The sequence below is a fragment of the Loxodonta africana genome, chromosome 16, assembly GCF_030014295.1.
Source record: "Loxodonta africana isolate mLoxAfr1 chromosome 16, mLoxAfr1.hap2, whole genome shotgun sequence".
Taxonomy (NCBI): domain Eukaryota; kingdom Metazoa; phylum Chordata; class Mammalia; order Proboscidea; family Elephantidae; genus Loxodonta; species Loxodonta africana.
In genome coordinates this window covers 44,024,553-44,096,641 of record NC_087357.1, presented here as the reverse complement: position 1 = coordinate 44,096,641, position 72,089 = coordinate 44,024,553, and the positions used below count along the sequence as shown (strand labels likewise).

General features: G+C 39.3%; 1 long non-coding RNA gene across 4 annotated transcripts; it reads left to right on the top strand.

The window, feature by feature from the left end:
* Positions 1-32,647: 32,647 nt before the first annotated feature.
* On the top strand, positions 32,648-41,307 carry LOC111750308 (uncharacterized). Of its 4 annotated transcripts, none has more exons than XR_010318096.1 (4): positions 32,648-32,828; positions 33,244-33,419; positions 35,132-35,281; positions 36,966-41,307. It is a non-coding gene; the product is annotated as an uncharacterized LOC111750308 (long non-coding RNA). The 4 variants fall into 4 exon arrangements; XR_002785468.2 differs by lacking the exon at positions 35,132-35,281 and having other exon boundaries at positions 32,658-32,828; positions 36,966-37,012; positions 37,885-41,300; XR_002785469.2 differs by lacking the exon at positions 35,132-35,281 and having other exon boundaries at positions 32,661-32,828; positions 36,966-37,012; positions 38,508-41,293.
* The last annotated feature ends 30,782 nt before the right edge of the window (positions 41,308-72,089 follow it).

Here is a 72,089-nt window from a genome sequence, read left to right as displayed (position 1 = left end):
GACAATTATGAATGGATAGATTAGCCAATAGCACATTTAAAAAAGGACTTCACAAAGTCAAATGTAGTAATATACATCCAAGGCTTTTGATGCTGTAGCCAATGAATTTTAGTTATTCAGACCTGTTATTAGGTGGGAAGTCCCTGCTCTTGTTAGGTGCCATCAAGTCAGTCCTGACTCATAGCGATCCTATGTTCAACAGAACGAAACACTGCCCAGTCCTGCGCCATCCTCACAATTGTTGCTATATTTAACCCCATTGTTGCAGCTACTTTGTCAATCCATCTCCTTGAGGATCTTCCTCTTTTTCACTGAGCCTCTACTTTACTAAGCGTGATGTCATTCTCCAGGCACTGGTTCCTCCTGATAACATGTCCAAAGTATATGAGATGAAGTCCCACCATCTTTGCTTCTAAGGAGTTCTAGGGAGTCCCTGAGTGGTGCAAACAGTTAAGTGCTTGGCTGCTAACTGAAAGGTTGGTGGTTTGAGTCCACCCAGAGGTGCCTAGGAAGAAAGGCCTCGAGATCTACTTCTGAAAAATCAGCCATTGCCACTCTATCATAGACTAATTTCCTTCAATATTTGACCCCATGATTTTTTTTCCCTTGATCCCATTTTCTTCAATTCCACTGCTGCTGTAGCAAGTTACCAGAAATTTAGTAGCTTAAGGCAACACAAATTTATTCTCTTACAGCTCTAGATGTCAGAAGTCCAAAACGAGGCTAAAATCAGATGTCAGCATTGCTGATTACTTCTGGAGACTCCAAAGGAGCATCCCTTCGTTGCTTTTCCAGTTTCTGGTGGCTGCTGCCATTCCTTGGCTTGTGGCCAAATCACTCTAATCTGTTTCTGTTGTCACATTGGTTTCTTCTGATCTCTTGCCTCCCTCTTATAAGAACCTGTGTTCATTGGGCCCACCTAGAAATCCAAGATAAAAATTTCACCATCTCAACATCTTAACTTAATCCTGTCTCCAAAGTCCCTTTTGCCATATAAGGTAAAACTCACAAGTTCCAATATTAAGACATGTGCATCTTTGGGAGGTATTATTATTCAGCCTAACACATCATGCTTACTAAGCAACCTTCCAATTGTGACTTGACTTCCCCTGTAGACTTTCCTATATAAGGAGCTAGCCATGGGGGCTGAATTATTTCAGTTCCTATAGATTGTATTTCTTTAGGTAAATTAATAAAATGACAATCTAATGAGTATGGAAATCTGCCCTTGAGCAATGGGTCCATTCTCAGTGTGTCCTTATTGTCAGGTCTCTGGAGCCTGCAGGAATAAAACCTTAATAATGGTGAATTCACCAAGTCCACAGATGATATCTTTTTCTTAAGATGCCCTGCATTAATGGATAATCTGCAAATCTCAGTCACAGCAATAAACATCTATCACAGCTCTGAGTTAACTATGACTCTGATCTTCCTCTTGTCTTTCTGGGTTCTAGGCTTAAGAAGTAGACTTTATCTAGAAAATGTGATTCTTGGGTCAAAGAGAAAGACATGGAGTCAAACAACATAATTCTGCTTGAACATGCCATAAATCATTTCTACACACATCCATTGGCCAAAGCAAGTCACAGGGCCAAACCTGACATCAGTGTGGAGGAGGTATACTTCCCTCACAAGAGGACTAGCAGTTAACTTGGCAAAGGACATGGTACATAATCCTCTTTTACAGAAGGTGGAGCAAATATTTGGAAACAATAATACAATCTACTACAAGCTACTCCCACCCACAGGTTTGGCGAAAGACCCGATGATCTACTCCTGTAAAGATTACAGCCTAGAAAACTTTATGGGGCATTCTGCTCGGTGACATGGGGTCAGTATGAGTCCAAATTGATCCGATGGCACCTAATAACAACAACAACAAGCTTCTAGGTAGCCAATCTGGAATACTTGGCACCATATCCTGACATTTTCATTAGCCCTAAAATGCATGTAGACTAAGTACAATCTGCAATAATGCAGAAAGTGAGAGAGGATAAATGGGAGCTAAAAGAATTCAAGGTTCTATCAATACAGTGAAATTATTTAAAGTAAAAAAAAATGTACTGTATTGTCAAGGATGTATATTGTAATCTCTAGGATAATCTCTAAAATCCATAGCATATTTGTTGTTGTTAATGCCATCGAGCAGATTTCAACTCATTGCAACCCCATGTGACAGAGTAGAACTTCCCCATAGGGTTTTCTAGGCTATAATTTTTATAGGAGCAGATTGCCAGGTCTTTCTCCTGTGGCGCCTCTGGGTGGGTTCAAACCACCAACCTTTTAGTTTGCAGCCAAGGTCTTAACCACCACACCACCAGGGCTACTATAATCCGTTAAAACCCATTGCCCTAGAGTCGATTCCAACTCATAGCGACCCGATAGGACAGGGGAGAACTGCACCATAGGGTTTCCAAGGAGCGCCTGGCGGATTCAACTGCCGATCTTTAGGTTAGCAGCCGTAGCACTTAACCACTACGCCACCAGAGTTTCCAAAAAAAAAAAAAAAAAAAAACCTCAAACCTGTTGCCATCGGTCGATCCCAACTCATAACCACCCTATAGGACAGAGTAGCTGGTGGATTTAAACTGCTGACTTTTTGATTTGCAGCCGAGCTCTTAAGCACTGTGCCACCAGGGCTCCACTGTAGACCCCAGCCAAATGAAAATTGGTAGAGCTATATTAATATCACACGAAGAGTACTTTAAGGCCAGAAGTATTATTACAGATAAAGGGAGACATTCCATAATAATAAAGGGATTGATTCAATATGTATCCACCAATTAATGTAGATTTGAAATATATAAAGCAAAGACTAACAGAAACAAAATGAGATAAAGACAAATTCAGAATTATAGTGGGCGACTTTAACACAGCTCTTGCAATAGATGTAAAAAAAAATACAGTACAAAAGATTTGAACACACAAGAACAAAGTTGACTACATATGTACACATGTGTGTATATATATGTATACATATGCACACAGCAGTGGGTTTGGTTTGGTTTTTATACACACACACATATATATACACAAACCAAACCCAGTGATATATGTATATTGACCCAGCCATGGAATTATTAGCATTATTTTCAAATTAACATGAAATATTTCCCAAAATTGACTCATATGCTGGACCATAAAAAAAAAAAACCTTAAACAAAATTCACAAAATTAAAATTATTCTGAGTATATCCTCTGTCCCCAATGGAATTAAGCCAATAACAAAAAGGGATAATCAGAAAATCTCTCAAATATCTGGAAAGTAAGCAATATATATCTAAATAATAATCCATGGTTAAGGAAGAAATCGAAACTGAAGTTACAGAATTCTGGTTCCACTCCAGCAGTGTAAGCTCCTTATAACCTCTCTCTTGCAGTTAAAACTAAAAACCTAAACAAAATACTGAAAGTAACTGCCTAAGGACTCTAAGAGTAAATAAAAGAAGATAGATTGTAGGGAAGAGCCAAAGCTAGAAGATGTGAACCACACAAGGATGACTTCTCTCCCCGCCCTGCACCTTCTTTTTCTCTTCTCTCAGGGCTCTGCCCTCAGGGAAGACTTCAGTCACTGACCTCCTTGGCAGAACAGTGACATCAATGACAAAATCTCTGATACAAACCCTGTCTTTCAGGCCAGAGGAAAAACCTTAGCAAACTGGAGCATGTGGAGGAATCCTGGAGATGAGAGAGCTGGAGAAGGGGATTCCCTAATTCTGATCATGAATGTGTGCAAATCTTGGACTCACTCCTAAACTGTGCATTTGTGTGACAGATCAAAGCAGCATAGCAAAGGCTTTGAGAACTGAACTGAAATTAGAACCACTGCCCACAGAAGGAAAGACAAAACATTCAGTCTGACACCAAATGGGTTAAAGAAAAAAAACTACCTACTAAAGCAAATAATATAAAATAAATTTTTTTCTAGCAGATTATAACAGGATACAGATTCTGCATAACATAGCATTTATAACACCCAGTATACAATCCAAAATTACTGGGCATATAAAGAACAACAAAAAGTGTGACTAATTCTCAAGGGAAAAGACAATAAATGCCAATCCCAAAATGACCTAGATGTTGAAATTATCAAAGTTTTTAAACCAGATATTATAAGTAACTTAAACATACTTGAAATTAGCAGAAAGATAAAAATTCTCAGCAGAGAAATGGAAACTATAAAAAAGAATCAAAGTATAATTTTAGAACTGGAAGATGTAACATCTGAAGTAAAAAGTTCACTGGATGTGCTCAATAGCTGAATGGAAAAAAAAGAAGAAAGAATCACTAAAAGTGAATGCGGATCGATAGAAATGATTGAATCTGAAGAACACAGAAAAAAATATTGAAAAAATAAAACACGAACAGAGACTCAGAGACTTAGAGAACAAAATCTAAAGGTCTACTATGTGTGTCATTGGCATTCTAGAATGAGAACAGAAAGATTTTGAGAATGAATAAATAATACCCCCAAAATCCCAAATTTGGTGAAAGAAATAATTTACAGATTAAAAAACCTCAGCGAACCCCACAGAGGTACGGTCAAAGAAAACCACAACTGGGCACATCATAATCAAACTGCAGAAAAAAGAAACAAAACAGAACAGAAAAAAAGAAAAAAAAATCTTGTAAATAACTAGGGAAAAGGAATACATTGCATACAGGTTAATAACAATTTGAATGACTTCGTAGAATTCTTATCTGAAACCATGGGGACAAGAAGACAGTAGAACAACATCTTTGTCAGCCCAGAATCTTATAACTAATGAAACTATTCTTCAGGAATGAAGGCAAAATAAAACACTATTGGATCAAGAGAAACCTAGAGAATTTGTCATAAATAGTCCCACTCTTAAGAGAATTGCTAAAAAATGAAGAATATTCTTCAGGTTGAAGGGAAATGATGTAAGAGGAAAACTTACATCATAAAAAAATGAAAGAAAATCAAAAGAAATGGTAAACATCTGGGAAAATATAAAAACTTTTTTTTTTTTCCTTCTTCAGTTCCTTATAGTATGTATGTCTGTTGAAAACAAAAATTATAACACCTGGTGAGATTTTCAATAAACGTAAATATAATTCTTACAACAGTTATAAAGGTTAGTGAGGGGTGGTAAATATATCTTTATGGTTGCAAAGATTCTACATTTTACTTTAAGTGGCACAGTATTAAATCTAATTACCAAAACAAAAACCAAACCCGTTGCTGTCAAGTCGATTCTGATCCATAGCAATAGTGAGAAATTGGACGTGTGTGCTGCAATCCCTAAATTGACCACTAGGAAAACTAATATAAATGAATATAACCAAACAACCAATAGATAAATTAAGATGAAATTCTAAAAACATTCAAATAATCCAAAAAAGGAAGGAGAGATAGAAGAGGGAAACAAAAAACAAACTTGTCAAACAGAAAACAAATAATAAAATGGTAGACTTAAATCTAACAATATCAATGATTACATTAAATGTTTATGATCTAAGGAAAACACTGTAATTAAAAGGTGGAAATTGACAGAGAAGATAAAAAAAGCAAGATCCTACTATATGCTGCCTAAAAAAGATGCACTTTACATATAAGAGCACACATAGGTTGAAAGGAAATAGAGGAATACAGATATGCCATGCAAACAGTAAGCATAATAAAACTGGAGTGGCTATTTTATATCAAGAATATGTATACTTCAAATATCAGAATAAATAAACTTCAAGACAGAGAATTACCCGAGATGAAGAGAGACATTTCACAATTGTAAAAGGGACAATACATGAACAAGACATAACAATTATGAATGACTATTCTTCTAGTGATAGAACCTCGAACTACATGAAGCAAACAGGAGAGATAGAACACTACACAACTAGGGTAGGAGATTTTAACATCCTTTTTTCAACAAGTGGTAGAAAAACTGGACATAAAAGTATCAGTAAAGACAGTGATCTTAGCAACACAACCAAATACTTCAATCTAACTGATATTAATAGAACACTGCATCACAACTGCAGGACAAATATTGTTTTCAAGTTCACAAGGTATGTTTACCAAGATAGTCCATATGCTGCATCATAAAACCAGACACAATAATTTTAAAAGCACTGATATCATATAAGATGCATTCTCTGATGACAAAATAATTAGATTATAAATCAATAACTATAAAATATTTAGGAAAACTCTAAATATATAGAAATTAAACAACACATTTCTAAATAATTTATGGATAAGATATGAGATCACAAAAGATATTAGAAAGTATTTTTAATAGAATGACAACAAAAATAAACATATCAAATTTAGAAGATGAAGCTAAAGTAGTGTTTAAAACCAAAAACACCAAGCCTGTTGCTGTCAAGTCAATTTTAACTCATAGGCAAAGTAGAACTAACTCATAGGGCAGAGTAGAACTGCCCCATAGGGTTTTCAAGGCTGTAAATCTTTACGGAAGCAAACTGCCACATCTTTCTCATGTGGAACAGCTGGTAGATTCAAACTGCTGATCTTTTGGTTGGCAGCCAAGTGCTTAACTACTGCACCACCAGGGCTCCTTCAAAGTAGTGCTTAGAGGAGAACTTCTAGCTTTACATGCCTATATTTGAAAAGAAGAAAGATCTAAAATAAATGGTCTGTTTCACTTTAAAAAATAAGCTAGGAAAAAAAAAAGGAGCAAAGTAACTCCAAAGTAAGTGAAAAGAAAGAAATAAAGTAGAAGTCAATAAAATAAAAAATGGACAGACAATAGAGAAAATTTAAAAGCCAAGATCTGCTGCTTTTTTTTTTTTTTTTTTTTTGAGAAGATCAATAAAACTGAGAAAACTCTAGTTAGGCTAATCAGGAAATAAAAAAGATAATACAGATCACCAATAGTAGGAATGAAAAGGAGGTTATAACCACAGACATTAAAAGGATAAAAAGAGAATATTACAAACAACTTTATCCCAACAAATTCAACAGCTTATGAAATGGATAACTTCTTGGAAAGTACAATTTGCGAAAATTGAGAAAAGAAGTCATAGCAACCCTGTAGGACAGAGTAGAATTGCCTCATAGGGTTTCCAAAGAGGACCTGGTAGATTCAAACTGTCAACCTTTTGGTTAGCAGCCAAACTCTTAACCACTACACCACCAGGGTTTCCTGATGAAAGAAGAAACAGAACATGAATAGTTAGATATATATTAAAGAATTTAATTTAATATCAAAAACATTTCCAAAAAGATAACTCCAAACCCAGATAGTTTACTATTGAATTATATCTACTATTCCAGGAAGAAATAGCACCAATATTACCCAAACTTATTCAAAAAAGAGAGGAGGAGGGATCACTTCCCACCTCATTTTTCGAGGCACATATAGCCCTGATACCAAAATTCGACAATGATATCACAAAAAATAAAATTACAGACCAATAATCTTCAAGAATATAAATGCAAATTCCTTGAGAAAATACAAGCAAATCAAATCCAGTAATATTGCAAAAAATGTTAGTAAGTTATGATCAAATAGATTTTCTGCAAGGAAGGCAAGGTTGGCTTAACATTCTGCAGACTTCACTACAAACTCTGCTATAAAACCCCACTTTTATCACTAATCGCATCCCAGCTGGAAGTGAATCCAGGCCTCACCTTCCCACATCTCCATACCTCATTGCTGGCCGCTTCCATGGCAAAAACTCTCTCTCTGACCCTAACAACCCAGAGTTAAATCAGACCTCATCCTCTGCTATCCTGACCTGGGTCAAAACATTCCTGATCTCAGGTGAGCAGCCATAGGCTCAGGAGTCTGCACAACTCCCTGCACTTCAGACCAGCTCCTCTCTCTCTCTCTCTCTCTCTTTTTCTCTCTCTAGTCCCCTGGGACTAGGTCACAAATGAGAAGAATTCTAGCTGCCCATATAGCCTTCTTCTATCACCCAGCTACCCAGAGCTGAGTATATACAAATCAACTCTGTACTGCCAGCCCCTGCTGGCTCATTTCCTCTGTGGGGTCACTAAATCTCTATAATGAGTCACAAAATTCATGGAGACTTTTTCCCATACTTACAATTACCCATTTGGTATAACCAGAAGGGACACAACAGAGATTCAAGGTCTAGGAGAGTTCTTGGCACAGAACCTCCATCATCCTCAGGGATGTGCTGCTCCGTTTCCCATGCAGAGATGTTCTCAATGATCCAGGGGGCCCCAAAGAGAGTACTCCAAGGTCCTGGGTCCCCTTGTCATTGGGCCCTCAAGGAATATGCATGACTTAGCAATTAATGCATAACCCAGCCCGTAATGCAGAGTTATGATAAATCCAATCAGTGAATATGCATGACTGCATTAAGGCGCCCTCCCTTCCTGAAGTTAGTTCACCAAATGTGGGACCTGTGTAGCCCCTACTTGTCCAGCTATTTTGGAAAACAAAGGTATCTTGACTGCTTGGGTTATTTTCAGAAACTGGAGTCTTATGGCCAAATCACATTCTGTATCCTACACCTTCAAAATCAATGTAAGTCACATATATTAAAAAAAAAAAAAAAAAAAAGTAGAAAAATCATATGATCATTTCAATACATGCAGGAAAAAATTGAAAAAAAAAAAACCCTATTCATTATAAAATCTCTGAACAAACTAGGAATAATAAGGAACATCCTGAAAACGATAAAGGGCATCTATGAAAATCTGACAGCTAACTTCATACTTAATGTTGATTATTAAGTAAAATGTGATTATTTCATACTCAGTTCAGGAACAAGAGAAAGATGCCCACTTTTATCATTTCTACTCTATATTCTTCTGGAGATCCTAGACATTGCAACAAGGCAAGAATAAGAAAGAAAAGGCATAAAGAATGGAAGGGATGAAGAAAATTGTCACTGTTTGCAGATAATGTGATTGTTTACATAGAAAATCCCAATCTACAAAATAACTACTAGAACTAACAAAAACATTTATCAAGGATGCAACATACAAGGCTAATATTTTAAAAATCTATTGTATTCACATATAAAACCAAACCCATTGCCACCAAATCAATTCCAACTCACAGAGGCCCTATAGAACAGAGTAGAAATGCCCTATAGGGTTTCCAAGATTGTAAATCTTTACAGAAACAGACTGCCACATCTTTCTCCTGTGGAGTGACTGGTAGGTTTGAACCACTGACCTTTTGGTGAGCAGCCAAGCCTTAACCACTGTGCAACCAGGACTCTTTCACATTCTCATATACTAGCAGCAAACATTTGGAAAACTAAATTTTTAAAAGATGGATGGATGGATAGATAGATATAAAATGCTTAGGAATAAACCTAACAAATGATAACCAATAGCTTAACAATTAAAATTACAAAACATTGCTGAGAGATATTGAGGAAGAGCTAAATAAATGGAAATATATACCATGTTCATGGATTGAAAGACTCTTATTTTTAAGATGATAATTCTCCCCAAATTGATCTATAGACTAAAATTAATTCCAATTAAAATTCCAGCAGGGTTTTTGTAGAAATTGGTAAGCTAATTATAAAATATATTTAGCAATTCAATGGTACCAGAGTATCAAAAGCAATTTTAAAAGAAAAGAACAAAGTTGGAGAATGTACTCTGATTTGAGGACTTACTTTAAAGCTACACTAGTCAAGACAGTTTGATGTTGGTGTAAAGATAAATATACAGATTAATGGAACAGGATGGAAAGTCTAGAAAAAAGACCTATATATATCGGACCAATTAATTTTTGACAAATATCTAAGGTAAATCAAAGGAGAAAGGAAAGTCTTTTCAACAAGCATTACTGTCTCAACTGAATATCAATGTAAGAAAAAAAAATTAACCCACATCTCACACCATAAACAAAAATTTACTCAAAATTGATCATAGAAATAATTGTAAAACCTAAAACTCTTAATACTCATGGGGAAAAAAAAAAAGAGTATCTTTGTGACTTTGATGTAGGCAATGGTTTCTTGCATAGAAGGCACAAAACATTAAACAAAAATTTTAAATTGATGAGTTGAACTTCGTGAAAATAAATTACTTTTTCTCTTTGAAATTCACTATTAAGAAAATGAAAAATCAAGCCACAGACTGGAGAAAACACTCACAACACAAAAAGCAAATGACTTGTCTCCAGAAAATGTACAGAATTCATACAACTCAATAATAAATGATAAATAACCCAATAAGAAAATGGGCAATAGGTTTGAAAACACTTTACCAAAGAAGGTGACGGCCATAAGCAGTTTAAAGGTGCTCAACATCATTAACTATCAGGAAAATGTAATTTAAACCACGGTGTTATACATACCCATACAAATGGCTAAAATTAGAATGACTGACTACACTGGTAAGAATGTGGAGCTCAAACTAGACTTCTTCTGTTGCGAATGTAAAAGGGTACAATCAAGCAATTTCACCATTTCTTAAAATGTTACACTTATGCCTACCGTACAATCCAGGCTTTCTACTTCTAGGCATTTACCTAAGAAAAGCCTATGTATGTATGTTCTCACAAAGATCTGTGCACAAATGTTCATAGTAGCTTTATTCATAATAGCCAAAAACTGGAAACAACTCAAAAATCCCTCAACAGATAAGTGAGAAAACAAATCCTGAACTATCCATGCAATTAATATTAGTCAGCACCAAAAAGGAATAAACTATTGATAGATGCAGAAATTTGGATAAATCTCAAAAATCATTATGCTGAGTAAAAGAAGGCAACCAAAAAAAAAGAAAAAGAAAGAGCAAGAGCGTATATACTGTATGATTCCATCCATTTAAAGTACAAAAACAAAAATCTATGCTGTTACTTTTGTAGAGGAGTAGTGATCAGGAGGGGCATGAGACAGACTTCTGAGAAGCTAATAATGTTTTATATTTGTTGATGTAGGTACTGGTTATATAGTTGTATTCATACAAAAAATTTTATTGAGATGATATTAATGATCTGTGCAGATTTCTATAAATATATATGTTATAATTCAATTAAAATTAAAAAATACAAAAGAACATGGCTACAAACTATGCATTTTCTACTCCTATGAGAAATTAATAGTAGAATTACTTGTTTTCTATTGCCTGTGCCCTTAGCGACCCTGTAACATTTATCAGAGAGTGACAAACACGCTTCTATTCCTGAAACTGGACCTAGTAGGACCCTCATATTCATTGGTGGCTAGTACCATCACCCATACCACCACCAGTAGCAGCCACACACTATAGACCTCTTAGCTGACATCTAATGATAATGAGCCACTGTTCTGTTCACAAAATATTTTTTGTAAATTCTAAGTTTATTTATTCACACACACACCAAAACCATCACCACCACCTCTACTATTGCTAAGGAAAAGAAGGGAAATTATATTATAGCTATCGAAAGTAGTATTCTCTGCTGTTTGTCTGTGTTCCTCTCTTCTGACCATCATGTAGGAGGAGATTATCCTGTCATTATTTTAGGCAACAATTGCCATTTTGAACAATCCTAATTGACAAATGCATTTGCAATTTTAGGCCATATCCAGATGGTACATTTTATTCCAAATGTGAAACAAATGGTTGCCTCACCAGGTCAAATTCTGACAGGACCAGAACTCTCGCTGTTAAAAACTGTATCTTAATACCAGGATTCTTGAAGGAGGAAAATAAGTTGCTGGAGAACCTGAATTCTCTTCCAGGAAAGATAAAAAACTGTCTGGAGACTACATCAGATCCCATTGACAGATCCCAAGACATCTGAAGTTGTAGTAGAATGATTCTTAAAATGACCGAAATTATGTCCCTTCCTATATCTGTGCCCCTTGAAAATATAACTTTGCAGCTCATCCTATCAAAAGGAGGAGTTTCTTTTGTCACCCCTTGAATCTAGGCCAGCCTTGTGACTTCGTTTAACTAATAGACGATGAAGAAAGTGATGAGATGCTGGTTCTGAGCCTAAGCCTCAAGAGGCACTTTGGGTTCTGCTCTGTTTCTTAGATCCCAGCTGCCACCATATGAACAGGCCCAGGCTACCCTTCTGGAGAAGGAGGGACAATAGGGTCTTGCAAAGACCATTCTGGATTAGCCTACAACCAGTGCTCCATGTACATGTAATAGAGCCCAGCCAAGATCAGCAGAATTGCTTCAATGCACAGCAGATCATAGACACAGATAAGAACAGAACCACCTCTCTGACCCATAGACTTGTGAGCTAAATATATGTGTATCTTTTAAGCCAGTAAGATTTGGGATGGGTTGTTACGCAAATAGCTATGCAATATAACCAAAACAGAAATAGATGAGGATATCCCTATTGCCATCCATCAGAGATCTAGAACTTTGGGAAGAGTGTCTAGTCAATTTTTATGAATATAAGTAAAGACAAACAAAGAACATGAACTGAAAGTCAAGAGTACTAGCTATTTTCTTTACTAGATTTGGCTAATATTGCATCAAAACTTTCTTTGAACAACTCCATCATAATAACTATGCCAATAGTTAACATTTAAGCACTTAATATAGGCAGGGAATTATGCTAAACATCTTACATGGATCTTTTTCCATAACCTAAGAAAGTAAAGGATTGCTCTAAACCATATATGGAACTGAGATATTAATGTAAAACTTGTGGCACCAGAGCCCACGCCCTATATTTTCATTATATGCTAAGACATGGAGCTGCAACTTCCATGGGGCTGGAATTCTAATGTGAGTACACTAAAAAATGCCAACCTTAGTCCAAATTATCTTTGAAAATGTCTTTGTCCATTAAGTGCAACACCATCTGTCAGGAAGTCCACCAGTCAGTTTTTCTTCCAATATTGAACAGACAAGTAGAGTTTGGGAGCGAGGAGGCAATGCAAATAGATGAAATGTGTTTCAGGATTTATGTTGATTTAAAAAAAATAACACACAAATATAAAATGCAGGGCCACTCAGCATGTTTAGCTGTTCCCACTGTAAGAGACACGTGAGAACCAAAACCCAGCGAATCATCATCATACTCACCTCTCCCATCTCACTTTCACTTTGGCTCATAAGCCAGACTGGAAGATGGAATCACTGGCAATATTAAAATTCTCTCTCTTGTGTCTTTTTATCCTTGTCTCCTTTCATTGCCAAGTGTGTAAGCACTTAAATTTAAAACGTTAAATGTCTGTTTATCTGGTGCAACTCCACTATACTGCTTTGAAAAAGCATAACATGCCATCATTTCAAGAAGAAATCATGGAAATAAGAGCTATGTGGGGCCCTGAAAATCAGAAACTCCTGGTCCTACCCCTGATTTGGCACTAAATTTCTATGTGACCAAGAGCAATCCATTTAACATCTCTGGAACTCAGTTCCTAAACCTGTAACATTCGGTTTGACTCTAGGAATCGTGTCCTAACCCGTTCATACCACGAGATAAAGCCTGCCAGGTAAAATTTGACAGAAAACGAAAAAAGGATGGCAAGAGGTGAGACCGATGCTGAGCATCTGTTCCTTGGAGCTCTCCTGAATGTGTCCTGAGACCTTAACTTCTGAAGCCGACTTTCACTTGCACCTTGCACTCATGAGGCTCTATGGTGTCAGGGGTCCAGGATAAATCGATCTTGAGCTTCAATGTTACCTCTTTTCCTTATTACTGGCAAAAAAAATTGGCAACTTATCTAAGTTCTCCCTATCCTCAAATTCCTCACTCCTAAAATGGATCTAATATATCTCATGGCCTAGCTTGTACCACATGGTATATCTACAATCAGAGGGAAAGAGCACTATGATTGAAATTCCCATTCAGTCCACATGGAGTGAGACTAGAAGAGCTCCATGAAGGAGTAAAGGAAGGAGACCCTGTTAATTAGAACAGGAGAAGGGATGCTGGACCGAGAGAAGCCAGGTTCCATGCCCAGTTCGGACAGTTACTGTTAATGTCACCCAAAGATTAGATCCTTCTAAAAGTCACCAGTTAAAAAATAATTCCTGCCCAATGATATTAACCCCTTATTCATGTCCTTGACTTGAATTTTCCTGTTAACCTGCCCCCCTGCGTGTTGGCCTTTGTGGTTCCAGCCCAGGTTTCCCACTGAAAACTCTGCTAAGCTTAATTACCTTTGTGGGCAAAGCTCTTTAAGCAGGAGAACTGGGCCATAAAATGCCATTGATCTAGTGGGTATACCTAGGTGCTCCAAACACAGAGCTTTTGATTTTTTTCACTTACTGAACAGTACAAGCTCTACATAATTGCTGAATCAATAAATTAAAAAACCATGATCTTTACCCAGACAACACAAAGAAACAGACAGAAGCCAGAGCAGGAACCTAGCCACCCTCTCCGTGAGCTCCCTCCCTTATTAACTCATTCATGCTATTTGAACAGCTGTCACGGCTTGGCCTGGTCTTCTGAGACCTCCAAGACATTAGGTCAGACAGTAACATCAACACTAATATATTTAACCCTGAGGGAAATAGAAAATGAGGGAATTCAGGAGCAAAACAGACCAAGATGAATACTGCAGCCTGTCCTCTTGTTAGTAATTTTTCTTAGCAGAAAAGAGAGGATGTTTGGTGTGTATGTTTAGGCTTAAGAGATACAGATCCTAACGTGAACTTTCTGGCTGAAGACTTGTGATTTCATTAATCTCTCTGCGGCCTTTCCCTACCCAACACAAAACACCTGGATGAAAATTTGCACCTGCAATCCACAAGATTGGAAATGTAATTCAGTCTCGTTCAACTTTCAGTAAAATATGAACATCAGAAGTCAGAGCACCTGGGTTCTAATTTAACTTGCAACCACTACCTAACTTGAGAGGGTTGCTTCCCTTTGGTGGGTCTCAGTGTTCTCGTATCTTGAGCGAAGATGCTGAAGGGCAGATTTCCTAAGGTCCCTTCCTTCCTGTTTTGGTAGTGTATGAAGCTAGGGCATAGGGTCTATGAAGGGAACTCTGCCAATAAATGCTTAGCAAGCCTGGGTGCCATAAGTGGTTTACATTCGACTGCTAACCTAAAGGTTGTCAGTTCAAACACACCAAGTAGCTCCATGGAAGAAGGCCCTGGCAATCTGCTTCATAAAGATTATAGCCAAGAAAACCCTGCGAAGCAGTTCTACTCTGTAATATATGGGGTCACCATGAGTTGGAATTGACTTGATGGCAATGGGTTTGGTTTGGTTTAGTGTTCAGGAAACTCAAACTTTTCCTGGGGAGAAAATACCAGATAATTTAAGGGGCTGTATTTGCCAGGGGCTCCAGGAAAGACTAGAAAATCTCTATATTTTCTTATCCACCCTAATGGGAGAAAATAAGGTTGCCACTATTTTCATCAGTAAGATGAAGCACTTATTGATGAAGGTCAAATACTACAGACTTCAGTACAGATTGCACCTCAACATAAAACAAAAATCCTCACAACTGAACTAATAAGAAACATTATGATAAATGGAAAAAAGATTGAAGTTGTCAAGGATTTCATTTTCCTTGGATCTACAACCAATGACCATGGAAGCAGCAGTTAAGAAATCAAACAATGTATTCCATTGGGCAGATCTGCTACAAAGGACATCTTTAAAGTGTGAAAAAGCAAATATGTCACTTTGATGATTAAGGTCCACCTGGCCCAAGCCATGGTATTTTCAATTGCCTCATACACGTGCAAAAGCTGGACAACGGAAAAGGAAGACCAAAGAAGAAATTGACACATTTGAGTTACAGTGTTGGTGAAGAATACTGAATGTACTGTGGACTGCCGAATGGCACAGGACCAGGCAGCATTTTGTTCTGTTGTGCATGGGGTGGTTATGAGCCGGAACCAACTCCATAGCACCTAACAACAACAACCTAACAACTATTGTAATGGGCATGGTAGTTACGTGACAACACAGATCCAACCATATTTTCCACCTGTGCAAATTAGATGTGAAGAGAATAGGGAGGACGGTTGTCAGCAAAACCTGGCATCTTCCATTTCACGACAGCTCCCTCAGGAAAAAAGGCTGTGCTGATTCTCCCTTGCCCTGGTATGTGTAAAGAGAAGGATGACAGGTACAGAGCAAGTATCTTCCCACACTTTAAATTGGATGATCAGACTAAAAGACACACAGAGTGTGATTTCCTAGTGTTTGAAATCATTCCAGACATTACCTTTAAACATTTTACATTTCTAAGGAGCAAAGAGCATGGTTGTTACATTTCCTTTGCAGAAGCCGGACACAGTATAATTTGGCATTACATGTCTTTTTTTTCTGTCTTTTGACATGTATTTTTTTGCTATTAAAGGGAACATAATCTTAATATAGAAAACTAGGGGAAAATACATGAGGAAACGAGTAATCCATAATTCTACAAGGTGAAATAACTATTAATGTGGCAGATTGTTTTCAAAGCTGACCACTAACATTTCTCCCATCTTGTATGACCTTTTGCAATGTGACTTTGCCACGCCCCCATCTAGAAGTAGAGGCTGATTCTCGCTCCCCTTGAATTTGGACTGACTCTGATACTTGCTTTGACTAATAGGATGTGGCAGAAGTGATATTGTGCAAATAACTGTGCTAGGTTTTAGGAACTTTAGGAGGCGGAGCCAACATGGTGCTATAGACAGAAGGACCACACCATCCCTCCATACCAAAGACCTGAAAAACTAAGTAAAACAGAGATCCTGGAACCCTAAAGGTCAAATAAAGAGATAAAGAATTCAGCCAAGCACCAAATGAATAAGAAACTGACAGAACGGAGAGCAAGGAGAGATATGTGTGGAGGTCCCCTATTGGCTAATGCAGCATGGACTCGCCATCTTGGACTCCCATCAGAAATCAGCAGACAGGGGGTATGGGAAAGCAGCTTCACAGAGTTCCCAGCAAGAGACAGAACACCCAGTAAGCAGTGATATACCCTTTCCTACCCCCTATGCTACTCCCCCCTGCTTAGCTTCCACAGCTTCCTAGCTGGCTGCGGTCACTCAGCCAGCAGGGAAACGTAGTCTCCATGCCACTTGGATTTGCCACACCCACATTGGAGATCAGCAGACAAGGAGAACGAGAAAGCAGCTTCACGGAGCTCCCAGCAGGAGACACAGCATACAATAACCAGCGATATACACTTTCCCACCACTCAGCCTTCTCCCCCCACCCCCTCCAGCCTCCGCCACTTCCCACCAGCCGCAGTCTCTTGGCTGGGAGGCACCAGCTCCGGCTCCATGCTGGCTCTCGAAGTGCCATTTCTTTGTACCCAATGTTTCCTTTTTCCACTTCTTTTGTTTTTTTTCCCTGCCTCTCACCTCCTCCATCTCCTTTCTTTCAAACACCTGGCTCTGTGTGCCATCTCTTCTTCAGCTTGAAAGGTTTTGAAGTGCCACTCAACTGCGAAACTGCTTCCGCAGTCCGTTCCGCTGGTGGGATCCCCGGGGCCTTTTTTGTTTTGTTCAGTTTCTTTGTTTTCTTTTTCTTTTCTCAAATCGTAAGCCTCTTCTAGCTGGGCTGTACTGTGTGGCTTAAGAGCCACTTGCCCAGTCAGCATAACGGTGCTGGCGGGATCCCTGGGGGTATTTCTTTCTTTTTTTTTTTTTTTTTTTTGTCTGTCTTTTTTCCTTTTTGTCTTTCTTCATTTCTCATCTCTCTATACTTACCTTCCTTTCCTGTCTCCTGAATACCTGGTGCTGTTTGACACCTGGACCCCTTCTAGCCAGGCTACACTGTGTACCTTGGGAGCCACTTCCCCAGTTTTGCAGCCACACCGCTGGAATCCCTGGGAGCTTTTTTTTGTTTTTCCTAATTTTTATTTATTTTTCTCTTTTTGTTTTCTCCCATTTCTCAGTGTATCATCTCTCTACTCCAACAGCAAGATCCCTAGGCACTTTTTTTTCTGCTCCTGTTTCTCTTCTTTCCCATACCCATCTTAGCTCCCAACATTTCAACCTCCCCCCTTCTTCCTGCCTGCCTGCACAACGTGCTGAATATCACACCCCCAAGCAGCACAGGCACAGCCTACTGGAACCTGCCCTGCACTGATTCCTGGCCAGCTCTGTTGGCCCTCCTATGTACCACAAACAACCCATCCCAGTCCCTCCCCTTTAGCTGGACCTGCCCTGCTGCACCATACCTGAGTGACTGGTCCTGCCCATTGGACAAGGAGGTGAAAAATATCGTGCCACAGACCAACAAACAATAAAGAATGCACAACCCACCTGATCAGACTGAACCAAATAAAACAAAAAAGCAGGGTGAAACAAACAAATCTACAATCAATAAATGAGGAAAATAACTACTGAATGTCCCAAAGACATTAGAAAACATAAAAACATATTTTTTTTTAAAAAAAAAGGACAAGATGGTTCCAGGAGGTATCCAAAATAAAACACCAGATGACTTTCCAGTAGAAGAAAAGGCACTAGAACTACCTGATAGGGAATTCATATCTCTAATATTCAGAGCTTTCCAAGAGTTGAAGGAAAAAGCAGACAAAAATGAGGAAACATAGACAAATTCATGGAGAAGGAAGACAAATTCATGAAAAATACAGGCAAAAAAATGGAAGAATTCAGGAAAATAATACAGGGAAAAAATCCCAAAATAAATTCACAACTAGAAATCATACAAAAACAACAATTAGAAATCCAAAAGATAAAAAACAAGATGTCAGAAATAGTGCCATAGAAGGGATGAGAAGCACATTTGAAACAATGGAAGACAGGATCAGCTAAATCGAAGACAAACACCTGGATACAACTTTGTTTGAGGAAAAATCAGAAAAAAAGAATGAAGAAAAATGAAGAAACCCTGAGAATTATGTGGGATGCAATCAAAAGCAAAAATTTGTGAGTGATCAGAATTCCAGAATAGGGGGAGAAAACAGAAAACTCAGAGAGGATCATTGAATAATTGCTGACAGAAAACTTCCCTAATATCATGAAAGATGAAAAACTGACCATCCAAGAAGCTTAACAAAACACTTATAGGATAGAATCCAAAAGAAAATCACCAAGGCATGTCATAATCACACTCCCTAAAACCAAAGACAAAGAAAGAATCCTGAGAGCAGCTCAAGAAAAACAAAAAGTTACAGAGGGGAAACAATAAGACTAAGCTGTGATTATTTGGCAGAAACCATGTAGGCAAGAAGGGAATGGGGTGGCATACATAAAACCTTGAAAGAAAAAAATTGCCAACTTAGAGTGATATATCCCACAAAACTCTCATTCAAATATGATGGTGAAATTAGGAAACTCCCAGATAAACAAAAATTAAGGGGATATGTAAAAACCAAACCAAACTTACAAGAATTATTGGAAGGAGTCCTTCGCTTTGAGAACAAACAACATGAGACCACAGTCTGAGTCTAGGACACAAGATTGTACCGCCAGATAACAACTTAGGAAATGAACACTCAAGGACTATCCAAAACCAAAAGAATTACAACAGAGAACCAGAGAGGTGAATCTGTAAATGACAACAGCATCAGAACAACAAAAGAAAGAATAAATGGTGTAGGTATAGAACTTTCTAATGGAGGGAAGGGAAGGCAATACCAAGTAATAATAGACTGGTTCAAACCTAGGAAGATAAGAATAAATTTCAAGGTAAACACAGAGAAAGTTAACAGACCTATTCATCAAAATAAAGAAGAAAAACAAAGTTTCAGTTAAAAAAAAAATCTACAAAAACAAATGAAAAAAAAAATGCACAAACAAAAGAAATTCAGCAAAGGAGAGTAAGTAGAACAAAGAATAAGTCAACACCACAAAAAAAAAGCACTGCAAAATGACAGCAATAAGGTCACACCTATCAATAATTACACTGAATGTAAATGTTCTAAATGTACCCATAAAGAAACAGCAAGTGACAGAATGGATTAAACAAAAACAAAAACAGGATCCATAAATATGCTGTATATGAGCAACATACCTTAGAAACAAAGACATAAATTTATTAAAAATCAAAGGATGGAAAAAAAATATCAAACAGTTACCAAAAAAGAGCAGGAGTGGCAATACTAATTGCAGAAAAAATAAACTTTAAAACAAAATCCACCATGAAAGACAAAGAAGGGCACTTTGATCCATCATGAACACATAACCATAATAAACATCTACGCACCCAAGGACAGGGTTCCAAAATACATAAAACAAACTCTAACAGCACTGAAAAGAGAAACTGACAGTTCCACAATTGTAGTAGGAGACTTCAACACATCACTCTTGGTAAAAAACAGAACATCTAGAAAGAAACTCATCAAAGATACAAAAGAGCTAAAGGACACAATCAACCAACTTGACCTCATAGACATATATAGAACGCTCTGCCCAAGAGCCACAAAGTGCAAATTCTTTTTCAAAGTCCATGGAACTTTCTCCAGAATAGACCACATCTTAGGCCACATGGCAAACTTCAACAAAATCCAAAATACTGAATTAATACAAAGTATCTCCTCTGACCAAAACCCAATCAAAGTAGAAATTAACAACAGGAAAAGCAAGGAAAAAAAAAATCAATTACATGGAAACTGAATAACACACCGCCTAAAAACCACTGGGTAATAGAAGAAACCAGAGATGGAATGAAAACACATCAAACCAAAACCTTTGGAACACAACAAAGGCAATCCTCAGAGGTCAATTTATAGCAACAGATGCATACATCAAAAAAGAAGAAAGGGACAAAATCAAGACATTAGCTATACAACTCAAACAAATAGAAAGTGAACAGCAAAAAAAAAAAAAAACCCAAAGCCACCAAAAGAAAGGAAATAATAAAGATCAGAGCAGAAATAAATGAAATAGAGAATAGAAAAACAATAGAAAGAATCAGCAAAACCAAAAGTTGGTTCTTTGAAACAATCAACAAAATCAACAAACCACCAACCAAATTGACAAAAAGAAAGGAGAGGACGCAAATAGTCCAAATAAGAAATAAACTGGAGGACATTACAACAGACCCAACTGAAATAAAAAAAAGTCATAACAGAGTATTATGAAAAACTATACTCCGACAAATTTGGAGACCTAGAGAAAATGGAGAAATTTCTAGAAACACACTACCTACACAAACTAACACAAAATGATGTTGAAAATCTGAACAGACCCATAACAAGACATGGAAAAGGTAATTAAAAAAAAAGAAAAAAAAAAAAAGCCCTGCCCAGATGGCTTCACTGGAGAATTTTACCAAACATTCAGAGAAGAGCTTATACCAGTACTACTCAAACTATTTCAGAACATAGGAAAGGAACCAATACTTCCGAATTCATTCTATGAAGCCAGCATTACCCTGATACAAAAACCAGGCAAAGACACCATGAGAAAATAAAATTACAGATGGTATCTCTCATGAATATAGATGCAGAAATTCTTAACAAAATTCTAGCCAATAGAATTCAGCATGTCAAAAAAATAATACACCACGACCAAGTAGGATGCATATTAGGTACGTAAGAATGGTTCAACATTAGAAAATCAATCAACACAATCCACCACATAAATAATAGGAAAGAATCACATGATCGTCTCAACACAGAAAAGGCACTCAACAAAGTTCAACACCAATTCCTGATAAAAACTCTCAATAAAATAGGTATAGAACGGAAATTTCTCAACATAATAAAGGGCATCTATGCAAAACCAACAGCCAACATCATTCTTAATGAAGAGAGGCTGAAAACATTCCTCATGAGAACAGGAACAAGACCAGGATGACTTTTATCACCACTCCTATTTAACATTGTGCTGGAAGTCCTAGCTAGTGCAATAAGGCAAAAAAAAAAGAAAGGGCATCCAAATTGGTAAGGAAGAAGTTAAACTCTCCCTCTTTGCAGATGATGTGATACCATACATAGAAAACCCAAAAGGCTCCATGAGAAAACTACTGGAACTAATAGATTCAGCAGACTAGCAGGATACAGAATCCACCACCACAACTGCCGTTGAATAAACATGCAAAAATAAGTTGGATTCCTGTACACAAATAAAGAGAATGATGAAAGGGAAATCAGGAGAACAACACCATTTATAATAGCCCCTAAAAATTAAGGAATAAATCTAACCAGGGATGTAAAAGACCTATAAAAAGAGAACTACAAAACACTACTGCAAGAAAGAAACCAAAAGAGATCTACATAAATAGGAAAACATACCATGCTCATGGACAGGTAGACTCAACATTGTGAAAATGACAATTCTACCCAAAGCAATTTACAAATACAACCCAGTCCTGATCCAAATACCAATAACATTCTTCAAAGAGATGGAAAAACTAATTGTCTTAGTTATCTAGTGCTGCTATAACAGAAATCCACAGGTGGATGGCTTTAACAAAGAGAAATTTATTTCTTCACAGTAAAGTAGGCTCAAAGTCCAAATTCAGGGTGTCAGCTCCAGGGGAAGTCTTTCTCTCTCTGCCAGCCTTCTCATCAGTGTTCCCCTGGTCCAGGAGCTTCTCAGGCACGGGGACCCCAGGTCCAAAGTATGCGATCTGCTCCTGGTGCTGCTTTCTTGGTGGTATGAGGTCCCCCTGTCTCTCTGCTTGCTTCTATCTTTTATATCTCAAGAGATTGCCTCAGAACACAACCCAATCCTGTAGGTTGAGCCCTGCCTTACTAACACAACTGCCACCCATCCTCCCTCATTAACATCATAGAGGTGGGATTTACAACATATACAAAAACCACACAATACCAAGAATCATGGCCCAGCCCAAATGATACACACATTTTTGGGAGGACATAATTAAATAAAAAAAAAAAAAAATTTTTTTTTTTTTTAAATTTAATCCATGACCCTAATCATTAATTTGTATGGAAAGGGAAGAAGCCCCAGATAAGTGAAGCACTATTGAAGAAGAAGAAAGGAGGATTTGCCCTACCTGACCTCAGAACCTACTATACAGCTATGGTAGTCAAAACAGCCTGGTACTGATACAACAACAAATACATTGACCAATGTAACAGAATTTCAAACCCAGATGTAATTCTTTCCACCTACAGTCGCCTGATCTTTAACAAGGGCCTGAAGTCCATCAGATGAGGAAAAGACAGTCTGTTTAACAAATGGTGCTCGCAAAACTGGATGTCCATCTGCAAAACAATAAAACAGGACCCATACCTCACACCATACACAAAAGTGAATTCAAAATGGATCAAAGACCTAAAAATAAAGCCAAACATTATAAAGTTCATAGAAGAAAAAATAGGATCAATGCTAGTGGCCCTAATACACAGCATTAACAGGATATAAACCATAACCGACAACACACAAACTCCAGAAGATAAGCTAGAACTTGGATCCTCTAAAAATTAAACACTTATGCTCATCAAAAGACTTCATCAAACGAGTAAAAAGAGAACGTACAGACTGGGAAAAAAATTGGCTATTACAAATCGAAGGTCTAATCTCTGAAATCTACAGGAAAACCCAACATCTTTACAACAAAAAGACAAATAATCCAATTAAAAAATGGGCAAAGGAAATGAACAGACACTTCACCAAAGAAGATATTAAAGTGGCCAACAGACACATTAGGAAATGCTCACATTCACTAGCCATTAGAGAAATGCAAATCAAAACCAGAATGTGATACCATCTCTACCCGGCATTACTGGCATGAATCAAAATAAAACATGAAGTAACAAATGTTGGAGAGGCTGTGGGGAGGTGGGAACTCCTATGCATTGCTGGTGGGAATGCAAAATGATACAACCATTTTGGAAAACAATATGGCACTTTCTTAGAAAGCTAAATATAGAAATACCATATGATCCAGCAATCCCACTCCTAGGAATAGATCTCGGAGAAATAAGAGTCATCACACGAATAGACATATGCACACCCATGTTCATTGCAGCATTGTTCACAATAGCTAAAAGATGAAAACAACCTAGATGCCCATCAACAGATGAATGGATAAACAAACTATGGTACATACACTCAACGATAAAGATCAATGATGAATCTGGGAAGCATCTCATAACATGGACGAATCTGGAGGGCATTATGCTGAGTGAAATAAGTCAATCACAAAAGGACAAATATTGTCTGAGACCACTACTGTAAAAACTCATGAAAAGGTTTACACACAAAAAGAAACAATTTTTGATGGTTATGAGGGAGGGGAGGGGTTGGGATGGAAAAACACTAAACAGACAATAGATAAATGGTAAGTTTGGTGAAGGGTAAGAGTACACGATACTGGAGAAGGCGGCACAACTCGTCCAAGGCAAGGTCATGGAAGCTCCATAGACACATCCAAACCACCTGAGGAGCCAAATTGCTGGGCTGAGGGCTGCGGGGACCATGGTCTTGGGGAACATGTAGCTCAATTGGCATAACTTAGTTTATAAAGAAATCGTATATTCTACTTTGGTGAGTAGCGTCTGGGGTCTTAAAGCCTGTGAGTGACCATCCAAGATACTCCACTGGTCTCACCCCTTTGGGTGCAAGGGATAATGAAGAAAACTAAAGATACAAAGGAAAGATTAGTCCAAAGGACTAAATGACCACAACTACCACAGCCTCTACCAGACCCAGTCCAGTACAACTAGATGGTGCCCAGCTACCACCACTGACTTCTCTGACAGGGATCACAATAGAAGGTCCCAGGGAGAGCTGGAGAAAAATGTAGAACAAAATCCTAACTCACAAAAAAAGACCAGACTTACTGACTTGACAGAGACTGGAGAAACTCCAATAGTATGGCCCCCAGACATACTTTTAGCTCAGTAATGAAGTCACTCCTAAGGTTTCCCCCTTCAGCCAAAGATTAGACAAGCCCCTGAAACAAAATGAGACCAAAGGGGCACACCAGCCCAGGGGCAAGGACTACAAGCCAGGACAGGACAAGAAAGTTGGTAATAGGGAATCCAATGTCGAGACAGGAGGGTGTTGACATGTCATGGGTTGTTAACCAATGTCACAAATCAATCATTATGTGTACTAGCTGTTTAATGGGAAGCTAGTTTGTTTTGTATACCTTCATCTAATGTACAATAAAAAAGGAAAGAAAAAAAGGATTTTAATAATTTTTGTTTTTTCTACCTAGAGCCTCGTATCTCCATGTCAAAAAAAAAAAAAAAGCCTGCTAAAGCACAAGATTTTAATTTAAATATAATCCAAAGTCTTATAATACAGTATGGAAATTTCCAAGTTTCATTTGAAAAATCATTCATACCATGAACAAGAAGATCTTAACTAAATGAGAAAAGAAAACCAACAGGCACTAATGTTAAGAAGACACAGACATTAGGATTATCTGACAAGGATTTTAAGGCATATCATTTTTTATCATAAAAAACTTCAAATAGCAATTGTAAACAGGCTTGAAATGAAAATATAAAACATCTTAGCAAAGTAACAGAAGACATAAAGAAGAATGAAATGGGTATTTGAGAATTAAAAAATACAATAAACAAAATTTTAAAAACTTAATGAACGGGCTCAAAAGCAGAATGGGAAGGACAAAGGAAAGAATTAGTAAACTTGAAAATAAAACAGTATAAATTATCTAATCTGAACTACAGAGAGAAATAAACCAAAAAAGAGAAATGAGCAGATTTAGGGACATGCGATACTATAAAAAAGATTTAACATTCATATCATTAAAGTCCAGGAAAACAGAAGAAAGGGAGTGGAAATAAATAGATAATCAAAGAAATCATGGATGAAATTTTCTCAAATTAGGCAGAAGACTTAAAGTTCCAGACCTAACTTATAGATTGAAGAAGCTGAGAAACCCAAACAAATGCACATTGAGACACATCATGGTCAAACTTCTGAAAACTAAAGGCAAAAATATAAAATAAAATAAAAATATTTTGAAAGCAGCCAGAAAGAAATGATGCATTACCTACAGGGAAAAAAATGATTTGAATGAAGCAGTTTTCATCAGAAACCACAAAGGCCAGAAGGAAAAGAATTATCAACCCAGAATTCTATAACCAGCAAAAATATCCTCCAAGAACAAAGGGAAAATCAAGGCATTCTCAGGTGAGGGAAGCTAAGAAAATTTTTCACCAGCAGACCTACCATAAAAGGATACCTAAACTAAGTTCTCTAAACAGAAAGGGAAAAAAAATGTATCTTGGAACATTAGAAAAGAAGAAAGAATGCAGAAAAATACAAAAGTAAGAGTAAATGGTACGATATCGTACTTTCCAGGTCTCAGTTACCTTTACAGTCAAAGGAAAGGTTGGGACAAAATGATTGGGAAGGTCCCTCTCAGCTATAATGGTCTATGGTTCTCTGTCTGTTCCTTCCTGCAGGCTCAGTAAGAAGGAACACCTCCTCCTCTCTCATGTCTAACGCTAATCTGGTCTCCCACCAGCACCTTCGATCTCCTCATTCCAACATGTAGAAGTTTCCTCTACCTCAAACTTAAAACAAAATTTTGATTTGACCTGCTGTCCACTGTAACCACTATGCTGTCTACTTCTTTCTTTACAAAGCCAGACTCATTAGCATGTGGGTTACATGTGAAACTTCTGCTTCTCCATTACCATCAGCCTTTTGCCATTCTTTTTCAGATCCCAACGCTCTACTTTAATTGCTTCCTGCTAATACCTCCTAGAAGGAGCCTTCATGACACAATGGTTAAGCTCTGGCTGCTAACCAAAAGATGGGTGATTTGAACCCATCAGCAGCTCTGGGAGAAAAGACCTGGCAATCTGCTCCCATAAAGATTACAGCCTAAGAAACCCTATGGTGCAGTTCTATTCTGTCCCATAGGGTCGCTGTGAGTCAGAATCAACTTGATGGCAGTGGGTTACTGGGTAACTAACAGGGGACTTGTGAAGGTGAAATGAGTTAATACACCTAAGGTGCTCAGAGGAGTGCCTGGCATACGGTAAGCACTAACGGTTAGCTATTTATCACAATGTTAAACCAAATAGAAAGACCAAGTGAAGTCCCGTCTATAATGTCCTGAATTCATTCTGAAATCATGCAGATAACAAAATATTATGAACCTCAATGTAAAATGGTGAAGAAAAGATGGGAAATACCTCCTTCTTTCATTTATTTAGCAATATTAGCTGCCAAGAGTGTTGTAATTCAGCTACCACTTCTTTGTCTCCACTATCTGCAGCCTGCTAAACATTGCCTTACCAATAAATCTCTCTAAAGGGTAAGGGAAATTTTACAAAGTAATTCTGCATAAATGCCTTTTTTTTTTTTTTTAGCTGAGCTGATTCTAGCATGCACATGTGGGAGCTTAGCACGTTTATTTGATGACAAATAGATTGGCCAGTTCCATAGGGGCATCTGGAAGGCTCAACACATGGTTTTAAATCTTCGTGATTCTTGGTTTAAAGGAACTCCATGACTAAAGTGTTTATTCTTGGATTCCTTATGGCTGTAAGTCAAAATATAAGATCATTCTTTGGGAATACATTGTTTGTTGTGTTTTTAAATGGAGTTAAAAATAAGCTGTTAAGATCTGTCTTAAACTCTGAGTTTAGAGTAGATTCTATTTTGGGATATTATTACTCAGTATATAAACAAACTCAACCAAGATGAATTGTAAAAGGTCCCATAATTCCTTGCTACTAAAGACTAGCAGCTGGCTCCTACAAAAATTTCAGCTTCCTGTCTATCTTTAGTTTCTCCTTTCCTTATTTACAATGGCTGGTTTCACTCCAGAATCAGACATGAGACAAACTATAAAAACCAAGCATTGATCCACCCATTTTATTCAACTTTGCAGCAGAATACTCAAGAGCCAAAGGAATTATTCTATAACGACCAGATTTCATGCATCATAGAATATAGAAACAATGTATGGGGCTGGGACATCTATCCCCAACTGATGCCTAATTTGGATGTTGACTGTGTATCCCAGACTTCTGCCACAGTTCCAGTGTTGAATACTTAAGCCTATTCTCAGCATCAGCTATGAAAATACCCTGAAATTTCCAATAGCTAAGCATTCTTATTACATCTCCTAGATATCCTACAACCATCTATAGGACAAGAGCCACATGTCCTAATTTAAGGTTTGGAAATGTTAGAACCATGAGTGTAGGCATCTTCTCCTATTCATTAGCAGGGCACCAGGTTTGGTTCTGGGCTCCATAATTGAAAAATTTGATTAGTGTTCCAAAGAAAGCCTCAGAAGGGAGGGCTGTTAGGAATTTTTAAGAATTTCTGCTCCAGTATGCCTTAAAGGCCTCAAGGATTTAAAGAAGGATTTGGTGCAAACAAGAAGACTTTGCTAGACACACAACTCTGTATCCTGGCTTCCGGCTGGGGGCCATTTGTGTATTGAACCCTCTTCTCATAGGGGATGAGTTCAATGGACCAAAGTCCAGGTAATTGGAACAGAGACCAAAGAGGCACTCCAGGCTTTATAGCTTTAAGAATGTGGACTCTGGAGTCAGGCAGCATGAATTTGAATGTTGCCTCCACCATTGATTTAGCTATGTGAACTTAAGATAAGTTAAAGCCCACTTTGCCTCAGTTCTCTCAGCTGTAAATTGGTGATAATAAGCATCATCCTCATAGGATTGTTGTGAGGATTAAATGAGCCAAAACATCTAGAACAGTACTTCAAAAATAATATTTTTATTCTTATCATTGAGGTTATTGTTAGTATCTTTATGTCTGTATTGAGAGAGATTTACAATGGATGCTTGAAAAACAACATTCACCAAAATATATTGTATGTCTGCACAAAAATCCTCACAACTGGACCAATGAGCAACATCATGATAAACGGAGAAAAAAAGATTGACGTTGTCAAGGACTTCATTTTACTTGGATCCACAATCAACAGCCACGGAAGGAGCAGTCAAGAAATCAAAAGACACATTGCATTGGGCAAATCTGCTGCAAAGGACCTCTTCAAAGTATTGAAGAACAAACATGTCATCCTGAAGACTAAGGTGCACCTGACCCAAGCCATGGTATTTTCAGTCACATCATATGCATGCGAAAACTAGACAATGAATAAGGAAGACCGAAGAAGCATTGATGCCTTTGAATTGTGGTGTTGGCAAAGAATACTGAATATACCATGGACTGCCAGAAGAACGAACAAATCTGTCTTGGAAGAAGTGAGGCCAGAATGCTCCTTAGAGGCAAGGATGGTGAGACTATGTCTTGCATACTTTGGAAATGTTGTCAGGAGGGATCAGTCTCTGGAGAAGGACATCATGCTTGGCAGAGTACAGGGTCAGCGGAAAAGAGGAAGACCCTCAATGAGGTGGATTGACACAGTGGCTGCAACAATGAGCTCAAGCACAGCAAGGATTGTAAGGATGGCGCCGGACCGGGCAGTGTTTTGTTCTGTTGTGCATAGGGTCGCTATGAGTCGGAACCGACTTGACAGCACCTAACAACAATAACAAAAAGTGTTTGCCCAGTTGTGTGCTAAGCACTAGAAGTTCAATGACTACTATAAAATATATGTATATATATATATGTGGTAAATTGGGGAGCAGGGAGAAATCTCTCACACAGAAGAATTCCAAATAGTTATGTAGATACTCTGACCTTGAGGAGGTAGAGCATAATTCCCACTCTTTAGGAATGGACTGTGCATACGAGTTCTAAAGAGTACAGTACGGAAAGATGGAAAGGGGTGGGGAATAACTTCACAGTGAAGAAACCTGACAAACACTATCTCAGCCAGGTGACAAAAGTCAACATGAACAGTGATAAATCATGATAATTATATGTGTCTGTCGTGGATTGAATTGTGCCCCCAAAAATATCTCTCAACTTGGCTAGGTCATGATTCCCAGTATTGTGTGATTGTCCACCATTTTGTCATCTGATGTGATTTCCTTAAAAAAAAAAATGTTGTAAATTGTATCTCTGTGATGTTGATGAGATGGGATTAGCAGCAATTATGTAAACTCAATCTATAAGATTAATCTACAATTTAAGCCAATCTCTTTTGAGATATAAAAGAGAATCGAGCAGAGAGACAGGGAAACCTCATACCACCAAGAAAGCAGCGCCTGGAACAGAGTGTGTCCTTTGGACCCAGGGTTCCTGTGCGGAGAAGCTCCTAGACCAAGAGAAGATTGATAGCAAGGACCTTCCTCCAGAGCCGACAGAGAAACAAAACCTTCCCCTGGAACTGGCACCCTGAATTTGGATATCTAGCCTACTAGACTGTGAGACAACAAACTGCTGTTTGTTAAATCCATCCACATGTGGTATTTCTGTTATAGCAGCACTAGATGACTAAGACAGCATTCTAACCCCACTCAAATCATAAGGAAAATATCAAACAAATCCCAGCTGAAGGATGCTCTACAAAATATCTAACCAAAACTCCTCAAAACTATCAGCATCCTCAGAAACAAGGAAAGTCTGAGAAACCATCCCAGTCAAGAGAAGCTTAGGGAGACATCATAACTAAATGCAATGCAGTATCTTGGATGGGATTCTGGATCAGAAAAAGGACATTAGGTAAAAACTAAAGAATCTGAATAAAGTATAGACAATAATAATGTATCAATATCAGTCCATTAATTGTAATATAGGTACCATGCTTATATAACATGTTAATAACAAGGGATACGGGATGGGAGTATATGGGAACACTACTATCTTTGCAATTTTTCTGTAAACCTAAAACTATTCTAAAAAATAAAGTTTATTTTTTAAATTTATGGGCTTGGGTCACAAGGCATTCCCAGTGTAGTGGTGAAATGAACAAGTAATTAAATTAAAAATTATAATACAGGTAGGTATGAGTGACAAGAGAAGTATACAGAATGTACAGAGCCAGCAGAAAACCAGAGGGATTAACACTGTTGGCAAGGGTGGTTAAGCAAGGCTTTATGAGGCAGGCATTGTCTGAGCTGCAATTTTCAGCAGTGAATCAAGAGTAGAGGAAGGCAGGAGTCCTAAGCTGAAGGAATGCCTGGTAAAGGTTTGGGAATACTTACACTGTTCAGTGTTGTTAGGGCATTAGGATGAGGGGAAGGAATGGTAGGACAAGAGACTGATGAAGGAGGGGGAGGGCTCAGGAAGGGCCTGGTGGCTGGACTAAGGACTGGACCTCCCCTGGCCAGAGGGAGGTCCAACCCCATCAGAGTCATTTCCAAAAGAGGATCTGGAAGAGCAAAGCAGTAGGAAATACTGCTAACAGTCATCTTATTCCCTTTAAATTAAAATATCTGTCATTCTTCCACTGCCAGAAATGATGGCTGGAATGTACTGGACCTGACCTACTTTTAATTCCATTTGGCTGCTAATGCCATTGGACTCAATTTATTGATGTGTAATAGGTCCTTTCTAGAGAAAGGTTCTTAAGCATTATGAGTCAGACCGCATCTCCTAGAATGACAGAGCAAATATGAAAAGGGTGCAGTCCTGAAGACTAGGGCTAGATCACAATGCCTGGCCAGTCTCAGTCTGCGTGTGGTTCATGTGACATAGCACCAAGTCAAGGAAGACAAAGAGGTAGGAGACATTGGCTCAGGGCGGAATGCACAGGAGCCCAGAAAGGCTATTAAAATAAGAGAATACAATTCTCAGAGGTACATGCATACTGCCACATTGCTATGAACAGCAGCATGGCTCACAGGTTCAATTGTGCAGATTTAAATACCAACTTGTGAAATCCAGCAAAAGGAGAATTTGGTCTAACCAACAATTTTGGTTGCCACAATGATAGAGTGGGGGAGGCAAGAATGCTAGATGTCATACAATGCCTGGGATAGTCCCACCCAACAAACAATTGTCCTGCATTGCTCATACATCTTACATGTCACTTCAGACAGCCATGAAATGGAAAACCTAGTAATAATGATCAGAGTTGGGAGCTTCATTGTTTCACATATAAACACCAAGTACCTTTTACAAGATTTTAATTTTCCAGCAACACAACCACCAAGTAAATCAAAGAAGGAGTTTGCAATTTTTGGAATTTTCAAGACTTGTTCACCATGTTGGGCTTTAACTGGAATTGGTAGCTAGGATTCCCTTGGTCAGATAAGGTTTTTTAATGTGTTTGTTTGTTTGCTTTTTACCTTCATGAGGATTTGTGGAGGATGATGACCTCATGCATACTAAGGTTACATGACTTATCTTTTAGCAGCACAGATGATGAGAGTTTTTGAATCATGGACTGCAAGTTTGTGCCTGGAGTCTCTACATTCACGGACATTCTGTACATAAATGCAAGCATCTAAGAATGTCTTTAGGTCTTCTAGTGTGGTCAAGGGAGCCATGGTGGCACAATGGATAAGCACTCAGCTGCTAACCAAAAGGTTGGCTGTTTGAACCCCCCAGCAGCTCTGCAAGAGAAAGCCCTGGCGAGAGAAAGACCTGGCAATCTGCTTCCATAAAGATTACAGCCAAGAAAACCCCATGGGGCATTTCTACTCTGTCACATGGAGTTGCTATAAGTCAGAATTAATGGCACTCAGCAACAATAACAACAGCCATGTGGTCATGTTTGATAATTTACACATTGAAATATATATCATTTTATTATAAATTACTTTCTTTTCATTTCTCCTTTATATTATAGCTAAGATATTACTTAATGTTTTTAATTGTATGAATAGGTATTTCATTTCAAGATGATCAAGATGACATTATAAAATATTTGCTATAAAATTAGGTGTTAGATGTGGTAGGGACAGGAATCACTACATTAGATCCAAGGTGGTGAAGAAACTGGGAAGAAAATTCCTCTCCGCTGCCTGCCCATTCGTTCTGGGAGGAAATAAAAGGCTCTAATGGTCTATTATATCAGGGAATTTCTAGACTCAAACCACAAGGGAATTCCCGAGGGCTGGGTCAAGGCAAGCTCCAAGAGTCTCTCAGAAATTTGAAGCTACTCTGAGGCCCAGTTAAATACAGACCTGCAGAAAACTCCCAGCATACTTCAGAAACGTCGGGGGACGTCTAGGGCTCTGAGACCAGACCAGAATTTGGCTTCTGCTCTAAGAGAGTAAGATTTTACACCCTAGACAGAAAACAGCTCATTAAGCTGTTTTCTGTGAGGGGGCGGGTGGCTGCTTACCAGATTTTTCTGCGCTGGGCATCGGCACTTCAACTGGAATCATTAGCTAAGATTTCCTTGGTCAGATAAGGTTTTTAAATGTTTTTTGTTTGTTTGTTTAACTTTATGAGGATTTGTGGAGGCTGATGGCCTCACCCACACTAAGGTGGCCCAGCTGATATACAGTGGAATAGAAAGTCTCTGCTAAGGTGTCAGTCTCCTACTCCTCTCCATTAAGCAGCATGGGGACAGCCTTTAACCTCTATAACCAGAGGACCGGTTCCAATCCAGCCTGGCTCCTCCTTTGGGTCCCACATTGCTCTTGACCAGCACAGCCTCACTGTAGTTTTGGTTCTTGCATCAGAGTGGGGTGCACAGTTCTCTGAAAAAAGGACCTGGACAGACACCCAAATCCATGATGTCTACTACACTGGCCCACTGGAGATGCAGGAAGACGCTTCCTCAGCATGGGATACCTGTTTCAGAAGATTCTGGACATTAAAAATGGATGAGGATCAGCCCTAAATATAATTCCTCAAGGTACTCATGATTTTACTCATTTGTCGTCTATACTATTGTCCTTCCCAGTCTCCCAGAGGTTTGTCTGATTCAAATCTTGTCATTTCTCTTAGGGAAAATATTAAAAGATCGGTGCTTAAGCTCACTGAGGAAATCTATGTTGTACCAAGGAATGGCATACTGAACCCACTATGAAGGAGAACTTGGAATAGAAGCACTTTCCCTAGAGCCCACGTGGCTCACAGTCAGCATCAGAAGTTATTTGCAGAAAGAGCTGTAGGTCAGGTGTTGATCTCTAAGAATTCAGAGTTTTTACAACAGTTTCAGGGGAATTTTCCTCCAAAGGTATTATAAATAACAAGAACAATAAATCCAGAAAATACTATTTATGGGGTTCTAGCTACATTTCAAGGAAACCCTGGTGGCGTAGTAGTTAAGTGCCACAGCTGCTAACCAAAGGGTTGGCAGTTCGAATCTGCCAGGCGCTACTTGAAAACTCTGTGGGGGCAGTTTTACTCTGTCCTATAGGATCGCTGTGAGTCAGAATTGACTCAACGGCACTGGGTTTGGTCTTTTTTTTTTAGCTACATTTCAAATGAGGAGCCCTGGAGGTGCAGTGGTTAAGTATTCGGCTGCTAACCGAAAGGTGGGCAGTTGAAACCCACCAGCCTCTCCACAGGAGAAAGATATGGCAGTCTGCTTCTCTAAAGATTTACAGCCTTGGAAACTGTGTGGGACAGTTTTACTTGGTCCTATCAGATCACTGTGAGTCAGAATCAGCTCGAAGGCAGTGGGTTTGGTTGGTTTTTTAACTACATTTCAAAGGAGCCCTTCTGGTGCTGTAGTTAAACACTTGGCTGCTAACCAATCAGCAGTTTAAACCCACCAGCTGCTCCTCAGGAGAAAGTTATGGCAGTCTGCTTCTGTAAAGATTTACAGTATTGGAAACCCTGTGAGGCAGTTCTACCCTGTCCTATTGGTTGCTATGAGTCAGAATCGACTCAATGGCAATGGGTAGAACTACATACATTTCAAGGAGCACTGGTGGTGTGCTGGTTAGGTACTCGTCTGCTAACCAAACGGTCAGTGGTTCATACCCACATAGCAGCTCCGTGGGAGAAAAGATCTGGCTATCTGCTCTAGTGATGATTGCAGCCTAGGAAATTCTACGGGGCAGTTCTACTCTGTCCTATAGGGTCACTATGAGTCAGAATCAACTCCATGACATGCAACAATTTCAGACATATTGCTTAGGGTACATAGCCTATGCCATCTCATTTAAGCCTTGAGGTAGAAGTATTATTATCTCCAATTTCTAGACAAGCAAAGTGAAATTCAAGTATGTTAATTATTTGTCCCAAACAGCTAGGAAGTAGAAGATGTAAATTCAGGACTACCTGACTTGATTGCCTTGCTCTTCATTACTGACCCCTGAGAGGCAGATCATGGATAGGGCACGCACCCAGTGTCAGACATGGCCTGAGTCACTGGCTGTGTAATCTGGAATGAGAATCTGTAACAGTCCGGACTTCAGTTTCTCTATTTATTAAATAGGAGTACTAATAGTGCCTAATGCATAGTGTTGTCATGAGGGATAAAAGAAATAATAATGCGGCAAGAGGCAGATGAGGTGAAGATTCCACAGGCTATTTGAATTAGTCAGCTGAAGGAGAGCAGAGATGGCTCCGGACAGTTGGCTGAAGCCAGGTTGGCTTGTTTATTCTCTGAACCAGACCCATAAGCCAGCCGAAAGGACATGCATGGATTCTTCCAAGTGTACACCGACTGGGAGAGCTAGATGCATACAGGAAGAATGGCATTTGCTACTACTTCATGGATTTGCATTTGCAACACCAGTGCTCTTGAACCTGTTCCCTTCCTGGGTGAGGCACAGGGTGGGGGCAGCTGCCCTCACAGTTGTTTTTTGTTTTGGGGGGTTTTTTTTTGCTGTTTTGTGTGCTTGTAATCATTCCTATTTGGATCCAACTGAGAACATTACCTCACCCTTCTGGATTTTGCTGCTACCAAGTACAGGGAACTTCCCTGATAGAGCAGCCCAGCTACCACTTCTGGACTCCTAGGAACTAAATGCAAGGGAGAAAAAAAGAAGTAATATATATCAGAGCTCAATTACGGTCTGTTTGTAAACAGAAGTTAAAACTACTTATATACCAAAACAAACACTGTGTACCACACGGCTGAATACATGAACTGAATATAAAATATTCAAACCAAAACCAAACCTACTGCCCTCAAGTCAATTCTCACTCGCAGGGACTATATAGGACAGAGTAGAACTGCCCCCATGGGGTTTCCAAGACTGTAAATCTTTACAGAAGCAGACGGCCACATCCTTCTCCCACAGAGCAGCTGGGAGTTCATGCAGCCGACCTTTTGGTTAGCAGCTGAGCACTTTAACCATTGCACCACCAGGGCTATAAAATATCCAGGAAAATAAATTTTAAACTAATGCAAGTTTTATCTAATCATAGTTTTTGAGAGAAAACACGGTAGCAAGAGCCTGGTTCTCTTCCAGCTCTGTCGCTAACTAGCTCTGTGAACTCTGCAAGATGCTGTGAGGTCTATAACAAGTTTAGGAGCTGGACAAACCTAGATTTTTGAATTACGGTTTTTTTTAGGGCATTAGTTTACACAACACAGCAACAACAAAAAACCCACAGACAAAAGCCCTTTATTGTATACCTAATCTCATTCCTGGAGCTCCCAGTTCTACCAATGGTGGAAAAAATACTTAAATTTGACAATTCAAGGTAATTTAGTCTCTGGTTTAAAAAGCTCCCTTCTGTTTAACAATTGCTTTTGAATAAATATTCAATTCAAAATTTACATTCCCTCTCAGAGCAGTTTTGCCCCCTTCCCCTACCTTCAAAGGTCTCCACATTCTCTCCTCTTTCACAGGGTAGCATTTGGGTAGAGAGTAATTTTGCCACACATCCTCCCTTTGGTGGGGATGGGCTAGCTGGTCTACCTTCTCGCCTCTGTGTCTTCACTGTTCTGCAATGCAAGCACAATTGGTGCACAGGCCTCTAGGCACCTTCTATTTGTATCTGCTGAGATGCAGCCAATCCTGTTGTTTTGGAAGACATGTTGGTCTCTGCTCCTAAATCTCCCAATAGTCAAAAGAATTAGAGAAAGAAATGTCTGAGAAAGTAGGGGAGAGACAATCTTATTCACCATTCTGACCACATTCATGATATCAATAACCATCTATAGGTATATGGCTCAACATGTTATCTCTCCAGACTATTCCTTGAGCAGTTGGCACATGTAGCCAACTACTACTTCACATCGGCATTTTGGTGTCTAAAGGTGCTCCGGATTTAATATGTTAAACTAAACTCATAATTTTAATTCCCCCCAAATCTGACTTTCTTCAAGTATTCCCAAAATCAATAAGTGGATATAGCATCCATCCAGTTATTCAAGCTAAAAATTTAGAGTTCATCCTCAAAACCACCTCTCCCTCAGCCTCAATATATAATCATCAGGTCCTATTGCTTTGACCTCTTAAACACCTCACAATATGCCCCTTTTCTCTGTCTTTAGGAGCCCTGGTGGTGCAAGGATTAAAGCACTTGGCTGCTAACTGAAAGGTCAGTGGTTTGAACCCACCAGCCACTCCAAGGGAGAATGTGGCAGTCTATTTCCATAAAGACTATAGCCTTGGAAACCCTATGAGACAGTTCTACTCTGTCCTATAAGGTTGTTGAGTTGGAATCAACTGGGCAGCAATGGGTTTGGTTGTTTTGTTTTTTATTTCTCTGTCTTTACTGCCACCATCCTAGTCTAAGCCACCATCAACTGATCTCTCATCCGGACTTCTTCAACAGTCTCCTGACCAGTTTACTTATGTCCACTGTAGCTGTCTTCTAACCCATTCTCTCCACCTTAGTCAGAGGGATGTTGGCTAATTGTAGATACACTGCTGTCAGCACACGAACACATACACACATACACACACGCGCGCGCGCGTGCTCCTCTTTTAAAACTCTTAGAGTCCCTTTACAGCTATGGGGTAGAGGGATAGAACAGTCAGTTGGTCTTAGCTACTCTCTGTGAACTGTGACTCTAGAACTAGACATATCTTTTCTAGGTTTTTCCCTTCACGTCATTTCATTTTATGTACTAGAGAAAATAAAGAGGTCATGAGAGGGATGTTGGCAGGGACAATGCTCCTTGACACCCGTCTTGTAGAGAAGTATTGACACAGACACTATGCAGAACACCAACACTAGTCCAAGACATGTTTGTGGCTCGAACCATACCCTCCAGACCCACAGGACCCCAACGACCAAGGGGCATCCTCAGAAGAGTTCAATTTGGGTGCCAGGAGAGATGACAAATTCCCCTTTGAAGGGACTCCCAAAGGATAGTCAGCCTGTGGTGATCTCAAAAGGAGCTAAAAATACAATTTGCAACAACACTGCATTGCCTCGAGACTGCCAAAATGTCTTCTATTTCCTAGGTCTGTGTTTATATATAAATTAATTTGAAGAGTGAACAGAAGCTTAATTCAGCCAAAAACACTTTTGGAAATTATATCTGGACAAAGTGTGTCGGCAGAAGGTGAAAAGAATGAAGAGCTACCACCACCTAGTCACAACCCCTGACAGAGTAGAATGTCTGTGGCACTCTTGCATTTGTGTTTGCATTTTATGTTATGGTACTCCCAAGTTACCCAATCTCTCATTTGATGATACAGTACATTTTTATAATTGAGTCCATGAAATAAGGAAGTTTCCTCATTACAAAATAAAGTGGGGGAAGGGTTGGGCATTATTTTTGAGTTGGTAATTATCAGAACCCAAAACCAAGCAGTAATCACATGGCACCATTATTTTAATCTGTTGTGTAGAAGTGGTTAAAAATGCATGCTTGGTTAATATTTTTAGCAGGCAAAAAATTTACCAAGTTAATGAGTTCTCTATAAAACAGAGAAGTACTTTTTATTGAGCTAGAATAGAATATTTGGGTAGAAGGAATTAACTTCCATTTACTTTTAATTTTTCTTTAAATCTCCAAACATTCATAACCATAGCTGGTATGAGTTATAATTATTAGTGTAAATTTCTGTTTTCTTATTCACAGAGATAGTCTTCCAGACTCAGCATCCATTGGAGGCATCATTTGAGTGGTTTGTACAATAATAAGAATTAGTCTGCCCCAAAGTATCCACATCACTCACCTGGACCCAATTACAAGCACACCTGTTATTTGCTGCAGTTTGATTATGGTAAAATTTGTAAAACTGATAATCAAATGTGCAAATTTGGTCTCATATGAACTGCAACATCATTTGTTGGAAGACTCACTTGAGATGCACTCTTTCTTTGATTCCTCTGGAGATAATCCAGCTTCTGGAAGCCTCTGGCATCATGTGAAGTCCTGATGAAAAACTACCCTAAGATTCTGCCCTCCAAAATAGCTCCCAATATGTTCTTGTTGTTGTTGTTAGGTGCAGTCAAGTCAGTTCCCACTCATAGCAACCCTGTGTACACAACAAACCACTGCCTGGTCCTGCACCATCCTCACAGTCATTATGTTTGAGCCAATTGTTTCAGCAACTGTGTCAATTCATCTTGTTGAGGAGCTTCTGCTTTTTCACTGACCCTCTACCAAGCATGATGTCCTTCTCCAGGGACAGGTCCCTTCTGATAACATGTCCAAAGTACATGAGACAAAGTCTAGCCATCCTTGCTTCCAAGGTACACTCTGGCTGTATTTCTTCCAAGGCAGATTTGTTTGTTCTTCCGGTAGCCCGTGGTATATTCAATGTTCTTCGCCAACACCATAGTTCAAAGGTATCAGTTGTTCTTCGGTCTTCTTTATTCATAGTCCAGCTTTCGCATGTATATGAGGCAATTGAAAACACCATGGTTTGGGTCAGGTGCACCTTAGTCCTCAAAATGACATCTTTCCTTTGAACACTTTAAAGAGTTCTTTTGCAGCAGATTTGCCCAATTCAGTACGTCGTTTGATTCCCTGCCTTCTGCCTATAAGAAGACCCTGGAAGCTAAGGACACTGAAGATACCTAATTAATTAGTACTCCACCAGGTATCAGGCCACTCCCGGTCACCTCCCCACTATGTCGCTGGCTTCCTCTAAGTTGTTTTTCAGACCCTGGAGAGCCCTAGAAGAGTCCAGATCGAACCTGCTCAGAGTAGCCTGACATGCGCAGAGCAGACCATGATGATGAACGAATGACCCTGGGCTGTCACGCATGCTCAATAATGCAAGAGAACTTATGTTAAGGAACCAAAAGACTCATGCCAAGGAACCAAAATCGCCAGAAATGCATCATCTGCAATAGTCGAGCCCATTTCAAAAGCGTTTTGTCCATAGGCCACTTCCGTGCGGAGTCTTAGCCCCGCCTCATAATAAATTATCAGTAGAAACTATGAATAGGTAAAACCTCTGATCCAGCCCACCGTTTCCCTCCACACCTAAATGAATCTGTATACGTATTAATTGTACATTGCTTGCGCAGATCAGGGAACTCAATCCAAGGGCGATACCTCTGAGTTCCCGCTCCTAGCCTTCAAAATAAACTTTCTTCCTCTCAAAACCGGCCTCTGAGAGTTTGGCTTCTTGCCCGCTGGGCATGGACCCTTTGGTCTGGTTTCATGCTTCCATGGTTGTTGATTGTGGATCCACGTAAAACGAAATCCTTGACAACATCGATCTTTTCTTTTATCATGATGTTACTTATTGGTCCAGTTGTAAGGATTTTTGTTTTCCCTATGGTGAGGACATTTTTATTTTCTTTGTGTTATAGGACAGCCTAGAACTGCCCCACAGGGTTTCCAACTGCCGACCTTTTGGTTAGCAGCTGAATGCTTAACCGCTGCACCACCAGGGCTCCTTAAAAAAAATCCTTAGCTAATGCTAAAAGCATTATCTGGTTTTTATGAAATGGCTGTGTGCCTCTGTGTAAAATAATGCATGATGCTATCAGAAGGAAGCCAAAGTTCATAGAGATTCATATTTTTCTGTTTTGTCAAATACAGGAACATTGAAAGAACCAATGAATCAAATAAATGGGTGTGCTCAATGTTCCTCTCCTCAACATCGTTTTTTTTTTTTTTTGGAATGCAAGGTAGAAGAGTGGGGTGGACAACATCTCAACAGTGAGACGTTGTCACAGCTTCCTTTCAAATCTCTCAGATTTCCCATCAGAGCGGTAGAAATTTAGAAACTGTGACCATTTTTCACATTTGTCCATCTGGAGACAGTCCAGGAGAAAAAAAACAAAGCAGTCCCACTGCTATATCAAGTTGTTGATCTTCCAGAAATTAATTGTTTATATATCATTCCACCAGATTAATAAATATATATTTTTATTCTAAAATAAATTCTAGAAATTTCAGAATCATTGCTTCATATCATAGCACAGACCTTTTAGAAGTAAATGAGAAAATTATTTTTAAAATAAGCTTTAGAGTTACTTAAAATTAAAAAAAAAAAAGCTCTAAAATATTGCAAGGTCTTTCTCTATAAATGTAGGAATAAATCAAAATTGAAAGCATTCTAAAGTCAGATATCCAATATTGTATCATCACAGAAGTATGTGACAGGAATTGAAGCAACACAGCTGAAGTCAACACACACACACACACACAATACACACTGCACCAGAATTTTTTTTTTCACTTTCACAGGAGAAAAAAACATAACTTTTCTCAAGAGTTTACATGCCATGTGATTGCTCTGGTTTCAATAAATAAGATCTAGAAAAAAAAGTTTATTATTGTCAAAAATTCAACAATAAATACATGAAATGTGGTGCAAATTTATTTTATGACTGCCATAAATTCAACTTTCCATGGTTTGAAAATTTTCACTCATTTTTCATTAATGTTCTTCACCATTATTGCATGCCTAAAAAAAAAAAAAAAAATTTTTTTTTTAAGAGCTCAGACTGCTAATCAAAAGGATGGCAGTTCAAATACAACAGCCTCTCCTTGGAAACCCTATGGGGCAGGTGTACTCTGTCCTACAGGGTCATTATGAGTTGGAATCAACTCGACAGCAGCATGTTTGACAGAGAGCATGTCCCAGGCTCTCTCTTGTGTACTGAAAATATTTATTCCCAGTACCAAACAGCGACCTCCTGAAAGAACTGATTGTGTTTATAAAATATCTGTGAGACAGATAGATAACATTTTTTTGTTGTTGTTGTTCTGGGCATAAATGCATAAATGTTGCCTGAGTGGCTACCACCAGTTGCCAGACAGGTGCATCAGCCAAGCTGGGTCAATGTTTGTGTCTGCTTATTAACATCAGTGGCTCCCACTGGCAGCAAGGAAGCATGCTTACTTCCCAAAATACATACCATCCATGCTCCCAAACCTGTCATTTTTCTTTCTCTCTTTTCTTCTTGGGTTTTTCCCTTCAACATAGCACTGACCACCACTTAAATTGTTTTTATCTGCTTCTTGTTCACTGTTATATCCCCTGCCCTTGGCACAGTTCCTAGGATAGGACAAGAGATTAATAGATATTTGTTGCATGAATAAATGAAAGCATAAATGTCAATTTACATACGAACTGACATTCCCAACTGTGAATTGTCTACATTACTACCTCCACCCTTGAATCATGCAGGACCAACAACAGTGGAGACCCTTTCTTAACCTGAGAGAATTAAACTCTAATGTCCTAAGGCATCCATTGTAGGTCATGAGTTTACTTCTCTCTTATGTGTCTAAATGCTCTGTATCATTGTTTTAGGCTGGGTTCTCTAGAGAAGCAAAACCAACGAAGTGTATAAATACAGAGAGAGAGAGAGAGAGATTTATCTCAAGGAAATGGTTCACACATTCGTAGAGGCTGACAAGTCCCAAGTCCTTGGGTCAGATATCAGACTGGAGGCTTCTCCTGACTCATGTAGCTGCAGGGGATGACGAACCTAAGATCGGCAGGCAATACAGCAGGCTGCTGTCTTAAGTCCCAAGAACTGGAGGTCAGATGATGACAAGCCAGATGCACGATCCAGAGCAAGCAAGCAAAGAGAGGATCTCAATACCACTAAGAAGAAGGAACGGGAGCAGAGTGCATCCTTTGGATCCAGGGTCCCTCTGCTGAGAATCTCCTAGAATGAGGAAACACAGAGAAAAAGCTGTAACACTGGAGGCAGCACAAGATGGGGAGAAGTTGTGGCAGATAAATGGCAGGAACAGAACTAGAAGACCAGCGCAAGACGGCATGGGAGCTGACCCACAGAGCAAAAGAGAACAGAGTGCCTTCAGGAAGGAGGCTTCCTGGAGGAATAGGGTGTCTCTGGGCACTTATCAGCAGTGCTAAAGACCGTTGTAACACTTGCTCAAGCAGGGAAGAGGCTGAGCCTGGGGGCCAAGGGGCCAAGGGCCAGCAAGAGGTCTACCTGCAGACAAGGCTGAGAAGAGGCTGTCCTAATCTACACAGACCTTCATCCAGAGCTGACAGAGAGAGAAAGCCATCCCCTAGAGCTGGCGCCCTGAATTTGGACTTCTAGCCTCCTAAACTATGAGAAAATAAATTTCTATTTGTTAAAACCATCCACTTGTGGAATTCTGTTATAGCAGCACTAGATAACTAAGACAACCATCCTTAGGAAAACTAAAAAAACAATCACCCAAGTCACTTTCTGTGTACTGTGGTTCAGAAGAAGAAGCCTAGTTGAGAAAGGCTGAGTGGGAGTATTCCCCCTTGGCTCAGTGGCATGCCTACTATACTGTATCAATACAATTATACTGAGTAACTATAGCTAATTACTCTTTACTCTTGGCTGGTTCTCCCCATTTCCCTCTATTCTGTTTAACTCAGACTTGTTTAATTCTATACTGCAGCAGAAACCTACACTTAAATCTCTTATTTTAATTCATCACTATCAAGTAACTGTTCTTTCCTCACTAAGGCAAAAGTCTCTTGATCAGCTTTTCCACTGCCTTACTATGGGGCCCTGTTATGGTGGTGTTGTTAGTTGCCATCAAGTCAATTCCAACTCATGGTGACTTTACATATAACAGAATGAAACATTGCCCAGTCCTGCACCATCTTCATGATCATTGGTATGTTTGATTCCATTGTTGTGGCTATTGTTTAGTGCCTTCCAAGCTAGGGAGCTCATCTTTCAACTCTATATCAGACAATATTCTGTTGTAATCCATAAGGTTTTCATCTAGATCTCCAGGCCTTTCTTCCTTATCTGTCTTACTCTGGAAACTCCCCTGAAACCTGTCCACCATGGGTGACCCTGCTGGTATTTGAAATACCAGTGGCATAGCATCCAGCATCAGAGCAACATACAAGCCACCACACTATGTCAAACTGACAGACAGGTGGTGGTATGGGCCCCTGTTGTTGTTAGTTGCCATCAAGTTGAGTCCAACTCACAGCAACCTTCTGTATATAACAGAACAAAGTGTTGCCCATTCCTGCACCATCTTCATGATCATTCATATATTTAAGGCCGTTGTTGTGGCTGTTGTGTCAGCCCATCTGGTTGAGGGTTTCTCTCGACTTTGCTGACCTCTACTTTACCAGCCATGATGAACTTTTCTAGAGATTGATCTTTTCTAATGACATGCTCAAAGTAAGCAAACCAAAGTCTCACCATTCTGTATTTCTTCTAAGATTGATTGGGGCCCTAGGCGGGGGTAGTTCCATGCTTCTGGTCCCTTCTTAGAGTAGCAATGTTCCTCAGTAGTTTCTGATATTTGTCAGTTGACCAGAGAGGACAATCAATGCCAAGGACTTCAGGAGATCAGAGGAAGGGTTCCTAAAGCCCATATATCAAGTTTGTTACAGTGTGTGCAGCAATAGAAGCTAATCCAGAGATATCTAGATACCAGGTAGAAGAGGGAGTGAGGAGAACTGAGTGTTCCCTGTGTGGTAGAGGCCTACTGGCTGACCGACCCACCATCTTACTTCCTTTTCATCATTCTCCTGAGAAAAACAGGATTTCCTTTCCCAAAGTTAGGCTGCTTTTGGTAGGAACCCAAACCTTAAAGCAGCTGGGACAAGAAGGTGAAAACAAGGATGTCAGATCCCTTTACGGAAAGCCTGGATATAAGAAGAAGAGGGCCTACTTCCGTTTCCATTAAACAAAACATGGCACATCAGTTTGCTTAATCAGAACACATCCTGACTATTTTCTAGGGTATTTTAATACTTTAGTCTGCCAAGTATTTTTTTCTGGATAGATGTGACAGGAACAGTGCAATCTGTATGTCTCCCCAGAAACAATAAGTGGAGAATTATTATAGACACAGGAGAGGCACACTTTTCATATATCCCTGTTGTGCTACTGAATTTCCAGGGTTAAGGTCCTCATCGGAAATTCCAAGCAGCACATATAACAGCCTAGAGCCATTTTCTAATGCCACTCCAAATCCTTGTGGGGATAACCGATACGGATAAATAAATCATCCGGTTAGAGGTTTTCTTTGTGTGCGAGAGATGTTTGCCATCATTTAATAGGTTTAAAAATAAAAGATTAGCCCTACACAGACTGCTAATAGGCCCAAACCTGTTATGAATGTGTGGACCAGACAAAAATAGGTTCCCATTTGGCATAGGTAACTGAGGAAGATGATAAAAAGTACACATACAGACTTCTTGACGACTTTTATCTTCAGATAAAATTATTATTCTTAAGAATAATAACCCATTAGATCCTATAAATATAGCACTTAGTAACCATCAATATATGTTACACTAAAAGCAATAAAAACAAACACTTCTGGACTACTTACTGTGAATGAATGAGCAGGTATTATTGTATTCTACATATAGTAGTTCATTTAATCATCATAATAGAACTCATACAACAGATACTATTATTAATCTCATTTTACAGAATACGAAACTGAGGTACAGAGAGATAAGTAACTTGCCCAAGGTCACACAGAGAACAAGTATATTGAAACAATGTTGAAAGAAAGATAGATATAGAATAGCACCTCTTGTCAATACATTTTGTTTCCATCACCACTTAATTAAATCTTGGCTCAGTAAAATTTTTATTTTCTCTGAAGAAAAAGAAAATCCCCTGCCCTTAGGCACAGCCTTCCATCGTAGCTCTTTGCAGTTTGAGTATTATTAATACACAGCTTGTCCTCATGCTGACAAAGTTAAATTGCGGCTACTTCTTACTAAACATTCACACTATGGGTAAGAAGAACTGCTATCTGCTCTACGTGGATTCTGCTTCCTGTGGCGATTCCACTCTTTCTTTCTACATCAGAAACAGAAAAACAAGAAGACTTCTGAAATCCCCAAGAGCGTCCCCAAAACTGTCATTATAATCACTATTGTTTCCCATCCTGAAATATGGTGCAACCTATTGTTTCCTTACCCTCCCATCCTGTCATGAGAATCCTGTCATTTCCAGGAACCAAGTTTTACTGGATCATTCAATTAGCCACCCCCTCTCTTGACCAAGGAGGTCTGTCCTCCAGCTCTTGACTGTCTCTGGCTGACCTGTGCTTAGTGAATGCTATTCCTTACTGGGGCATTGCCCTTGGAACACCTAAAAACACAATTTAGAAAGAGCAGTAGCATTTAAATACAGTTACATACTGCTTCCCTCACTAGGTGCAAATGTCTTGTGAATTTTAAGTGAGCCTTTTGCCTAAAACCAATTATACAGACCGAGGCCTCCAAAATGAAATTTGCTGTATTTTAAATCCTAGGCAAATTCAAGGTAACAAATGGCCTTGGGTTCCACTATGTACAATGAAAAAAATGTATGGCTCCTCAGCTTGTGTTCTGCTTCTTAGTGTCCTCCCCAAATAACAATGAGGCTAATTTAATTAAAGATCCTAGACTCCCAAGCTTTGAAAGCAGTGGTGCATTTAGTGATCAGCACAGGAAACAACGCGCACTGTTTTTCTCTCCTCCCCCTCTCCTCCATCTTCCTCCTTGGCCTTAAGGATGAGAGCATCTCACAGACAACAGTGCTGCAATTGTATGGAAAAGAAAAAACAAAACAAAACAGGTCATGGAGTATTCTCAGACTAATCTTAAATACACAGCTTTAGTAAGGACCCACAGTTATTTGTCTGGGAACATACATTAAAGAAAAAAGCAAAGGCTGCATAATCAGAAGCCTCACGTGCCAATGATGCCATACTCAATAATTGCCAACTTTGATAGGGTACTCTCTGTGTGCCAGGCACCTTCCTAAATACGTGTGTTAACTAATTCTTTCTTCATAGGGAAACTATGTGATAAGCACTGTTCTTTTCATCTACATTCTACAGATGGGAAAATTGAAGAACACAGAGACTGTCAGTAACTGGCCAAGGTCACACAGCTAGTTAGAGGCAGAGCCAAACATTTGAACCCTAGCATTTCAGCCCCAGAATCCCTAAACTCAACTGTTTTATGCTCCAGCTGCCTCTCAGAGTAGAAGTTTCATGCTGACTGTCTTCCTGTTCCTGACCTCAGAGATGAAAAAACAGTTGGTCAGAAGGGGGTGGATTTCAGAAATTTCCCAGGTCCTTTTTTTTTTGGCATTGTTTTTTACATCCTCTCATAAATATATACCAAATAAACGACCACTTATAATTCTCCCAGTGTTTGCTTAGCAGGGAACTACTGAACTCATTTAACTGACTTTCCAAGGCAGAAGTAAACAATAGTTAGCATTTTACTAAATTTTGCCAATTAATCCTTATATCTGTGATACGTTAAGAATCCAGTGAACACCAGCAGCTTCCACATAGGTTACAAACAACACAAGCAATGCGGTATACCTTGAGGGTGAGTGATTTCTAAGCCTGTTTCATCCCATTACATCCAACCAGCATGAATTTGTTGATAGAATCATGTCGGTTTCAACCTTTTAAGCATTCCTGACATTTATTTAGGCTCAAGGAACAAAGAGGAAATTTCACAGCTTTCAGAGCCTGGAATATGAGCTAGAATGTAAGAAGAGCAGGGGCCTTGTTTGTCTTGCTCACTAACGCATCGCAGGTGTCTAGAAGCGTGTCTGGCAGGTAGTAGGCACCGAACAGATTTTTGTGAATGAATGAGCTGGAACAACAGAGCTCCCTGTGAGTCTGTTTCCATTCCTGGTTTGAAGGAACCAGGTAAGACTCTTTTACAAATTTATTCTAGAACTCCTTCTGTAGGATTTACAACCTGAATCATAATAGGCAAGGGAAATTTTTGTTTAAACTTAATACGTTTGAGACTATCTCAGCTGCTCCCAGATGAGTTGACTACGATACCAGCATTTGGCCGTAAGTTGAATATAAAGGCCTCCACCCACCCAAAGCATATTCTTACATGCAAAATTGTGTATAATGCTTAAAACCTTGGTCTTTGGAATCAGACCTAAGTTCAAATTCAAACTCTACCACTTATGAGCTGCATTTTGGACCTCTTTTTACCTGAGTTGCCCATCTTTAACATCAACATAATAAAGATTGTATCCCAAAATTTTTGTAAGAATTAAAAGAGATAATATTTCAAAAGGGTTATTTAGCGTAGTGCCTGGCATATAGGAAGTGCCAAAAAAATTGTTGGAAAGAGTTGTAACGTGCTGAATACTTACTCTTGCATTCTGAGATTCATTCTCCATGTAATTTTTTAAAATCCTCCCATTTATCACTAAAAGCACATTGATTGGAAAATTACTGATTTTCTTTCAGTCTGTTTGTGTCCTCCATAGGTCACTGACCCTCTCAGAGAAGAATTGTGACATCTCTTAGCTATGTGCCATCAGTCCCAAAGGGAGCTTGGCAAGGAGAGCTCATTACCATGGCACTAGGAAGTCAGTAGTGTTATCCTAATAATGAGAATGCGTTTTACTATATGAAAAAAATGCACGTGGTTACCAGAAATATTTGCCTTGCTTCTAGACTGTGGGTCCTCATTTATGTTACTCACCAGCTGCATTTTCAAATAACTTTAATAAAAAGCCCTTGACGGTTCCATATCCTGAAGATGTCAATCTAACATGTGATTCTAATATCAACATGTGGAGGAGCCTGTTAGACTCTTGTGGTTCCAGTGAGGAATTTCATTGCCTGTACTGAGGAAATGTGACTTAGTCACAGAAAATATTTGTACTTACGGTGATATGAGCTGTAAAATAAAAAATACACGTGTTGCCTATAAAAACATTTAATTAGCTTTAAACGGTTATTGCTATCACTAGCAAAGCTATCCTAAAAGACGCAGTCTTTTGGACTCAAAGAGCAAAGGAAGGAAAATGAAGCTAATATTTTAAAATTTATACAATGTACCAGAAGCTAGGATATTTAACAGCCAGCATTTGCTGAGCTGAATGTGTGCCAAGCTCTATGCTAAGCATTTTCTTTTTTTTTTTTTTTTTGTTTTTCTTGCTCATGTATTCTCATTTAATCATCACACCAATTCTTTGAGGTGGGTAAAACAGATCCTCATTTTCCAGCTGGGAAAAGCTATAGCAGAAAAGGAATAACTTGTCCAAGGTCCTCATATAAAAACCAAACCCACTGCTGTCGAGTCGATTCCAATTCATAGTGGCCCTGTAGGACAGAGTAGAGCTGCCCCATGGAGTTTCCAAGGAGCGCCTGGTGGATTTGAACTGCTGACCTTCTGGTTAGCAGCCATAGCTCTTAACCACTACTCCAGGGGTTTCCAAGATCCTTATATAGGAAGTGGTGAATTCAGAACTTAAGTCCTAAAATCTAGATCCAAAACCTAAGGTTCCTGTTTCACCACACTACCATTTCATGCTCCCTACTGTTAGCCTAAGCAGATGTCGAAACCTTGACCCTCACAAAGTAAACAACTAGAGGAGTATCCCCATCACCCATCTGTCAGTTTGTCATACCATAGCAACCTGTGTTGCTATAATGCTGGAAGCTATGCCACTGATATTTCAAATAATAACAGGGTCAGCCATGGTGGGCAAGTTTCAGCGGGGCTTCCAGAGTAAGACAGACTAGGAAGAAAAGCCTAGCAATCTACTTCTGAAAATTAGTCAGTGAAAACCTTATGGGTATAACAGAATATAGTTTGATATACTGTTGAAAGATAAGTCCCCTAGGTTGGAAGCCGGGAAGGCATTACACAATAGTCACAACAATGGGCTCAAACATTATCAGCCATCATGAAGATGGCGTAGGACTCGGCAATGTTTCATTGTGTTGTACATAAGGTCGCCATGAGTCAGCAACTAACAACACACAACAATAACAACAACAGGGGTATAGTCTAATTTTGTGAGTACTTTACAGCAATACAAGACCTGATGGTGCAGTGTTTAGGAGCTCAACTGCTAACCAAAAAATTGGCAGTTGGAAATCCTATGGAGCAGTTCTACTCTGTCCAATACGGTCGCTATGAGTCAGAATCGACTCAACAGCAATGGATTTGTTTTTTGTTTGTTTGTTTGTTTGTTTTATATAGCAACAGACACTGTCAGATAAAAGGACCACTTCATTGCTTTTCTCTTGGTACCAGCAAGTTGAAGGTGCACCACAAATCCTCCGTCAAATGAGAAACAAACTAAATCTAACTCTCTACAGATCAACTGGTTTTAATTGAACTCTGCAAATCTAGACTCTCCATTTTCTATGATTTTGTTGTGTTTGTATCATGGTCCAATTTCAGATCAACTATTCACATTCAATAAGTTTTTGTCACTCACTCACCAAATTCTCCCAGTTCATTGCTTTTCCTCCAAAACCTTTTTCTGGGTATATTCATAAATAGATTTCATAATCAGAAGTATAAAGTGAATCACAGCAATGCCAATTCCACCTGCTGGCATGGTTCTTGAAGGCAAGCTTCAGAGTCTTCACTTGCTTTTCAGACAAGAGTGAAAATAATTGGGCTGCTCTAGGTCTATTTTTATGAAATTATTCTGAAGAACAGTCAGTATGTTGGAAAGATTCTACCTTATCCATCTCCATGGGTTTGTTAAATGAGGACAGTGGTTTGTGAAAAGGCAGTTGTAAGCTTTTAAAATCACCAGATTTCATACAATCAGTTTGTTTCTTACATATTTCAACATGCATAGACTTGTAGCCCAAACTTAAAAGAAAAATACCGATCAGTAGCCCTAATTTAATAACAATTCTATTCTACAATGTCCAGGACAGTATGCTGTGTTCAGGAAAAGAAAAAATGTCCTTATAAGCACATAAATTCACATCATAAAAGCAATTCCACTATTATTAGGCTCTAGGATATTCTGTCAATTTGTACAATATTTGATTATACAATAGGTCTCTAAAATGTGTTCCCGAGTGAGAGGTGGACTTTGGCTCTAATCCTGTTTTGCTGGTAGAAGTCACTTCATTTAAATTAATTTCCTCGTCTCCAAAATGTGTGGATTGGGCTAGATGATTTCAAGGTCCCCAGAAGCCTCAAGGGAAAGAGGGATGCTCAAGAGCCTCCTTTTTCTGTTCTCAGCCCACCCATATCCCTAAACCTACCCCCCCCCATCACCACACATGGAAGCTTCTTCAGTTCTTCCTTCCCCTTTCTAGTGCAAGCACCACAAGAAGGAGGAGTCACTGCTACCACAGGAAGTAGAATGCTCCTGGAAGTGGTTGCTTTTCTGCTTCATCGATGCAGCTGAAGTGATAAGTTGGCCCAAAGTTTGTTTTCTGCACTGCTCTGCCCTCTCTTCTTCTCCATCCACAGTTAAGCCTGAGGTCATAGCACTGGATTGGAAACGATTGCATTCTCTCTTCTCCCTCTCTCAGTAGTTCCATTCCTTTGCAGCTGGTAGATATAATGTATAACTAGCTTGAAAAAAGTAAAAAGTATGCTCATATGGTCCAGTTGGCTTCACCAGAGTTCTATGGACTGAGAACTTCAGTCCAAACTCAACCGTCAATATGAAGCATTATCAATATACTCTCTGTGTGTTCCACGTAGGTGTATCTCTACCTTGAGACGCTTCCAGAGAGGAGAGGAGGCTGGGCTTAGGTAGGAGACAGATGTTCTGAACCTCTTAGCTCTAATACTCTATTGTCACCAAAAATATACAAATGAGATGACTTGCAGAATATTCTCTGATTTAAAAAACAAACATAAACAACAAATTTATCATATTAGCTGATGGTCTATTTAATGGAGAGTTGCAATAAAACATAAGCTCTTGTCTGAAAAATTTGTGGCAAAAATCCATTTGTCTGAATTGGATGTAGCCCAAAACTCTTTTTTCCTCAAAGTATCTCTCTGTCTTTTTTTCACTGTCTCTCTCTCACACACACACATACACTACAGTGTTACCATGTAGGTGTGTCACAGTATCACACTGGGAGGGATTGAGAGTCTGCTATCTTCTAACCAAGTCATCTAAATCAGAGAGCTTCTCTTTCTTGATGGCGAATGAAGAAATAATATAGTTGGTCCTGGTTTTTCCTGTCCACAGCCCATATACACCCTACACACACACATACATCATCTGGTATACACACACCTAACATTTTTTCTACCCTCTGGGAGCCATGCAACTTACATAAGAGTTACAGCAACTTTGAAGAATGGCTTCTCAAGGATGTATTCTTGGATTAAGAAAATTTGCAGTCAAGAAGAAGCTGACCTTAAGCCCAGTAGGGGGAGAGGGTTCTCTTCCACCAGCAAAGGAGAAATAAGTTCCCTTTCAGCTTTTCCTTGAGGGTAGTCACTTATCAATAATGAATCTTTCCAGGTCCTTATCTTCCCATCCTCTCCTGAGAATCCTATCATTTCCACGCCACTGCCTGTTGTGCTTTTTGTGGAGCAGAAAAAGAAATAAAGCTCAAAGAATATTCAGCACTCACTTCCTCAGGCAGTTATGAAAACACGATTTAAAGGATCATGTCTGGCTTCCCAGAGAAGAAAGAAGAAAGAGGAAATATAAAAACATCCAGGAGGTGTCAGATTTCAGAGTTTCTTCAGTAAGTACTTTCTCTCGATAGCAATAGCAAATGCAAGCTATGTCAAAGACTTAGAATTTTCCCTAACATTCCCTGAGCAATTTTCAAGCTGTTACCGTTAAGCCACTATGATCTTTTCTAATGCACAAGAGAATTTATAGTGTGGTATGCTTCTTACCATTTGAGAACTTAATGTTGGAAGACTAGTAGAGGGAGCTTGGGATGAGTCTTCTCAGTTACAATGGCTACTTTCTCTATTTATACTCTTTTTCTCAGGACGATGGTGAGCCTGGGGCATGATGACAGGCTGGTACCAAACCTAGGGCAGAGCTGGCTCCCCACAGAGCCCCAGAGAGGGATAACTGTGCTGGACCCACCTTTGTACTACACAAAAGCAGGGGAGAGCTGTGGTGAGGGAAGATGGAAGAGAAGGGGAAAGAAGAAAGATGGCAGCAATGTTCTTAGAGGACTTCCCTTTTCTCCTCAGTACTGACCAAAGACAGAGAGTCAGAGATGTGTTCCTAGCAAGATCCTGACAGCTTCTTTCCATGGGGAAAGGCAGGAAATAAGAAAGGTGCTTGGTCACACTGCATTCCTTGGAGTGGCATGAGGTAAGCAAGTAAGGAGTCCTGCTTTCTGAAGTGGGAGGTGCCTGGATGTCCCCTGGTGTCAGCATGTGCTCCTTACCCCATGTTGCTTTCTCACCTCCAAACCAAAACCAAACCTGTTGCTGTCAAATCGATTCTGACCCACAGTGACCCTATAGGACTAAGTAGTACTGCCCCATAGTCTTTTCAAGGAGCAGCTGGTGGATTTGAACTGCTGACCTTTTGGTTAGCAGCCGAGCTCCTAAACACTGCACCACCTCCAGGGGAACACAAATACCTAGACCTCCTACATATAATGCTATATGCCCTAGCCAAGATTAGACTCAAAGATTAAATATATTATGTATTGTAAAAATGTTCTAAGTTTATAGTAAAATTTTCTTTTCTATAGAATGGTACACGACAAAAGGTAAATTCCCCTCCCTAGTTTTTTTTTTTTTTTTGTCACCCGACTCCCTCATATGCCCTTGCCAGAAGTAACTGCTCTGTTAAGTTTATTTTGTATTCTTTAAGAAATGATGTATACATATGCAAATACATCTGTCTATATATAATACTTTTAAAATATTAAAATGGGAGTCGCTCATAGAATATTGGCCTGTCCCTTGCTTTTTTAACAATGTAGCTTAGACATTTTTCCATATCCACAAACTCAAATCTAATTTTATTTTTTAAGGACTAAATAGTGTTTTACAGACCATATTTTAATGAATCCTCTTTGTAAGTGGCTGTTAGCTTACTTCCAAGTTTTTTGTTATTGCAAGCTGTGCTGGAGTTAAATTATTTGTACACATATCTTCGTGTACCTACGCAAATGTATCCTAGCGGTGGAATCCCTGACTTAAAAGTATGCACATTTTAAATCTTGATAGATGAAGCCAAATTGCTCTCAACAATAATGTTTGAAAGTGGCTGCTTTTCCACTTCCTTACCAACATCCAACGTTAACCAACAGGTGAAAATGGGATTTTGTCTTTTTAATCTGTATTTTCTAAATTCTGAATAGAATCTAGAATATGTACATTTATTATAAATTCTAAGTGTGGATTTATAATGTCCTATTTTATTAATATATATGGAAACCCTGGTGGTGTAGCATTTAAGTGCTACAGCTGCTAACCAAAGGGTCAGCAGCTTGAATCCACCAGGTGCTCCTTGGAAACTCTATGGGGCAGTTCTACTCTGTCTACAGGGTTGCTATGAGTCAGAATCAACTCGACGGCACTGGATTTGGTTTTTTTGGTTTTATATATATATTCACATATATGAATCACACACATATTTCTTCTGTGAATTACCTATTCACGTCTTTTGCTCATTTTCTTTTGGATTGTTCATTTATTGTCTTTTATTTGTAAGAACATATATACACATATCAAAACAAAACCAAACCTATTGATTTCAAGTTGATTCTGGAACTCATAGCAATCCTACAGGACAGAGTAGAACTACTCCATAGGATTTCCAAGGAGCAACTGTCAGATTTGAACTGCTAACCTTTTGGTTAGCAGCCTGAGCTTGATTTAGGAGATAATATTGGAGTCATGGAAACCCTGATGGCTACATCTGCTAACCAAAAGGTTGGCAGTTCAAATCCAACAGGCCCTCCTTGGAAACTCTATGGGACAGTTCTACTCTGTCCTGTAGGGTCGCTATGAGTCGGAGTCAACACGACAGCAACGGGTTTGGTTTTTGGTTTACTGGAGTCATTATTCCCTATCCTAACATGTGACCCAGATGGAGCTGGACTCACAAGGACTCACAAAGACATATCAACTGCGCTCTGAGGTATAAAGACAATAACTAGGACAATCTTGGAAAACATTTTTTAGGGAAACTTTCACATAAATAAATCATAAAACACAGCACGAAAGACCCACATACTTTCCACTCTTATCTTTTTCTATTAGCACTTTGTGAATAGTAAGATTTGTTAGACAAATGAGGACCCTCCTGACTGTCATTTCTGAAACCTGTACCAATGATTGTTAAGAAAGACAATTCAATATGTAGGATCATGATTTTCACCAATCTGTGAAAAGGTGAAACTTTCAGTGGTTTTGCCCTTTGTAATGTTAATGTACAAGGATGACTCTGTAACATTCCTCAGACTAGGGCAGATATGGCTCTAGCAGCATGCTTGTCTGTTTTCCCACTTTTGCCTATTCTGTAATATTCCTTGGATTTGGGCAGACATGGCTCTGGCAGAATGCTTGTTCATTTCCTGCTTTTGCCTCTTTGAATATGTGCTGAATAAAACTTCCTCTTTGCTTTAGTAAACTTCATGATGTTTTTACCCTACAGCAAGCTCTTAACCACTGCACCACCAGGGCTGCTTGATATATACAAAACCCAGGGCTGTCGAGTCCTATAGTTGTTATGTGCTGTCAGTCAGTTCACATATGTGTGTGTGTGTATATATATATATACACACACATATATAACGCATAATATATATTATCTATATGACAACAACATATATATAAACCATATATGTAAAAGGAAACTCTGGTGGCGTAGTAGTTAAGTGCTACGGCTGCTAACCAAAGGGTCGGCAGTTTGAATTTGCCAGGTGCTCCTTGGAAACTCTGTGGGGCAGTTCTACTCTGTCCTGTAGGGTCGTTATGAGTCGGAATCGACTCGACAGCACTGGGTTTATATATAAAAACCAAAACAAACCAAACCCACTGCCGTCGAGTCGATTCTGACTCATAGCGGCCCTATAGGACAGAGTACAACTGCCCCATAGAGTTTCCAAGGAGCGCCTGATGGATTCAAAGTGCCGTCCTCTTGGCTAGCAGCCATAGTACTTAACCATTACGCCACCAGGGTTTCCAAACCATATATATATATATATATAATTATACTTTTATCATATGTATTCACATTTTTTCCTACTTTATTCTTGAGTTTTTGTTTTCTTTTTTACTTTGTTGATAGTATGGTAAGACTACAATTTTCACTTTTTTTTTTTTAATCATCCTTGTCTTTTATGGCTTCTGGGGATTATGTCAAGCCCCTAGATCTTCCTTATTTCAAAAGTATTTTTTAAATCATTGTTTTTTTTCTTCTAGTAGTTTTATGATTTAAATCTTTAAGTATACATTTTTTAATTAACTGGAATTTATTTTGGTATTAGACACGAGGTAGGGATCTAGCTATATATTGTTCCCAAGTTTTCAGTTGCCTGAACATAATTTATTACATAACCTGGTTTTCCGTCACTGATTTCAAGTATATCCTGTATGTCAAATCCCAAAGCATATGCCAGTCTATTTCTAGACTGTGTAATTCTTTTCATTGATTTTTCTATTTTGACCCAGTTATAAACTGATTTAATAACTGTAACTTTATTATGCATTTTAATATCTGGTAGGGCTAGTCTTTTCTAGTAACTCTTCTTTCCAAAACCAAAAACCAAACCCACTGCCATCGAGTCGATTCCGACTCATAGCGACACTATAGGACAGGGTAGAGCTGCCCCATAGAGTTTTCAAGGAGCTCCTGGTGGATTTGGACTTCCAACCTTTTGGTTAGCAGCTGTAGCTCTTAACCACTATGCCACCAGGGTTTCCAGCTCTTCTTTAAACAAATTCTTTAGCAAGCTTTGTTTCCAAGCTAGAAAAGTTGTAAGCAGTTTCTCTTTTCTTGGGTGGAGACTTGAGCTTGCTTTGAGGGATGACTGTTCCTTAGTTCTGTGACAAGCGGCTTGAGTTGGTCCTTTGGTTACGCAATGCCCACCCACAGCTTTGGGGAAGACCTAAATGTAAGCTGAAATACAATCTGTTCAGATGGAGAGCCAAGCGTTCTGCTTAGAAATGTAAATTTAGCAGATCTATGTTTCTACAGTTTAAATAGTCAATAGAGTAATGTTCCTGTCCTAAGTGTGGATTTATAATGCTATACAAAAAGGAGCCCCAGTGGTGCAATGATTAAGCACTTGGCTGCTAACCAAAAGGTGGGCTGTTTGAACCCACCAGCAGCTCCATAGGAGAAAAGACCTGGTGATCTGTTCCTGTAAAGATTACAGTCTAGGAAACCCTATAAGCAGTTCTACTCTGTCGTATAAGGTTGCTGTGAGTTTGATGATTCAACGGCAAACAACAACCTTCTTATACATAAATGCGTGGGGCAGAGTAATGTGCTTTTCTGTAAGCATTTATTTCCAGGAGTTGTGGAGTTTGGTTTGAACAGCCAGCAGCAGAGCCCTTGAATGCTCTTCACCTACCATGCAAAAAGAAAATAAATTTATGTAAGAGAGACTGTAAAACAGAACAGGCCTAGACTAGGGCAGCCCATCCAGGACCTGGGTTCTTTATTCCACAGTTGGTGTTGTAAAATATTGACCCACCCAGACCAGAGCTAAAAAAAATGTGTAGGGTTAAACTGATTTATTCTAGGACCTTCCAGGAAAACCACCCCCTATGGCCTATTTCTTTAAAGGAATAGTTGTTCCCAATTATCCTGGGAGGGAGTTGGGGATCCTACTGAGATGGGAAATGTGGACGTTCGGAGTTCGGAGTAGGCCTTTAAGGTTTGGGAACCTCACCAGCCAGTTAGTTGCCACTGGGTCAGCTCTGACTCATGGAGACCCCGTGTGTGTCAAAACTCCATAGGTTTTCAATGGCTGTTTTTTCAGAAGTAGATCACCAGGCCTTTCTTCCAAGATGCCTCTGGATGGAACCTCCAATCTTTTCGTTATTACCCAAGTACATGAACCGTTTGCACTAACCGGGGGCCCCCAGATAAGAGAGATGTGCTGGAAGGCCCTCCAAGCAGGCGGTGAAGCAGCAGCCTAGGAGCTACACTGAGAGGCATGTTGGGAGCTGGGAGAGGTACACCCTGTAGATGATCCCGCTGAGGAGCTTGGGAGCCACCACATCTGGGATCCTTTTTACATTCTCTGTGCTGTGATTCCCTTCTGAAACCTCCAAGCCTTCAACAAAGCCTTGGCACATCTAACAGGTAGTTGTGGGGGGAGAAAGGGAAGTGATGGCACTTAGCTTGGGGTAAAGGAGTGAAGAGCCATCCAGCCGCCGGTAAGAAGGCCGGGTAAGCAGCAGGCTGGCAGTGAGTCAGAGGGCAGCGAACGGGCAGAGGGCAGAGCAGCAGCCAATGACGGCCCCGATTTCTGTAACTTGTGAGCATCCCATACGTGTTCCCAGAAATACTTTGTCAGGGAAACGAAGTGTATACTAGAATTTCCACTGTCGAGTAAATTTGCTTCTTAAGGGGAAGTGTGACCTCAGAAGCTGCTGAAGGAGGGTCATTTTATGCTTAACTTTTGGAAGCTAGTTTTATTGCTTAAGGTGAGATGTCCTTTTGCTCATGAAACTATGTGTTGTAGTTGGCTGCCATCCAGTCAGGCCCTGACTCATGTTGACCCCATGCACATTGGAAGGAACCGCTCACTGTTTGTGTGCCATCCCCATGGCCGGTGGAGGACCTGACAGTCGTGATCCATAGGGTTTTCACTGGCTAATTTTCAGGAGCAGATCACCAGGCCTTTCTTCCTAGTCCATTTTAGTCTGGAAGCTCTGCTGAAACCCATTCAGCATCATAGCAACACGAAAGCCTCCACTTATAGACAGGTGGTGGCTTCAAATGAGGTGCATTGGCCAAGAATTGAAACTCAGTCTCCTTGATTGGAAAGTGAGAGTTTTCACTGAACCACCACTGCCTCGTCACTGAACCATGTAAGCCTCTCAGATTGGCTGGCTTCTGCCTTAGGCTTCACTTCACAGACACGGTTTTCACACAGCCCAGTGAATCCTATTCTTAAAAAAAATTATTTCAAAATCTGGCTTATCTGGGCAGTCACCTCAACTGTCCTCTCTGATGACTGATGACTCCAAAATCAATCTTTGTTATAACCTTTGCTGGTGATCAGGCAGAGACTGTAAATGACGGACACCTGGCATTTGCTCATGATATGGCCTGTAAAGAACATTACTCTTCCAGGTAATGCTGAGTAAAAATAGTAAAAGAATTGAGGTTTATATGAGCCCACGCTACCCCTCCTCAACATTACTTAGGAGGGTGGAGCTGATTTCCCATCCCTTCCCTGCTGCACTTAGACTGCCTTCCGTGTCCTCTTTCAGCACAAGCTTCCTTTGATATTCCTGTGATCTCAATTTAAAGCAAACATAAACTTGGATTTGGGGCAAGCCTTGTAATTCCCTACAGACAATTTTATAATACGACTTTCATTAAGGTCACCCAGTCCCTAAGCAGTCATGAAAAACCATCTTTTGATTCATGTACCATTTACCATTAGCTCTTAGGAGGTCATTCATCCATTTAATAAGCATTTATTAAACATGTGTCTATTGTATTCCCAACTCTATACCATGGGTCATAGAGATGGTGATGACAATATTAAGTTTTATTTTTACAATGTCTTTTTTATATTAAAAACAATTTCCAAAGGCAAGAAGAAATGTTCCTGCCTTAAAAAGAAATTTAGTCTCCTTGGGAAACAACAGGTTGTATCAAAAAACAAATGCAGACTTTGATAGCAAACCCAAAAACAAACTGGAAAGCCTGGTGGCGTCCTGGCTAAGTGCTACAGCTGCTAACCAAAGGGTCGGGGAGGCTTTATTCAGAAAGGGAAATGGGAAAGAGACAAATGTATTAGTGGGGAAGGGGAACGTTGACAATAGGGAGAACATTGCCACATGAGATCTGCAAGCCTTTGGAAGAGTTAGGGAAAAAAGTGCTTTCTTTTATAGAGACTGAGAGTAACAAACCAAAACCCAAACCAAACCTGTTGCCTTCGAGTCGATTCCAACTCACAGCAACCCTATAGGACAAAGTAGAACTGCCCCAGAGGGTTTCCAGGGAGTGCCTGGTGGATTCGAACTGCTGACCTGGCTAGAAAAATTCCAGGTGTAGGGATGAAAGGGTGATGCCATGGGATAGTAAATCAGAAAGTTTTACACTGAGGTCAGGCTATTCTTTGAGAAAGAACCTTACCAAGGGATGGTATGTTGACTTCGCTGAGGGTGGGCCAAAGTTCAGGGACTTGGGGGAAGGAGAGAAGCATAACCAAAGTTTGGTTAATAAGCACTTTGTTTCTGATTGATCAGTTACTCCTTTCTGAGACAAGCAATGGGAATTTGGAGGGTCTGTGTCTGGCCTTGTCATAGGTAAAAGAGGAAGCATTCCCGAGTCTATCTAAGTTAGAAGGAAAGAGTGATTATTTGCAGTAAGCCATTTTCCTGAACACAGCGGGTGATGGGATTTCTTTAATCATCGCTATTTTCCGGAATCACAGGGTTCAGGTAAAATTCAGCATTATCAGTTCCATGCAAATGTGAAAAAATAGTAAACTTTATGCTTTCTGTTATGTTTTACCAAGTAAGAAAATGAATATGAGGTCAGCTCAGTCTTAGAAGGAATCTTGGAAAGGGTTGGCTCTTACAGCTTTTTTTTTTTTTTTTAATTCTGGGGTAAATATGAGTAAGCGCTCTTAAAATTTGTTTTTCATACAACCAAAGTATGAAAACTTTGGGGAGGGGGAACCTCTCCATCCTAACTGATATTTTTAGCATGCATGAGAAGAAAAATAATGAAATGGAGTGTATACTGGGGTCTATTCTTCCATTATATTTCCCTTAAATGCTATATATATACACACATACCTTTAGAAAGAAAGAAATACAAAACTTAATATTCTGTTTTTTAACTAACATTAGGGCATAACTATAGGCTACTACATAGTGTTTTCAACCATTTTGGGTTTATCATATTAAATGAGTGACTGTATCATAACGTGTCATGTAACTATTGTCCTATTATCAGACAGGTTTTTCAAACTTTTCTACAACTTGACACAAAACGGTCTTTCCATATCATCACTGTTGTTTCCTTAGGGTAGTTACCTACAGGAAATCTATCATAAATAATCAATCTTCTTTTAAGTTTCTGCTTTCTTGCTCAAATTATGGTAAATCCTTGCAAAATTAAGATGATTAAAACCTTAATAAAGAGTGGCACTGCAGTGTTCACTTATTTAAATTCTACACCCATTGTTGAGTTACTGGTCCTTCTCTGCAGACAAATTTTTCCAATTTTGTTCCTCTGCAAGGTAAATAACATATTTTTCTGTCAAGCTTTTGTCGTTCAGAAGTGGAACCATTAACATCAGTAAGACACTGTAATTAAAAGTTGTGATCTCTTTAAGAACTAAACATAAAAAAATGAATCAGTAGCGAGACTAAGTGTTTTCTCCGGGCTAAATTAAACAGTAAAATATCTTGGGCCTGTGGAATCACTCCTGTGCATTGAAGACAGATTCAATAACACGTTTTCCTAAGCAATACAGTGGATTTTCTTCTGCTCCTATTTATTTTTTATCTTTTTTTTTTTTTCCCTAAGCCTGTTTGCATGAAAACAAGCAATGTTCCTGATTTCCTACCTGCACAACACCATTCTGCTAACCCCTTAATTAATCAGTCCTCTGGCAATCACCTTTTGTATGCCTCCCACATGGTTCTAAATCTGTCCACAGATCCCATCGGTGAGCCGCTCAAGATGCCGGCTAGCATCCCATAGGTGGTAGATTTTATAAGAGAAGGTAGATGAACACTCTGTTACTTTTTAAGTCCCACACCCTAAGATGTTTACTGTCGACTCCCTGCAGTCATTCCTAGACTTTTTTTTTTTCTTTCAGTCCATTTCAGTGCACATCATTTAAAAAGTAGAGAAATGTGCAATTATTGTCGAAATAAAAGCTGCAGGACCGAATTCCTCCTGCCAAGAAAATAAAAGGTTCTAAAGGATACACGCATTTTCAAGTGTCTCTGTACAAATTTCAAGATGCCAGATATAACTGGGGGCAATTCATAAGATTGGTTAGCTGTTTAAGCACAAGATGGAATTTAACATTGGATAAAAAAATTACAAGAAAAAAAAATGTCAAGGTCTTTTTATCTTTACAAAGGGAAAGAAATATTCACTGTAGAAATTCCAAGATTCACAGAAAAGCACAAGGAAGAAGAGAAGATAAAATCCACCAGTCACTCTTTCATCCTTTATGTAGGGACTGCACTGCTCATGTTACGCATATTTTCAAAACTTTTTTAAGATCGTTTTCCTTTAAAAAATGATTGGGGTCCTGTTTGACATGCTTTGCAACTTGAAGTTTGTAAGTGACAATATACACTGAACAATTTCATGTGTCATTAGTCTCCTAAAACATGATTTTTCATCATAGACCATATATGACTAGACCACAAATTATTTAACTCCCACTGTTAACAGTTTGGTACTATTTTCTTTTTTTCTATTATAAGTAACTGTAATCATGACTTTACATGATATTTTTGTGTATAGCTCTTATTTCCTTAGGAGGGATTTATGGAAGAAATTCCTGGCTTTGCTAGATTAAAGCGTATAAACAATTTTAGAACATTTTTAAATAAACTTTGAGTTGCCCATGATGGACACGTCACTCTTTTCAGCTATAAAAATGTGTTGCATATGTTCCTGCTTACATTTAAATTTTAAAAACCACAAATGATATTGCTAACCAACTTCTAAAACATTCTGAGAGAACCTATGGATCCATCCTTCAGTTCTTGTATACATTTACTATGTTTCTATAAAACATATGTAATTAGAAAAGTGGTATTTTGTCACATCAGGCTTACACCTGGAAGGGACTCACACATTGCTCTAACCTTAATGCTTAATTCCTTCAACCAAAGACTTGTGCTCGCCCAAGAAGACACCTCTTTAAGATTAAAATGAAAAATCACTCCTTCTGATTGGAAAAAAAAAATTATAAAGACATTTAGACTCCATGGTTGGCCCCAAATGTCTGCCCAGGATTTCTTCCCCTCTTGTATTTGCTGGGGGGGGAGAGGATAGAGACAAGGGTAGTGGTGGATAACAACACTGGCCTCACTCCCTCTGATTCTAGTGTTCTTGCCAATCAGTGTCCTGCTCCTGGCCACAGTGATTCATTCATTCCTTCCATAAATACTTATTGAGCACCTATTTTGTGCCATGCACTATCCTAGGTTCTTGGGATTCAGCAGTGTCCAAAGAGAAAAAGTTCCTGCTGCCTTGGAACTTATGGTAGATTCTAGTTGGAGGAGCTAACCAAGGTAATGAGAGCTCTTTTCTAGGATTTTATATGTAGTCACTGAGAAAAATACTCTTTCTGTCCCCTTGGGTTGCCAGCTATCAGCCGACTACTTTAGAACTCTCAGTAGCCATGTCCTCAGCCTTGTGGAGGCACCAGAAAGAATGAGGCCAAGACATTGTGGAAAAAAAAAAAAAGAAGCTAAGGAAAAATGCCACAATCAAGCTAACAGGGACTCTTTCTGATCTCACACTGCTAAGTGCCTTACTTCTTTTCTTCTGTTTTGGGAGATGGGATCTTGGAGTTCTGAGAGCAGGAGATAGGGGAGGAGATGCTAAGCTTATGTTTACGTTTTAATTTTTCCCTCTTTTAGCAGTTCTTTCTCTAATTCTTTCATCTATGCACTCATTTAATTCAATGAACACATATTTACTGAACAACTACTATATTCCAGGTAGTCTTTTGTTGCTGACAACACTGCTATAAACAAAGCACCTAAATATACCTACACCTGTAGAGTTTATTTTCTAGTGGGGCTAGGGAGACAATAAACTAACAAGTAAACTAGTGATAAGAAAAAACAAGTAGGAAAGGAGACTAACAAGTGCTGAGAAAGGGGAACTAATACACTGTTATTGCATAAAGAAGAGTCTGGGAAGGGCTTAATTTTTAAGAGGCTTGTGAGCAGAGGCAGGAAAGAGGGGAGGGAGTAAACCATAGACAGTTAAGGGAGTGAGGATAGGACATCGGGATAAGCAGCTTAGGAATGTTGTGCCACCGAGATAAGTCACCTTTGGTGTCTAGTCCCTAGGAAGAGTCTTTGGTACTAGATCAAGCATTAGTAGTAAAATAAGAAGGGAACATGTGGGGAAAATGAAAAGGCAACTAAATAGTATCTTTGATTTGTTGATATTATTAGTTGCCATCAAGTTGGCTGCAACTCATGGAGACCCCATGTACAACAGAACGAAATGTTGCCCAGTCCTGCACCATCTTCACAATTGTTGGTATGCTCAAGTCCATTGTGGTGGCCACTGTGTATTTTGAGTGTCTTCCAACCTAGAGAGATCATCTTCCAGCATTATATTGGACAATATTTTGTTGTGATCCTTAAGGTTTTCACTGGCTGATTTTAGGAAGCAGATCATCAGTTCTTTCTTCATAGTGTGTTAGTCTGGAAGGTCCACTGGTATTTCAAATACCAACGGGTATTTCAGATTTCGTTTTAGATTAAATTTAGATTTAGTTCAGGTGTTTAGATTTAGTTTACCTTTAAAGTTTTTTTTGTTTGTTTGTTTTACTATAACCTTTAAAGATACGATTTGTGAAATATTGTTAAAATTCCTGCTCTTTTAGTAAAAAGGTAAATTTTCATAATTAGGGCTGGGAAATTAAAGTGGTCATTATGTGGCACTTAACAAGAAGTCTTAAATGGTGTCCAGTCAAGCTTCCCCCCACCCTTGCCCTTAGCTAAAGAACTAGCTGAAGTGTCAGAGATAGAATCTAGGTTCCACTGGATCAAAATCTAGAGTGAGGAGTCATCAGCTGAGATGACAAGAGACATTAATGCCAAAAGAGCAGGCAACATCAAAAACCTCAGGGGCAGACACTGAGGTCCAAAGTGTCAGGAGAGCCATGAGGAAATTCACCAAGCCTGGTAGAACGGAGTGTGGCTTGGAGAGTAAGTACCCTATAACACAGTTGGAACCAAAGAGTAGTGAAAGGTCCAGGGAAAGAATAATAAATACCCAACACATGGACTACTACTTCCTCTCACACCTCACGGCAATCAACAGATTTAACTTTCCCTCTGAGCCTGGACATTTTAGAATCTTTCAAAACACATGTGTCTGACAGCAACCATCAGCTGATTGAAATTTGCACTGGAGATAATTTGACAAAATCATCTAGACTTTCAGGTAGTGTTTGTGTCTTGATTTTAAGGGTTGTGAGGGGTGTAGTGTCTTAAAAGTGCTGCCTAACTATACTTAAAAGTATAGTGAACAGACAACAAATGTCTTTTACAGGGATTTCCTTTCTGTATTTCGTTTTTTGAAGGATTAATGAACCCTTCAGAAGTGGAATACTCAGAACTCCAGGTAGAAAGTGAAAGTAAATGTCGGAGCCGTGACCCACACATCTCACAGCCAGAGCCTCAGCCCCAAACCCCAGGACTAATTCTGTTGGTCAGGAGGGAAAATTTGAAAGTGCAAGGTGCCAGATTAGTCCACCTTCCAGTTATGCTCAGACATGAAACCCTGTTCCCCAAAATAAGGTTCTGACAAACAAACAAACACACAAAAAACCACACCTGTTGCCGTCAAGCTGACTCCAGCTCATAGCGACCCTATAGGACAGAGTAGAACTGAACTGCCTCGTAGCATTTCTAAGGAGCAGCTGCTGGCACCCAACTGTGGACTTTTTTTGGTTAGCATCCGAGCTGTCAACCACTGCGCCACCAGGTCTCCATCTTATATATCCCGTCCAATACCAAGTTCTTATCCAATTCTCCTAGGCCTAAGTCCTTTGATAACCTGTTGCTGTTGTTGTTTCTAGAAAACCTTAAGAAATCCACACACAGAAAAATAAAATTAATACGTAAAGTTAGGAAGAGCAGTACTAAGGGCAATTTACAAAAATTTATTGCATTTTTACATACCAGCAGCAATTAGAAAATGAAATTTTTTTTTAAATAAGATTTACAGTAGCATTTTTAAACATTAAATACCTAGAAATATTTCTAATGAAAAATGTGCAAGAACTCTATATAGAAAAATATGAAACAATGCTCACAGAAAATATAAGACAACATAAGTAAATGGTGAGGTAAATTATATAGATTAAAAATCAGTATTCTTAAGAAAAGAATAGATCAACTCTCCCCAAATTGATCTATAGCTTGAAGATAATTTCAATATTCTGTATCTTGATTTAGGCAAGACCAACATGGTCAAAACTCATGGAATTCTACACTTAGCATCTCTGCCTTCTGCTGTATATAAATTTTACCTCAGTTAAAAAATAGTAATATTAAAGATCTCTGTTAGGTATCAGAATGTGAAATATATAAATAAAAATCATAGAAACCAGAAATGGAAAAGTAATTTCAAGGCTTCTGATTATTTGCTCTGGTGTTAGGCAAATGTCTTCCTCATAATCAAATATTAAATCTGTTTTTAAAAGGCAATATAGGACTTCGACCTCCAGTCAACATAGAGTAGCAGGGACTGGATGTACCCTCCTTACAGAATCAACTAGAAAACCAGACAAATCACATGAAACAATGGTTTTCAGACATCAGACATCAGATGACACAAGAAAGGAGAAGCAAAGGAGGTGAGCCCTATGATTGCCCAGCTTACTGCCTGAGAGAGTTTCTGGTCTGCGGTGCAGGGAAGGGGAATCCAGGCATTTGGGGAAATGGAGTTAGTACGCCAAAAAAAACCAGGGTAACTAGAGTTGACAAGGCAGAGTACTGGAGTGGTGGTAGCTGCAGAGAGAGACAAAGAGAAAACACCCTCTTGAGATGTATAGATGGTTCCCCTCGAGTCTTCAGCTGAGTACAGATCAGTGGAGGTTTGTTAAGGAAACACCAAGGCTGGGGAAAGAACTTCCCCAAAAGAGCAGAGGAAATAATTCTTGAGGCTCACGCAACAGTGTCCACTATACCAGGCTACTAGCAAACTAGGAGCTAAATATAAAGTTCAATGACAATAATTAACCTGAAAAGAGATTAGCATCTTCCTCCCTTTTATGGTTTCTATATTTACCATTTACTAGTTTTGTTGTTTAAAGTCATTCCCTGTAAGGCACCATAAATCCTCTCTAAAAGTAGACAGGAGGTGAAAAAATTAATTACAATGTATAATGTATGACATTGTCCAGGCTAAGTCAAGATGTCGCCTGAAAGAGAACTGAACTAGCTCTTTCTGGAAACTGGGTACAAAATTAGAACACTTTGAAGACATTGGCCTTTTTAATGCTAGGTGTTCTTATTGCCCCTGTAAAATCTTCCCGTATTTCTTACACCAACCTCTCTGTTCCCCTCATCTCATCTTTTCCTGTCACTTTTCCCTTATTAGATTTTATGAGCTATTTTTTTAAATTCTTAATACTCATTTTTTTAATACCCGTTTCTCAGTCTTTCTGCCTACCCATTCCCATTCCATTGCTGTCAAGTCACTTCTGACTAATTGTGATCCTCTAGGACTGAGTAGGACTGCCCCATATGTTTTCCCAGGCTATAAATCTTTACGAAAGCAGACTGCCACATCTTTCTCCCTTGGAGTGGCTGGTAGGTTCGAACCACCGACCTTTTGGTTAGCAGCCGAGCGCTTAACCACTATAACATCAGGGCTCCTACCTTTCTGCCTTAGACATTACTATTTCTTTTCCTGTCATCCTGTCTTAATTAAGTGTAGTGGGAATCAGCTAGTTCTCATTTCTGCTTTCTGTTGCCATGGGACTGTCCTTCTGTCTAATTGGGGGAAGACAAAATGTACCTGTCATGCAGTATTTATACAGTCAATTCCTCTCTCAAATTAAATTGAAATCTGCCTATGATCACAGACATTTAAAGGAATGGAGTGGTAAGGAAAAGTCTACAACCATGCCCAAACCTGCATATATTTTTCCTGAGAAGACCAAATTGGAAAAAAGTAGGAAAAAAGAGCATGAGGATATGCTGTTGTGTAGGGGAATCAGAGTGATTTTTGCAAGACTTGGATCCCAAAAAAGCCAGCGTAAAAGACACCATTGGTAAATGCCCATCATGGAGGGTTAGAGAAATTCTTAACACCAAATATGATGGAGGTCCCCAGGCATCAACCTGCCTTGTTCCATTGGCTGGGACAGAAGAACCAACCAGTTTCTGTCAAGTCAATTCAGAATCATGGCGACCTCCTGTGTTTCAGGGTAGGACTGTGCTCCCTAAGGTTTTCAGTGGCTGGTTTTCCTGAAGTAGATTGTTAGGCGTTTCTTCTGAGGCAATTCTGGGTAGACTTGAACCTCCCACTTTTTCATTAGCAGCTGAGCACATTAACCGTTTGCACTACAGGCAGAAGAAAAGGTGCCTGCATATTAGGCACTGCTTAGAAGAATAATCATCCTTATTATCCTCCTCACAACTGGAAAAATATAAACAAGTTGTCCACTATGAAGTAAAAAATCCCACTTCCTCCAAGCTTTGTTTTCCTCATCTGCTTTCACAGATGGAAGCTTCTCTGGCATGAGGACAAAGCAGTTATGATGCCTATGTTGTTGTTAGATGCTGTTGAGTCAATTTTGACTCATAGCAACCCCACATGATAGAGTGGAACTGCTTCATAGAGTTTTCTCGGCTGTAATCTTTATGGGAGCAGATCACCATGTCTTTCTCCTTTGGAGGATGTCTTAGTTATCTAGTGCTGCTATAACAGAAATACCACAAGTGGGTGGGTTTAACAAACAGAAATTTATTTTCTCATGGTTTAGGAGGCTAGAAGTTTGAATTCAAGGTGCTGTCTCGAGAGGAAGACTTTCTCTGTTGTCTCTGGAGGAAGGTCCTTGTCTCTTCTGAGCTTTTACTCCTGGGCAATCTTCATGTGGCTTGGCATCTTTCTTTCTCCTTCTCTGCTTCTCTTGCCTGCTTGTTTAATCTCTTTTATATCTCAAAAGAGATTGATTTAAGACACACCATACACTTCCTGTCTCATTAACATAGGAAAGACAATCCATTCCCAAATGGAATTGTAATCACAGGCATAGAAGTTAGGATTTACAACAAATACTTTTGGGTAACATATTTCAATCTATTATAGAGAACAAGCCAATTCTTACGTCAGTGCCCTCTTGTGTAAGGCCCTCTCTGTCCTGGACTTAATAAAGAATTCCCTCATGTCAATTGTTCTACATCTCCTCTTCAGTAAGTCACAACCTGAGTGTCGGGAAGCAACGCTTTCAGAATATCCTCACATTTCTGATGCCGAGGACTTTCTGAGCAAGGATTGCTGCCAATCTGTGTATTCGTTTCCTAGGGCTGCCATAATAAATTATGTGGTTAAGTCACAAACTATGTGGCTTCAGAAACAAAAATTTGGGGAAAAAAACCCAGAAATGTATTGTTTCATAGTTCTGGATGCTGAAAGTTTGAATTCAGGGTGTAGGCAGGGCTACGCTCTCACCAAAAGATCTCAGGGAATAATGACCCTTTCTTGTCTCTTGTGGCTTCTGGTAAGCCCAGACATCCCTTGTGTGTCAAACTACAACTGGGCTCCATAGGGTTTTCTATGGCTGATTTTTTAGAAATAGATCGCCAGGCCTTTCTTTCTAACTGCCTCTGGGTAGACTCAAACTTCCAACCTTTTGGTTAGCAGCTGGGTGCTTAATTGTGTCACCAAGGGACTCCACCCACACACACGCACACACATATACATGTATATATGCGTACCCATTGCCGTCGAGTCGATTCCGACTCATAACAACCCTATAGAACAGAGTAGAACTGCCCCATAGAGTTTCCAAGGAGTGCCTGGTGGATTCAAACTGCTGACCTTTTGGACAGCAGCCACAGCACTTAACCACTAAGCTACCAGGGTTTCCATATATATGTGTGTGTGTGTGTAAGTGTATATATATAATATATACCTATATGCTATATGCATACTGATATGTGTATCATATATACATAGTATATACATATGCATACACATAGTATAGAGAAGTGTTTTTTCTCTGCCAAGGAGAAATGATTCCATTATTAGCTGAAACCCCAGCCTTCTCCTTCAAAAGAAGAACTGAGTTACAGAATTACAGAATGTGCCCGGAAGTTCTGTCCTAAATCAAGGGCCCTCCCCTTCCTACATCACACGTTTTGAAGCAAATAGGGAACCAAATTAAAGAGCTTGAAGAGCCATCAAGATGTTGCCTGGATTTAAAGCCCTGGAGGATCTCAGGACCAACCTGTCCAGTGAGGTGGTCATTATATTATGGGCTGCAGACCTGATGCAGGCAAGTCTGTGAGGTCAGTTAACCATAGAATTACAAATACTTTGTGAAACTTAACCCCCTTTTCACCCTACCAGGACATCCCTTTATTCATATGCACCCAATATTCTCTTATTCTACCATCTCACACTGGCCTTCATTTCCTCACTTGGTAAAGGTTAGGTTAGATTTTCACTAACGTCTCTTTCCATTTGGATATCAAAAACTCTACAGAGTGGATGATAAATTCATTCACTCTAAGGTGTTACTAACTAAATGATCACTCTTGTAAGGAAACCTACACTCTGCAAACACTTCCTGAAGACCGACTCTGCCCAGCATTGGTACTAAGGCAACAAGATGAGTAGTACAAAGTCTCTGGCCCCAGGGTGCTCTCTCTAGTCTATGTCTATATACAATACTTTTTATAAAGTTTTGTATCTTATTTGAAAGTTTTCTATGTTAGGAGAAAACAGTTCCGTCTCCTTTAAAAAAAAAAAAAAAACTGGTAGTTAGAAGAAAGAGGAACTCTTTTGTAACATATAGGGAAATTCTGAGGTAAGGTTAGAAATCTTGTGGTAGATGATAAGATACCACCCTTTTCTATGATTCATTTTGGATAAAATACCAGGAAATTCATAGACATGTTAAAAATAGTCAGTGTTCAGACTAAACCACAGAGCTTGGAAAGTGATCAACATCTGTACTCCAAAATGTGACCAATTGGCACTGGCCCTGGGTGAAGGTCTAAGAGCTGTGCGTGAGAGTAGTACACATAGGCTCTAAAAGCAAACTTCCCTAAGAAGGGACATAAAGCCTGGAGAAAGCATCTTCACCATAATGAGCGTAATCTTTCATCTCCAACCTGCATCAAAATTAGCAAGGAGATGGCTTAAAATGGATATTCCCAAGACCCACCATAGACCTACTGACTCATAATTACTGACTCATGGGCCAGGGAAAATCCACATTGCATCTACATTTCAACAAGTTATCAGGGGATTGTTAAACATACCTAGAACTGAGAATGACTGCATTAACTAACAACAGAATCAATTGCATGATAGAATCACTAGACTAGAACACCAACACACTTGGATTCCAGACCAGATGTCACACTATCAGCTGTATGACTTCAGGGAAATTACTTTTTAGAAGGAGCCTCTGGTTCAGTTTTTTTAACAATGAATTTGAACACATTTATGGCCACTTATACTTTTGTTGTATTTGACATTTAAAGATGGCCTATCATGGGAAAATATTTTATTCATGACACTTTCAGGCATTTAGAGCTTGAAGGTGGTAGGGAAATACTCTTTTCCCTAAAGCATATCATCTGGGCAGCTTTGCATGACCAGGCAGGAGCTGAGCAAATCGTCAGGCCCACATCACCATATTATCCTTGCATATCTAAAAGTTCTAGTATCAATCCAGCATCTGGGTGTGCAATTGGACTCCCTCTGACAAGCGGTAATTGAAATAACTTGTTTGGGTATCTTTTGGGTCATTTTTTCATTCATTCTTGCATGTTTTGAATGCCCATTATGTGGAAGAACCTATGAGAAATACCAAGTTAAATAAGACCCATTTCTTTCCTTCAAGAATCCACAGTTAATTGGGAAAGATAGACAAGTTCACAGGTGATTACAGTACCATGTGACATGTACTATGGGACAGGAGAGCATGGACGGCTAAGTGAAGATGTGGAAGTGGTAGCACCTAGTCTAGCCTGGACAAAGGAAGAGTCGGGAAAGTTTCCTAGAGAAAAGTCATGCTTCCTCTGAGTTGTGAGGATGTAAAGGAGCCATGCAAGCAAATAATGTCAATAAAAAGGTCAGGTACATGGAACTGCATATGTATGAAGGTCAGAGGCAACAAATACCATGACATCTCAGACAATAGCAAGTGATTTGGTTTGCCTGGACAGATGGTACCTGAGTGAGAAATGAGGCTATAGACAAAGGTAGGAACTAGCACCTGGAGAGATCTGTCATGCTAAAAAAAAAAAAAAAATTTTTTTTTTTTTTTTTATTTATATGGAGACAGTGAAGAAGTCTAAACAGAGAGGTGCTGTGATCAGAATTGCATTTTATGACAATCCCACCACTCTGACAGCAGTATGGAGAGTGAGTGAGAGGGAAACCAAAATGGAGCATA